The sequence below is a fragment of the Myotis lucifugus genome, unplaced genomic scaffold (genome assembly GCF_000147115.1).
Source record: "Myotis lucifugus unplaced genomic scaffold, Myoluc2.0 scaffold_70, whole genome shotgun sequence".
NCBI classification, from domain to species: domain Eukaryota; kingdom Metazoa; phylum Chordata; class Mammalia; order Chiroptera; family Vespertilionidae; genus Myotis; species Myotis lucifugus.
The window spans coordinates 1,145,099-1,217,187 of NW_005871118.1; the positions used below are offsets into that span (position 1 = coordinate 1,145,099).

The 72,089-nt window shown below is 39.3% G+C and overlaps 4 protein-coding genes and 1 pseudogene across 5 annotated transcripts in view; 2 read left to right on the forward strand and 3 right to left on the reverse strand.

Annotated features, from left to right (window-relative positions):
* Nucleotides 1-9,365, forward strand: part of RARRES1 (retinoic acid receptor responder 1) — a 33,483-nt gene extending 24,118 nt beyond the window's left edge. Inside the window, exons 5-7 of the mRNA XM_006090338.3 lie at nucleotides 1,511-1,647; nucleotides 8,510-8,572; nucleotides 8,654-9,365. Of these exons, the coding sequence (XP_006090400.2) occupies nucleotides 1,511-1,647; nucleotides 8,510-8,572; nucleotides 8,654-8,806 (353 nt within the window). The 3' untranslated portion in view covers nucleotides 8,807-9,365. The remainder of the gene's footprint in view (nucleotides 1-1,510; nucleotides 1,648-8,509; nucleotides 8,573-8,653) is intronic.
* A 2,957-nt stretch (nucleotides 9,366-12,322) lies between these two features.
* Nucleotides 12,323-54,594, reverse strand: GFM1 (G elongation factor mitochondrial 1). Its single transcript, XM_006090307.3, has 18 exons — nucleotides 54,399-54,594; nucleotides 52,568-52,720; nucleotides 51,573-51,705; nucleotides 50,927-51,131; nucleotides 48,963-49,079; nucleotides 45,407-45,557; nucleotides 44,671-44,828; nucleotides 44,121-44,205; nucleotides 39,400-39,537; nucleotides 37,554-37,655; nucleotides 35,323-35,379; nucleotides 32,016-32,153; nucleotides 31,067-31,149; nucleotides 19,488-19,650; nucleotides 17,861-18,005; nucleotides 14,755-14,915; nucleotides 13,700-13,753; nucleotides 12,323-13,552 (listed from the first exon to the last, which is right to left on the reverse strand). The coding sequence occupies exons 1-18, from the start codon at nucleotides 54,486-54,488 to the stop codon at nucleotides 13,421-13,423; spliced, it is 2,265 nt and encodes a 754-aa protein (XP_006090369.1). The 5' UTR covers nucleotides 54,489-54,594; the 3' UTR covers nucleotides 12,323-13,420.
* Nucleotides 24,018-31,040, forward strand: LXN (latexin). Its single transcript, XM_006090306.3, has 6 exons — nucleotides 24,018-24,423; nucleotides 25,695-25,757; nucleotides 27,097-27,274; nucleotides 27,571-27,707; nucleotides 30,370-30,432; nucleotides 30,698-31,040. The coding sequence occupies exons 1-6, from the start codon at nucleotides 24,295-24,297 to the stop codon at nucleotides 30,794-30,796; spliced, it is 669 nt and encodes a 222-aa protein (XP_006090368.1). The 5' UTR covers nucleotides 24,018-24,294; the 3' UTR covers nucleotides 30,797-31,040.
* An 8,381-nt stretch (nucleotides 54,595-62,975) lies between the features above and the next one.
* MLF1 (myeloid leukemia factor 1) overlaps nucleotides 62,976-72,089 on the reverse strand; it is a 24,413-nt gene continuing 15,299 nt past the window's right edge. For both annotated transcript variants that reach the window (XM_006090309.3, XM_006090310.3), the window contains 5 exons: nucleotides 71,742-71,825; nucleotides 70,504-70,632; nucleotides 66,537-66,696; nucleotides 64,265-64,403; nucleotides 62,976-63,277 (listed from right to left, as the gene is read on the reverse strand). In XM_006090309.3, the coding sequence (XP_006090371.1) occupies nucleotides 63,172-63,277; nucleotides 64,265-64,403; nucleotides 66,537-66,696; nucleotides 70,504-70,632; nucleotides 71,742-71,825 (618 nt within the window). In that variant the 3' untranslated portion in view covers nucleotides 62,976-63,171. The remainder of the gene's footprint in view (nucleotides 63,278-64,264; nucleotides 64,404-66,536; nucleotides 66,697-70,503; nucleotides 70,633-71,741; nucleotides 71,826-72,089) is intronic.
* On the reverse strand, nucleotides 68,572-70,020 carry LOC106697445 (annotated as a pseudogene).

The window sequence follows — 72,089 nt, forward strand, 5'->3', positions numbered from 1 at the left end:
GATGAAACCCTGTTCCAAATAATTGTGAGGAGCAACTCAAATCCCATGTTATAGAATTTGCTTATATTTAGCACTGCCTGAAATATATGGGCTAATGGCAAATACTTTATATAGTTATTTATTATTAGTTGGGGAAATAGGGTTTTATATATCCGCCTTAAAACACAAATTTTAGAAAATGTATAGGACCTCTTCTTTGAAGATTTGCCACAATATCACTAGATTTTGGACACTTGTTAGTGCAGGTTAATTGGTTCTTGTTCAGTTAATAAAGCCTGTATGCCCACAAGGGTCGTTCGATAACAAGCCAACTCAATGTGGCTACTATAAAGCATCAAAAAAATTTTTTTAACAGAATGTACCTTTTCATCCACAAAATTTACAAGTTCTCTTGTCACTTCCAATTCAGCAGAGACATTTAATGGTGCTGTTTATAGCCTGTCCATGTATATAAAATTATCTACTTAGAACGGAAAAAAAGAGTTTGGCTTTAGACGAAGTGAATAAAAACCATGGAGATATCCATGGAGTAGCCAGTTCCAATCTCAGCGGGTTCTCCTAAGCAGTTAATCCATCCACAGTTCTGGGCCATCATAGAGCAGTTTCTCTACCATTGATGTGAGACCATCAAATCCCCTTCAGGATATCCTTGTTCCACATTGTTTTCCCCCTGAAAGAGTTGTCTGGATTTTATTATGTGTAAAAATTTCACCTTTTCTAATGAATCCATAAGCTTCTATTAGAGGAGCCCAAGTATACTGCAGACGAAGGAAAGGACTGAGGTGAAGTCCTTCTTTGGGTTCTAGGGCAGGGCCACCAGCATTTATACTTTCAAATTTCCTTATTAGTCACTGTGTTCAGTGTAACTAATTTATCTTCTCTGCTAATGGGTTTTCATCTCACAAGTCCACGAACAGTTATCACACAAATTACTTGCTAAAATGTGAGTTCCTAAACGTCACAAGAGGTCCTTTATTAATCACTGTATCCCTCCCTCTAGCGGTGTCTGATATTAAGTAGAGTTTTTTGGCAAATGTTTGCTGAATTAAAAAGATTGCAGGTACAAAAACAATGCCACAGGAAAAACCCACCTGATTGATGTGTTAAAAAGTGATAGAAATGTTGCCAATGCGTTTATCAGAAATGGACAAAGACATCAGGCAGATCGGCAGAGAGCTTTCTATGACTATAATGACAGTAGACCCCAAACCAGGTTATGTGGCGAAGATCACTGAGAGATGTTTTGATCTCATTAGGAAAGGCTTCTCAACTAAAAGATGTTAGATTAACTGAGTATCATTATAGCTCTTCTTTTGCATTTATATAGTACAGCACATAGCCATGAAACTGTCTTATAGCAACTTGACTTGAAGCACGTAAAACAAATATTGCTCAAGGTCCTGCTGTGAGAGAGATGACTGATATGACTAAGCCCTTATTTAATTGCTGAAATTTCTGAAGTTTTGTTCCCAAAATGCTTAATATAATTTGTGTGTGTGTGTGTTCTCAGACAGTCATGGACATATTGATCCCTCGCTCAGACCCATCTGGGACTTAGCTTTTCTTGGCAGCTCTTACGTGATGTGGGAAAAGACAACGCAGTTCTTACACTACTACATGGCACAGCTCAGCAGTGTGAAGCAGTGGGTAAGAGAAATGGAAAATTAACTTGTGCCACGAGAGATAAAACCAAATGCAGTGTGCTTAGACTAAATTAATGTGAGTTTCCAATTTCACAGCAAGAGTTTTAATTGCATTTCACTCATTCAATAAATATGCGAATGCTTGCAATGGGCCAGGGGATGGATATAGCAGAGGACAGAAAACACAGTGCAGCTGCCCATAGGGAGATGAATTCTAGTGAGGGAAGACAGTGAACGGATGAACAAGCAAAGATGTATCAAATGGTGGTGAGTGCTGTGGAGAAAAATTAAGTATAGTCTAAAGGAGGGCCCTTCGGAGTTGAGCAGAAGTGACGCTGGAGCAGAGGCCCAGAGAAGTGAGAGAGGGCCCTGCTCCGACAGTGAAGAGGACTTCCTGGTGTGGCCGATGGGTTAGAGAGAGATCAGCGAAGCCAGTGTGGTGGGAACGGTGAGGGGGAGCGGGCCAGGAGGGGCCAGTTCATGTCCGGCCCGGAGGCTGTTAGAAGATCTCTCTCTCTCTCTCTCTCTCTCCCTCCCTCGCTCCCCCCCCCCTCATTATGCGACGTTAGCTGAGGAGTGACATGATCTGACTTACAATAGGATCATTCTGGCTGCTCTGTTGAGAACAGATTGTACAGACGCGAAGGTGGAAGCAGGACAGCCAGTAAAGCATTGCAATAATCCAGGCACGGCCTGGCGGGAGCCTGGGCCAGGGGGTGGCAGTGCATGTGGCGAGACACTTGGATTGAGGATATGTTCTGAAGACAGACTGATAGTATTTGCTGATGGGTTGGGTATGGACAGCAGAGGGTGAGAAAAGTTGAGGGTGATTTGTAGGATCTTGGCCTGAGTAACTGGAAAGAGAGATTTCATTAACTGATTGGAGAAGACTACAGGAAAAACAGAATTAGGGAGAAACTAGCTTGATTTGGGGCATACTAAATTCTATGTCCAAGTAGAGGATATGTAGTCATCTGTACATAAGAGTCACAGAACAGGAAAGGGTCGGGGCTGGACTTGTCACACGGTAGGTGTTTTTTTAGGCCATGAGACCGGCCATCACAGAGAATGAGTGTTACATAGAAAAGAAAAGAAGTTACGTAAGGATTGAGCCCTGGAACACTTATAACGTTAGAGGTTGGAGACAGAAAAAGTGTTTTAAGGATGAGAATCAACTGACTGTATCAAAAGCGGATGGAAAGTCGAGTGAGATGAGGACTGAGGATTAACCATTTGATTCGGGCGGTGGGAAGTCAATGGGAGCTTATCACACTGTCTCCCCTGCACAGCGTGGGCAAAGCCTGCCTGGAGTAGGCTCAGGAGAGAATGGGGGGAGAAGTGGACACTCCATCTCTTTTTAAAATTTGGCTATAGCCCTAGCTGGTTTGGCTCAGTGGATAGAGCGTAGGCCTGCGGACTGAAGGGTCCCGGGTTCGATTCCGGTCAAGGGCATGTACCTTGGTTGCGGGCACATCCCTGGTATGGGGTGTGCAGGAGGCAGCTGATCGATGTTTCTCTCTCATCGATGTTTCTAACTCTCTATCCCTCTCCCTTCCTCTCTGTAAAAAATCAATAAAATATAAAATAAAATAAAATAAAATTTGGCTATAAAGGAAGTAAAAGAAAGGGAGGGGCTGTAGCTGGAGGATGGGCAAGCAGAGAGTTGAAAGAATGTTTGTTTCAGTTGTATTTCTAGGTTTCAGTTGTATTCTAGGAGATTTAGCAGATTTATATGTTGATGAGAAAAATCCAGGAGAGGGGGCAAAGTGGACTTGTAGGAAGGAGATAGTTGGAGTTAATATCTCTGAGCAGGCAAGAGCAGGTAAGATCAATCCAGATGATCTGAGGCAGGACCGTGGAGAGTGCACCTGGGCAGGAGGCAGAGAAGAGTGGCCGAGATGCTGGGAGGAGGGTGGATGGCATGGTGGTAGGTGTGGAAGTTCTATTTCAAACGGCTTATGTCAGGGGTCCTCAAACTATGGCCCGCGGGCCACATGCCAATACAAATATTGTATTTGTTCCCGTTTTGTTTTTTTACTTCAAAATAAGATATGTGCAGTGTGTATAGGAATTTGTTCATAGTTTTTTTTTTAACTATAGTCCGGCCCTCCAACGGTCGGAGGGACAGTGAACTGGCCCCCTGTTTAAAAAGTTTGAGGACCCCTGGCTTATGTCTTCTAAGTGAAAAGTGAGGCAGCCACCAGCTGCGAGCAAGCATGAGACAGGTTTGGGAGTGCAAGGACTTCAGCATCACAGGGCACTGCAGGCCCCGGGGTCATCTGTGGTCGTGGAGTTAGAGGAGGACCAGTCCCTCTTGGCTGGGTGGTGAGGGCATGGAGTGAGCCAGGGTTGGAGTTCTTGTCAGGCAAGTGTGATGTAGAGAGAGAGGCATTTCCAGAGTAAACAAAATCAACTACTGTGAGAGGCAAGCTGAGCTGACCGCAAGTATAAATGTCTACAAATCACTTCCTTCATGCTGTGTGAAGCAGTGCATTCACCCATGGATGGATCCTTGCACTCTTGCATCACGTCAGCACTAGGAATGCCCCTAACACTCTGGTGGGCCTTGCAGAGGCCACTTGTAGATCAGACGACTACAAACACAGTTTTTCTCTAGATAGACGCTTCTTTCCTTTTAAATAGTGCTTTTTAATAGAAATTACCACTCAATTGGTTGTTGCTATATAACTAGATAAAACACTCTCCCTCTTTCTCGCTCTTCTCCCAAGACAATCATATCCTTAACAAGAGTCTTCCGCCCTGAGAAGTCAGGCGAAACTTTGTTTACGGTGTGGAAGGCGGTGCCAAGATAATGAACTCAAGGAAATAATGAGAGGAAAACTCAACAGGGGCCAATCAACACAGAGACAACAGAGAGGAAATTAGGATCTTTGAACATCAGTGTTTTCCTTTCTCTTACAGTTGTGCATGACACATTGCCAAAATAAGCACCAGGACATACCACAGTGCGGGAGCAGCCCATTTCTCTCCCGTTCTAGCCAGGCCGTTATCTGTCTATCCATGTCCCTCAACCACCCTGCACGTGGGAAAGTAGGAACAATGGAGTCGTGGAAAACAAAAATGCTGGTTCGTCAGAAACAGTGTCACAGATTAGGAGCTTGAGAGTTGTGGGGTTTGGGTTTTGGATGAATAAGTGAATATGTAACTGACTTGCTGGGTCACCCAAGACAAATTACTTCATCTCTTAGGGCCCATTAATGGAGGATTTACTGAAGTCCTTGAAGCTAACATAAATCTAAATCACTGAATTGGGAAATTTGGTTTCAAGGTTGATAACCCATTTCAGCTCAGAGTTCTCTTATTTTTAAATTCTGCCATTCGGTGGCCACTAAAGATTCCTGTGATCTTTCAGCCAAAGCAGCAACATAACAAAAAGCAGTGATTTTCACTGCATTTTAGAGGGGGAGGGGAAGAGAAAGAGAGAGAAAGAGAAACATTGAGCGGTAGCTTCCCACATGCTCCACAATCACAGGTCCTGACTGGACTGAACCCGCAACCTAGGCATTTGCCCAGGCTGGGAATCAAACCCGGAACCTTTCAGTGTATGGGATGACACTCCTACTGACTGACCCACACCAACCAGGGCCAACAATAATTTTTATTTTTATTTTATTTTGTTAATCCTCACCTAAGGATATTTTTCTATTGATTATTAGAGAGTAGAAGGGATCGGGAGAGACAGAAAGAGAAACATCATGCCAGAGAGACACATCGATTGGTTGCCTCCGGCACGAACCCTGACTGGGGGTCAGGGATAGAGCCTGCAACCAAGGTACATGCCCTTGACCGGAATCAAACCCGCAACCCTTCAGTCCACGGGCCAACACTATCCACTCAGCCAAATCAGGTAGGGCAAGCAACAATTTTTAAAAAGTCACTAAGATCAGAAAATCTAGGTACTGTCCCGAGAGACTAGAAGCAGGATGGCAGGGCTGATAAAGCCACGGCCGTCCAGCACAGAAACAGCAAGTGACTGGAGGTGCTCTGTGGCCCTTGGTAGCTCGGAAAGTATAGCGATTATTGTTTTTCCAAATGCTTTCTGGGTGGGAATTACCATCTTTACACTTAGGGTTAAACTCACATTTCAATGCAAGTGTGTCAGGAAGTGCAGGCTTATAAACCCACAGCTTCATATAAGCAAAGTTTGAGGGGCGTGCGGGCTATGAAAGAAAGGATTGAATACCAATGTAAGACCATCTTACTGGCACAATTATTGCGTTAGAACCGAACAACGGATGTCATTCCCAATACCATGAGGACTATGCCAAGGGCAGGGGAGATACTTGCTGGCTAGAGAAAAAGAAAAAGGACAAGGACTTTCCCTACACTCTTGCCTTTAATACGAATTGAGAATAGTAAATCTGAGCATTGTTCCAACTCTTATCAACACCAGACATTGTCAGCAACCCAGACTACCTAATCTGCAGCCCGTCACTATCAATCAATTCAAGTCCTGCTGTCGAAAGAGGCCCCGGGTGGCCAAGGCACATTACAGAAACCATCTTATCTACCTTATGTATTCAGCTAAGACATCTACTTTATATTAATAGCCTGAGCTTACTCACTTTCTACTAAAACCACACTGGTTCTTCTAAGGATCATTCTCTCTTTTTTGGGGGGATTGGGTAGGGGTGGAGGCAGAGGGGTGGTGCAAAAATAAAAGGGAACAAACAAAATACTTCCAGTCTGCCTCTAGGAAGATTAAAGTGCTGAGTTACCAGAAAATGTCACAGAAAATCACCGTCAATTTGGACTATAATGATGTGGCATTTTGTGACGATTTGAATAGACGCCAAGGAGATTATTTCTGAATAATATTAAAAATAATGACTTCTTGGCAGAGCTCCATTCGGCGAGGACAGTTTAACCCTGGAATACCTTGCCGGCTGGGGTGTACACTGTCCCCTCTGTAGTTCTGTAAAAAGCCCCGCTGTTTTGTTTGGTTTAAGGGTGTTTCCACCTGGAGGAGGAATAACCCATAAAACAGAAATGCAAGGGTCTGTTTCAGTGACCTCACTGAGGAGGGTCTTCACGAAGTGGTACCTGGTTTCCAAGCATTATAATAATCCAGTTTTTTTGTATGAAAAAATGGGTAACACTGTAGCAGAATAGTTTGTCAAATGGAGTTGGAATCCCAGTTTCCAGACTTGCCTGTTTTTTTTTTTTTGCCTCAAATCTGTAGACAGCCATGATTCAGAAATGCTGTTTGCAGAAACAGAATAAGAAAGCATTGACCTGAAAAACATGTTGTTTATAAGGAAAACCAATTTTTTTATGATAGAAGAATACATGGTTAATAGAGAGGCCTTGAGAAATAGTGCGGGCAGCACAAAAGCTTGAGACAAGTCATACAACGCAGTGGCCTGCTGGTATGGGCCATCTTGAGGCCACCATTTCCTTTTAAGGTCAAGATAGTTACCAGACGAAGGTCAAGCAAGGCTACCTACACCCTTAAACCCAACAATGCCAAACTGACCACTGGGGTCTCCAGAAACTGTTTTTTTATAAAAGCGACACTGGGTATCCTCTCATGAGTTCTGACTGTACAGCCTGTGCCTCAGATACTTGCTTTGACTATTCGCATGTTCACTGCCAGGCAGGAGGGAAGGAAATCTACCCATGATGCAGATACACAGAAAAAAGTCAATTTCTGATCAAACCAGGCCCTCTCATTTCCTCTCCCTCTAGCACCCTCCCCACCTGCTGGAAAGTTCATGGTTTGTAAAAATCTCCATCATTTTAAGCAAAATTTAATATCAAATCCTTTTGTTTGACTTTGCTTTTTTACATTAATAGTCTCAATAAAACCTAGTAGATTGAAATTATAAAATTAAAACTATGGCCCGGCCAGTGTGCCTCAGTGGTTGAGTGTGGACCTATGAACCAGGTCACGATTCCAGTCAGGGCACATGCCCGAGTTGCAAGATCAATCCTCAGTGGGGGACATGCAGGAGGCAGCCAATCAATGATTCTCTCTTATCATTGATGTCTCTATCTCTCTCCCTCTCCCTTCCTCTCTGAAATCAATAAAAATATATTTTAAAAAATTATAATCCAAGTTGAATTTATTTTATTTTCTTCCCTTCCATTTTTACAATAGATAAGGACCCTAGCTTCCACTCCCCCCGCCACCAAAAAAACCCACCAAAAAACCAGGAAGTGTCAAAAATAAAATAGGAAATTGGTTTAGTTACTAGTAAAACTTACAGAAATCAAGTGAATAAGAGGTGAGAAAGATTGCCTGCCACTTTACAAATAAGCAGTGCACTGGTTGAAGAGGCAGTGCGGACAGTGGAGTCAGTAGATCTGGGTTCGAATCCCCATTTGCCATTTACTAGCTGCAACCTCAAGCTATCTCCCTTGTAAAATGAGGCTCATAACACGAACTCTTGTAAGGCAGTCAGAATTACATGAAAACCTGACTCCAGCGCTTAGCACAGAACCTGGCCCATGTGGCAGCCTCAAAGGACTGGCTGCCCTACCCCTTGTCTTATTGCCTGGCACATCAGGGCTAACATATCAGCTTGAGGTGCATATACAGTACCTAATTCCTAAGGTTGCCAAAAGATTCTCCCTATCCCCACCGACCTTAGCCTCCATCAAAAACCATAAGTATTAGAAAAAAAGTGACAGTCAATAGATTGTCATAGAACTCAGTGACCAAACAATAAGAATCCATGACTTCCGTATCTTGATGCAGGATCCTACCCAAGGGAAACATGGCTAAAATCCAAGAGACAGAAGGAGAGTCCAGGCATCACCCGGTTTATAAGATAAGCCTTCCAAATTCTGAGCTGATCTACACCTACCAGTTTGTTACACTAACTCTTTTTTCCTTTCTCTAGAAAACAGATGAGGATGCCATTGATTTTGACTATACAGTCCTACTCCATGAATTCTCAACACAGGTAAAACACAACATTATACGTAGACTTGTTTTTACCAGAATTTTTTGCAGCTCTTAATGTTTTAAAACCCCTATTTTCTAGGAAATCATTTCCTGTCGTATTCACTTGGTCTGGCACCCGAACAAACCCCTTAAAGTGAAGTACCACTGTCAGGGGCCGCAGGCACCAGAGGAAGCCTCTGGAATTGAAGAAGGATCAGCTGCGGCACCGACGACGGGACTGATCAATTACTGAAAAGGAAAGAAGACGACCTGCTATCCCAAATCCTAAACACAGTGACTGTACAAAGTAGCCTGTCATTATTCTAGTAAAATAGCCAGTGTCTAAGGCATCCTAATAATTCGGAAAGCCTGCGATGCTCAACAATGAAAAGATACTGGGGTTTTTAAAAGATAATATATTTCAATGAAAGCCAATTGTAGGGAAAATATTATCTGTTTAAAAGGAATTATACTATTTTTATGATTTTAAGCAAGTATTCTTTTATAACTTGATAGCTACTTTTAAATAAATGTTTACATTTCTAAATCAACTGTGTTAAGTATGTTTGTAGAGATTTGTAGGCAAATTCTGTGCTAAGATGGATTTAAATGAACTCTTAATATTGTTTAATTCATATTTTACAAATAAAAATAGAGCGTCTCACAGATAAAGCCTAGTGTCTGCAAACATGTATTAAATGGGACAGTGATGTAACTGTAAGTATAGAAAGTATTTACAGTTTTCACTTTTAAGGACAACTTGGACCCAGTGTTGGCATAAGTAATTTACAACAACAGGGGGGAGAGATTAACCGGGGAACTTATATGCATATAAGTGCATAGCCCATGGAACCAGACAACAGGGTGGCGAAGGGTGGGTGTGGGGAGGAGGTAGTCAATGGGAAAAAAACAAACACAAAGGGGACATCTTTTACTTTTAACAATAAAAAAGGGAAAAATGTACAACAGACACAATATGTACGTAATCCGATTCTGTGGAGTACCTACTTCCCCAAAGGTAGGCAGAAGGTAGGCAGAATTGGTCTAGGAAATGTAGCCAACACTTGCCTCTCAAAATTAGTGTTATTTAATGGACTGCTTACATTTGTGTGTGAAAACCGGTAGCCAGATTCCTTGGCTAGTAAATTGGTTAGGAAGCATCAGCCTTAAAATATACCAAATCATTCATTTTAAGTCTTCACACAGAAGAGAAACAATTTAAAGTCATGGGTTCTTACAAAATGAAAGATGGATGATACTGTTACTTTTTAGTAGATCTAGTTTATATATATATATTTTTTAAAACCCCAACCCTCTACATTCATCTTCCCAACAACCACTCGACTTAAAGAGCAGTAAGTATTCTGAAGCACTGGGAGACAGTCATTTAAAGAAAACATCAGATTCCCCACCTGTGTCATAACGCAGAGAAAATATTTTTCTAAAATAGCAATCTATAATGATTAAGTCATGCCCAAACCAAAGGATAAACTCCTCTAACTGAAGTTCCCTACATAATATTAAAAAATGGTGCCAAGAGCATTGGAATGGCATATTCAATGCCCTGTGGTCTTTAGCTTAAGGGCTAGAAGGGTTTCAGCTTTCCAGAGTCTCACCTCACCCTCATAAAGGCATTTTTAATTAGTGAGATTACACTCAAGTATAACCATCATTCAAGCAGGTAAGAACTCTAAGGTAACCCTTTAACAGGTTTATTTCAGTGTAATTGATTATGAAGGGGAATTATACACACAGAGACAATGTACAAACACAATTACCTAATTTGTAAATTTACAAAACCCACAAAAGTTAAACCTACTAAAAGTTTCTCAGTATCACCTTAGAACATCTTTTCTAACAAAAACTCTAAAAATTGCTGATTTGATTTTAATAATACTGATTTTGCTAGCTTACTGCAGAGGAAAATTACTTCACTGACCTTGACATAACATGAAAAACTCTAAATTCCCCAAGCCCTCTTTCATTAAGTCCAAATTCTGAATCACTCTGAGCCAATGACAGTTACATAGAGCATCACATTCATTTTCTTAGCCTCTTTCAGAACTTTAAAACATACCCAATAGTACCAGGATTTTGTCTACATTCTATTTGATTCTACACAGTTTCATTTTTTCTTATCTGAATTATGAATTGTTAGAAGTTAAATAAGTTCTTTTGAGAGTCAGTTGGAAGTTTCTACAGTTGCCCTTGAATGATAGTCCTTCATGACATGAGTTTATTACATCAATTTTTTCTCAGCTTAGAACCTATTCTGTGACCTTCCCTGGCTTTCAGAGTGCTACAGTCACCTAACTTATTTGAATAATGTTCCCTGGCACTTACTTGAATAAATGTTCACAACAAATTGTCTTGAATACAATTAACTGTTTCAATGATGCATTCCAGTGTTATTTGTTTGAAAACACTTTAAGCGGCAATTAAAGCTCAAATTCAACAACTTATAGTGTTAGCAATACAAATAGCTGTCTTCTACAAAGAGATGTATTCCATCATGTCATAATTTACTACTACCTCGTGGCTGCCTAGTTTCACTGACATAAATTTTAAGACTCATCCATATTTCAAAAATATTAAAATAAAACTTCAGAATTAACAAAACTTCAGTGATTTCACAACTAAACAATCTGAGAGTGAGCAAGAAGGAAAGCAATAACAGAAAATTGCCTGTATTTCTTTTAAGATACAGTTATCAAACTAAGAACAACTAGCCCAAACTCTAACATCACACAAAAGAATTAGTTATAGGACACATCTGAATCAATCTTCCATTTCACATCTTGAAGGTGCAGGCAACACTGCAGTTGTCTTTAACCTTACCTGCTATTATAATCACTTGGGAAACTTTTGATCTTGATCCAGAGAATCAGACCACCTGGGGTTGGCCTGGGTGTTTCTTTCAAAGCTCCCCAGGTGACTTTCTAAGAGTGGTAGGGACAGGAATCAGGGCAATACTGATTGTGCTGCTACCATTCTTCAATACAAGCAATACCGTCTTTCTTTAAATTAACCAACAATTATCCTTCACAACTGTAGTAGTCCCCATTGATTTCTTTCTCACTACAGACCTTGGCTGATAAGTGGTCTTTAATCAACTATAACCTAATGAGTTAGCAAGAAGTGTGGGTTCTGGTCCTGGATTTGTTCCAATGAAATCCTATTCTACTTACTCCCACCAGCTGGACCTGTGTCGTTGCCTATGAAATGTTGGTGTTGGATTAGATAACTATGCTCTTTTCTGACACTATATCTTTATGACCAGAATGTTTAACAAGTTAAAAACATCAACATTTGCCCATCTTAGTTCTAATTTTTATGACTGCTGGCAATAGCCAGAGGAACTGTGCTAAATTCCATGAAAGTATTTCTTCCTCAGGAACAATATTCTATGTTATTTTGAATGGCATGAGATGCTGATGAAATGCCAATGCAACAACATTTTTCAGGCTTGATGGTATTGTAGCAACAGACATATTCATAGGGAAAATGTACTTGAGATGATGAATTTAAGTTATCAATTGAAAACTGACCGAGCTGCGTGGTCTTAGACAAGTGATTTACCTTCTCTGCACTTTTGCTTCCTCTATTACAAAATGGACCAATAGTACCTACTTTCACAGGGGAGTGAAAACTAAATTAGATAATGCATTTAAAGCACTTAGCAAATGCCTTGAAAACATGTGCTCAATACTTTTAAAAAATCTTTTTTTCTAGAAACCTTAAGTTATAAAACCAAATCAAGGAAAACAAAGGAATTTAAACGTTATTTTATTTCCATTATTCACTAAGGAAAATAATTTGGATAAGTCTGTTACATCACATGATTTCGGGATGAAGCGATTCTGAACAATATGGTAGAATTGCCAGGGAAGTCCAACTTATTTCAAAAACAAAAGCTTAACATTTGTTCTTTCATGATCTCAATGAGTATAATATGATAAATTCCAAATTCAACTAGCACTCAGTAGGTGAATGAACTGATTAGGCAGGAACTCTGAAACGTGTATTTCATTATTTAGAGCTGCAGAAACCTTCAGATGAACATAAGTGAGAATTGCATGTGCAAGGGCCTGTTTTTTACCTCATAGGTCCACAAGAAAGAAACATCAACACTCCTAAAAGAAGGCAGCTACACATTTGCAGATGAAAACAATCAGCTCTACATAAAACAGCTAGAAATTTAGAAGGCATTTTAATATACCAATGAAGAATCTGAAAAATGTACTCTATTAAGACCATATGGAACCTACTCTTAAATAAAAAAGCCTGCCTGTTAAAGATGACACTCCAAGAAGTGTCATGATATGTGCAATTCACTTTCAAGTGTTTAGCAAAAAAATAATTTTTTAAAAATTTAAAAATTAAAAATATAAAAGTATGAGACATATAGACAACAAACAGATAAAACAAATATTGCAAAACAAATAATCAGATTAACAAATTGTTAACAAAATTGCTCATTGTTGAAACTAGATGGACGGTATATGGTTGTTCTTTCAGTTTTTCTTTATTAAAAATTCTTATGATAAAAATTTGAAAAGGAAGGTTACACACATCCTAAGCCTAGACGTGTAACTGATATGTCTCTTCCCGCTTAAAATAAATATAAAATATATAACAGTAATAATCATATTTTATTTGAGTTTTTTTCAGTGAACTATAAAACCATTCAATAGAGTTGAGATATACCTGATACACAGAATTAACTTTGATATGATAGGAGCTCCTGAATATAATAGAAAGGGCTTCTAAAATTTCTTGTTTATGCCTGAATTCATTCCACTGCGAGCTATTAAAATATCCAAGCCCTGCAGATTCAGTTAAAGTTAGCCAATGTAAATGAGTAAAGTTAGTTCTTTGCTTTTCCTTTTTTTATAGGAAGTTGACCTGTAGCTTCCAAATACTTATTAATGAGGTCCTCTTGTGTGGCTGGTAAACATGGCTGGTATCTGCAGTACTCCATTGTGTACTCTCCCTTCCCCTGGGAGTTAAAAAAAAAAAAAGAGATTTAAAAAAACTTTTTATAACTATCAGGTAAAGTCGTGCAAAGACAAGATTTCACAAATTCCATCCTTTTGTAGAGTAGTCTCTTAAAGGGCACTAAAGTAAAACTTAAACACTTGCTTACCTCTGTACATGACCTAAGCTCAGTGGAATAACCAAACATATCATTTAGAGGGACCTAGAAACAAACACAGTAGATATTTTAGCACTGCTTTTTGAAAATATTTGAGATAAAAACAGAAAATAGCCATTTAATTCCTTTAGACCAGTGGTCGGCAAACATATTAGTCAACAGAGCCAAATATCAACAGTACAACGATTGAAATTTCTTTTGAGAGCCAAATTTTTTAAACTTAAACTATATAGGGAGGTACATTGTTATTAACTTAATTAGGGTACTCCTAAGCTGGCCTTTGCTAAAAACGTGGTATTTTGTGGAAGAGCCACACTCAAGGGGCCAAAGAGCCGCATGTGGCTCCCGAGCCGCGGTTTGCCGACCACTGCTTTAGACTTAGGTTTCTACTAACAACTCTTATTTTAAAAGAACTTTAGCCAAAGAGAAACTCATTTTTGTTTTACTGCAAGTAGAAATCCTATTTGAATATAATTTCATGACAGTCACAACTAGAGACCAAATGTTTCGGTTGCACACAGTGGCCATCACGGACAGCCTTCCCTCCATCCCCACTCCACTCTCTGGCCAGCTCAGCACTCAGAAGTGTTTCTCCTGTGAAACTGTTCAAACAACTTTCCTTGGGACACCTTGATGACATGCTGACCGCACTGTCTTCTAGGAAGCCTTCTGGAATGTGATAAAAGACTTTCTCCCGGGAGATTTAAGTCAAGAAAGGAAATTAAATATTAGCCCAACAAATTAGAACTTAAATAAAGCACCTTTGCAAATAAAGCTATAATGAGAAAGATAATTAAATATCTAAGAAAAGAACATATTCACAAAAGGCCTACATGAAATGAACTATATTTTCAGCTTTTGCACTTAAGAGTGGCTCTAACAGCAAATTATAGAAATTGCCATATATATATAAAAGCCACAAATTCAACACTCAAATAGCCAGGGAAATGTGTCAATTCGTTCTACAATTTCCCAAAACAAAAGCTAACTCTAATTTCCTGCTGTGGTTAATAAAAGCAAGACTGGCAGTGACCAACAGTACTTACATCTGCATACAGTGTAAAATAGTCCTCAACTCCATCTTGTCCGGTGATTACCCCATGGCGCCGGTTAATTCCTGCAATCACTGTTCCCTGAAATTCATTCGGGGCCACAACTTCCACAGACATAATGGGTTCAAGAATACATAATGTTGCATTTGCTAAGGCTAGATTTAAAAAAAAAATAGTTTATTAATATTTAAACAAACTGGAACACTTTCCTATCCAGATATACAAAAAGGGAGATAGAAGGTACTCTCCCAAAGGTACACACAAAAATGACAAGGTTAAAATATTTAATCTGGTCTCATTTTTCTGATATCAGTAACAGTCACTCTTCAAATGGAAATTTCAATAAGACAAAGCTAAGTTTTAGTATTTCATTACTGTATTTTTAACCTTAAAAATCATTAAGCTACAGAGGATAATATAAAAGGGGTCTTAAAACAATACTAAATACTAAAGTCCTTTACCATTTCAATCATGCAGTTGAGAGTTACTTATTCTCTCTGAAAATCTGCAGGAGTAAAGACACTAACTGTTAAGTCTTTGACCAAGGTAAGCCAATTCTTTCTTGTTGGTAAACAATAGATGATAATTGAACTGAGAAGTTTGGTTACCCAAAATGTTCACCCTAAAACTCTCAGATGGCATTCAATGGAGATATATGCTTAAAAGCTGATTTTCTTACTGAGCTTGGCAAAAACTTTATTTTACCCTTTATATTTCTGTCTTTCATGGAGAAATAAGAATTGGATGAAGAAATAGCAAAGTAATTAACTTTTCATGTTAACACCCTGCCTATTTGCACGTTTACCTGGCAAACAACAATAACGGCCTCCCTCCCAAAAACTTCTCAATTCAATTATCATCTAGTGCTTTTCCTTTGCATATCCATACTTAATCATATCTATACACTTAAATAATTAAAAATTAATAGTACATATTCAACTTTTAGTTAATATTCACAAATATACAGGCTTTTCTCATGGATGTATATGTGTATATTATAGGCATATACATCTATATCTATATTTCAAATAGGAACAATTAAAAAAGACGAGGCTTTGCTAATTGATAACCATACCAATTCTCTTGCTTTATGTAACCTCTAACCTCTATCTCCAGGAAAGCTACCAATTTCCAGTTGAGAACCAGCATAGAACTATTGGTGACTTCTAATTTGGTTTAACTGTACTTTTAAAAAGTATCACAAGGCATACATTTACCAAATCATCACGTTACACACTTTAAATATCTTACAATTTTGTCAATTATCTATACTAATAAAAGGGTAATATGCTAATTAGGGCAGATGTCTTCCGGACGTCCATCTGGACATCCATCAGACAAAGCCACAGGGGCTGCGAGGCCTGGGGCTCATGGCAGCCATGGGCTCAGGCAGCCGTGAGCCCCAGCAGCTTCGAGGTCTGGTGCTCAGGCCTCGGAGCCGCTGAGGCTGGCAGTGGCAGCATCAGCAGGGTGATGGGGGTGGTGCCTTCCCCTGATCAGCTCTGTCGCCTCCCGCAGAGGGAGACCAGACTGCGGCTTAGGCCCGCTCCTAAACTGTCAGTAGGACATCCCCTGAGGGCTCCTGGACTGTGAGAGGGGGCAAGCCACGCTAAGCCCCCCACCCAGTGCATGAATTTTCGTGCACCAGGCCTCTAGTACTCCAATAAAGCTGAAAAGAATATTACATTAATCCAACTAAGCTATCAGCTTAAGATTAAAGTGAAGAGGCAGGTGTTTTAATCTCAACCATGGCTAAAAAAGTCTTATTTTCTTTGTAACTTTATTTCCCTTTTCCTGTTCTATATAATAAAAGCTTAATATGCTAAGTGTCCAGTTGTCTGTTCAACCAATCAAAACGTAATAAGCTAATGATATGCTAAGGCCACTCAACCGCTCGCTATGATGTGCACTGAACACCAGGGGGCAGACAGTCGATCTGTCACTATGACATGCACTGACCACCAGGGGGCAGACGCTCCAACTGGTAGGTTAGCTTGCTGCTGGGGTCCAGCCGATTAGGACTGAGTGAGGCAGGCTGAACACGCCCTGGAGCCCTCCTGTGGTCCCTCCCCAGCTGGCAAACCTCCCGAGTCCCTCCCCGGCCCTGATCATGCACTGGTGGGGTCCCTCAGCCTGGCCTGCACCCTCTCGCAATCCAGGGCCCCTCGGAGGATGTCAGAGAGTCGGTTTCAGCCCGATCCCGCAGGCCAAGCCGAAGGACCCCACTGGTGCACACACCAGGCCTCTAGTTTAACATAATCTTTAGATTGACAGGATTTCTAGATCACAGATTTCAACTGCAATTTTAATAGACAGCTGGCATAAAGAAAATGGGAAGATTCTTTCTCTTTCACAACTGAGAAACAAAAACACAAATTACTAATATCTTCCATTAGTTTTAGTAAAATAAGAAATTAGCAACCTAGTCAAGATCTGAGCAACCTTTTCCAACCACTGCCCCCCACCTGATTTCAGGACACAACTTTGAAATTTCTTTGTTAAATAACCCTGAAGCCAAACTGCTGTGTTGTCATTTGCTTTTCTCTCTTAAAAACAATGAATCAGATATGTTTGCAATTGCTTAGGGCTGTTCAAATGCGTTTTAATATACATATTATTCTGTGTGAGAAAGGCTGGCAATTTTAGCAGTTTAGCAAGAAGTCTGCACTGTGAATAAGGTTTACTGAATTCTTTCAAAATACTGTGCCATCCTCAAAATGCCTAAAAGCCTTCAATGTCCTATAAGAAAAAATTATTTATAAATTTATGGAGTTCCTGATATCTGACTAAATCACAAAGAAATATTATGACTGTAGTTAATGTGTCTTTAAAATATTTCTTGGAATTCTGAATATTTCTATCTTTTTATGAAAAACAACATATAGATTGTGATTTTAAACATATAAAAATTAACAGGTAATTTAGGAGAACAAAGTAGGCTTTTAATTTTATATAGTACTCTATCCTCACTTTTGTTCTATGAATATTTGCTCAGGACTAGCCAGGTTCTCTGGTGTGCCACCCAGTGCTCTGGGGAGGGAAGACCAAACCAGCAGGCAAAAACAGTGAGTGATGCGGCGTGTGCTGGGACACAGCTTACCTTGTTTAAGCGCCCCTTCTCCTGCGCGGATGAAAGAGATTTCATTGGAATCAACCATGTGATGCGCTCCATCTTGCAGGACAAACCGGAGCCCAGAGAGTTTGTGACCAGACAGAGGGCCCTTCTCGCAGGCATCCAAAAACCCCTGTTAATGAATGAACACCACTTCTGGAGTGAGTGGATTTCCCTTGCAGATGCATTACCAAGAGCCCCCAAACATTTTAGTATTCAGAAGCTTAACATTTTTATATATGCTATATTTCATGCCTCATTAAAAAGTTTTAAAAAGTTGAACAGCCTACTTAATTATTTTGGCATCTAGATGAATAATCTCTTGGAAAAGGGTATTAGTTAAAGGTGTTAGTTGGTTTGAAAGTGATGCTGAGGGTGGTAACAATCACTTTTTCAAAACCTCATTTTCGGGAATTATATAACTCTCATAACCCACGATAGAGACAGCATGATCTTAATTTTACATGGAGGAAACAGATGAAAGGCAAATCAAAGGAACTCCCCAAAAGAAACCCCCCTCCAAAAGTGGCATTTATTCAACAGCTGCAATTCTTCTTTTTTAAAAAAATAGCTTCATTGAGTTATAAATGACATACAATAAATTATACATATTTAAAGAGTACAATTGGTATGTTCAGTTCTTTTTCATCCAACCACTTAAAATACATATGTAGAGCTCCTACAATTCAAGTTAGTTTTTCTTGGCAAAACAATGACTGCACATACACTACAATATATTTCTCTGATATTTAAAAACTGTAAACTCTGTATGTTAAAAAACAATCTGGCTCTCATTCATCTACATTAATCTTGATGAATAGAAGATAATTCAAAAAGTGTGTGAATGACAAAATATTGTCTTGAAATAAAGAATAATGAATAAAATATGCTAATCACAAAAAATGCTATCACCACTGATACCAAAATTATAATGTTAATAAAGATATAAGTTACAAGGTTAAAAAAACAACGAAAAACCTCAATCTATAAGAACAGATAGTTGTTAAAAGTTTACAGCTGTCTTAAAGCCAGTGACCTAGAAAGCAAACAAAACACAAACCACTTACATGTGCAGAGCACTTCACAACTGGCAAAGAAATGTCAGTCTTATCTGATCCTCAGTTTTGTGAGGGGTTCAAGTTTAAGTATTTCACTCTCACTTGACAGATAAAGAAACTGTCTCTGAACACTGTGATTTACCAAAGAACTAGAGCAGATTTAACAGCAGCACAAGGGTGTTGGCAATCTTAAAGCTCATTCTACAAAGTTGCCTAAAATCTTCATAAATCCCTAATGACTACTGCAAATTTCAATCACTGATTACAATCAATGGAGTAGTTTCAATTTATCAAGAGAAATATATAACTTTATCAACTTAATAAGAGAAAATAATGATGATTAAGAAACAAAATGATTTCCCTTCATTGTTATACATACATTTATAGCTCTTGAACTTAATGAATTGAAGATTCTAAATTGGATAGAAAGCTTAGCAATTAGATAAAGAAGCAGTACTTTAAAATGAACGAGGGAAGACAATGTGAGAGAAATGTGAGTTGATACCTAATAAACTCATGCTTTTTATTTTTATGTGTGTTTTTTGTTTTGTTTTCACCTTTTCTACAGCAGGCACAAATTGTTTGGGAATATTTGACCCAAATGTTTCATCTGAAAACTCCAACTTAGTGTAGTTCTCTGGCTCCAGAGGCTCCAGGACACCTATCACTTTTCCAAACTGGCCTGCACCACCCGATTGCTTTTTATGTGTAAACTCAAACCTAAAAGAGATTTAGGAGAGAAAAAAAAAATCAACATTTGATTTACCATATGTACTTACCACATTAAATCACTCCTACCGATTTAAATGAAAAACCACATTTCATTATTTTTACTTTTTTCTTTGAATATGATGGCCTTGCTATAAAATTTTATTGTAGAATTTATTTGAAAAAGGATCCTTTCCTTTTTGTTTTTACTTAAGAAGTGAGGATAGGATATACCACCAAAATAACCCATGGCCTAAATTCCACCAATTCTGAATTTATTCCCCAAGTAGAAAAATAAAAGTCAAGTAATTAAAATAATAAGTCAGGCTCTGGCTGGTTGTTCTCAGTGGTTAGAGCTCTGGTTGGCCTGCAGACCAAAGAGTTTGATTCCCATCCCCAGCCCTGGTTGGGGCACATGTGGGAGGCCACCAATCGATGTGTCTCTCTCACATCAATATTTCTCTCCCCACCCCCTTTACTCTCTTTAAAAAATTCAACGGGAAAAATATCCTCCAGTGAGGATTAAAAAAAGAAAATAATAAGTCAGTCAGTCTAAGGTTCTTGTTCCAGTAACCGACATTCCGAAGAGCTTACCCATTTCTTTGGAATGCCTCCCTTTCCTGGGATAGTATTCTCTCCTTAAACCTCTACAACCAAGGACAGTTATTTGAAAATGGAAGCTCAGCAGTTAATTTATTCAGATAGTTCCTATCTGGTTTTATTACTTGGACATTATGGACTGATGCAATACAAGAGAAGGGAGTTTTAGGTGAAATAACACCCCAAAAAGATTAATACCAAAAAGATAATAACTAAACATAAGTCATTCAAAGAGACACATATATAAAGCCAGGTTGGTGTCCACTTTAAACCACTAAGAGCAATATAAATAGAACAAAGTAAGCAGTTTACATACATACTAAGCATATGCACTGAGCCAAACCGGCTAGGGCCATACTAAGCATATTTACATAGGCTACTATTTCATTTAAAAAACATTTCATGAGTATCTACTGTTTACAAGGCATTTCTTCCTTTAAAATAAAACCTTCCTCAAGACATCAGGTAGAAGAGATCAGCTCCTTTCAAAACTGTCTTAAGATAACTGTAGAGTGGTGGACATTAATGAGTGCATGTTCCTGCATACATATCTTTGAGTGGTTTGGAAAATGTAAATATCAATTTTGGTAGGAGATGCTAGCTTAGAATAAGCAGATTTCATAAAGAGGCCCCAACAGTGTCTGATAAAATGCCTTTAAATAATCTTCCAGTGGTCAAGAGCTTCAGGATGGCCTGGGATAAACAAAAAGCTAAAAGGTTAATTCCTGGGAGGGATGTAAACAGCCATCAGAATGAAGAGAAGGAAAGCAGAAGAGAAACAACTGCCAAGTCACCACAGGTTTACTGAAGGTTCCAAAACTGTGGTCCACTGACATATTCTCGGGTATGCCTGAGTTTTTGAGACATTTTACATTTTGTTTTCAATTTGATAATAATATAACATCTACACAATATAATCTAGATCTGTGCTATCTATATGGTAACCCATAACCACCGATATTTATATTTAAACTAGAGGTCCGGTGCACGAATTCGTTCACGGGTGAGGTCTGGCCAGCTGGTCCCGCCCCCCATCAGTGTTGGGGGCGCTGATCGAGGCTCCAGTTGGGCCAGTTGGCTGCCACAGTGCGCGTCATAGCGACGGGTCTTTCTGGTCGTTCCAGTCGCTTGGCTTTTATATATATATAAATTGAAATTAAATAAAATGTAAAATTCAGTTCCTCAGATACAGCAGTCACATTTCAAGTGGGCAACAGCCACATGTGGAGAATGTCTACTGTACAGGACAGCAAGACAACATTTTCATCACTGCTCAAAGCTCTATGGCAGAACTGCTGTGGAAGACCCACTCACAAACAAGTCACCCATGCAGCTTCGGGGATGATGTGTGAATTTAAAATCAAGTGGATGCCAAATAACAAAACACCTGTGTGCCAGGTTTGTACCAAGCACTTACTTGTTCTATACCACCAATTGATGTACTGTTTTTATCATTTTACAGATGAGAAACCTAAGGATCACAGAAGGTACGTAACTTGCCAAACATGATATAGCTATATCATGTGCAAAATCCAATGCTCTTAATCAAACATTTTTCTAGAAGGCTAATAAAAAAAGAATATAAAGTGATTTAATCTGCAAATGATGCATTCACTTCAAGAGCCGTTAGAGGGTGCTGCACAAATAGACTGTACACTAGTTCAAATAGAGAACAGGTGGGAGACTATAGGCATGCTGAGAGTTAAAGAACCCAGGCGCCTGTGGTCAGCTCACTGACATGCTGCAAAAGGCAATTTCGTTTTGGCAAAACATCACGTCTCACATTAAAATTAATGTTAGTTAAAATTGTGCTGGTTTTGTTGTTTATTTCTACTTTATAGATTCATTTGGACTTTATAGTCGGACCAAAGTTGTAAACCATAGGTGTTTTTACTTAGTTTTATGTTTATACAGTTATATAAAATCATAGTTTAATTTATCTGATCCCAGAGACCAATAATAATTTTGTTCTTTTTAAGATAACCCATACATTATTTGAGGATAGTGATCTCTTGATAACCATTCATGAAGCTTTAGTAAGATTTCAAGGACTCAAATATAGAAATTATATAAGGAGATTTTCTTAATGTAGTTTATTTAACATTTAAATAGGCAGTTAATTTTTTAATTCAATTATATTTTTAAAAAACTTAAATTGAGATGTGTGCTTTTAATAAATGCTGGTTACATCACAACCTTTACTATTAACCTTGATCTACAGAGATGGCAACTGTATTCATAAAGCTTCCAAATGGTGACCTTATCTAACACAGATGTTAACTAGCTATTTGAGAAACTTTAAAGTTCATTTTCAGGAAAAAGCTCTTTCTGCATCATCAAAAGGTGATAGTCACTCTTTTCTGGACACTATCAAAGGAGCACACAATTCAAACAATTCACACACACACACACACACACACACACACACTCACCCTAAGAGGTTGGCTGATAGATGAATGACTCATACCCTTTCCCTCAAAAGAAAAACAACCTTCAATTTTTTTAGAAAAAGTCTTGAGGAGAAGCTAACCTCTTTGTCCTCTAGTTACTTGACAGTTGTTGGCTAATATTACTAAAAAAGATGGAAATGCCTTACTGCTTCCTTTTTTTAAAAAAATCCATTTATTCCAAAGAAAGACTATAAGTAAACTGAAAAGGGTATTTGAGGAAGACAACACATTACAAATACATTTTTCACTTTTTTAAAGTACCACCAAAACATATGCCTAGCAAAACACAAAAACAAAAATATACCCCTTCAAAAACACATTTTTGAGAAAAAGAGCAAAAGAATCTTTATTTCTAAGCCAACAAGCTAAAGGGCAGGTTTGACCATACATCTGATGAAAAGAAACCTTAGCTTTCTGATCTAAAGAAAATCCAAACAGTCTAAATTATAGCCTCTTTAAAGGTGACCCAAGAAGGTAATTAAAAAATCTAGAGTGAAAATGCACTGCCTACTAAAAGTTTGGGGTTGCTTAAACAAAGGAGCTTTAGAAACCCCTGCTTTTGTTAGAAGCTTCTTCAACGTCCTGGCTCTGTATAAGTTCAGTCTTTAAGGGTGCTTTAATCCTTAAAGTTAAATTTTCAGTGACTAGAGGAAGTTGGAAGCAGTGTTATATCAAAATCTTATCTAAGTCAGTGGTTCTCAACCTTCCTAATGCCGCGGTCCTTTAATACAGTTCCTCATCTTGTGGTGACCCCCAACCATAAAATTATTTTCGTTGCTACTTCATAACTGCAATTTTGCTACTGTAAACAATATGTAATTAAATGTGTGTTTTCCGATGGTCTTAGGGGACCCCTGTGAAAGGGTCGTTCGACCCCCAGGTTGAGAATCTAAGTGAAGGGAGACAGGGGTGCCAGTGCATTTTTTAAACTTCTCCTGATCCAAATTACATAATCCTCCAAATTAATGCTATAGTGTGCAGTCTCTCATACCCTGATTTGGGCAGAACTGGCCCAACCCCACAAAAGCTGGGTAAGAGCAGGCTTGTTCCTGGACTCACAATGGGAGGGGTTAAGAAGGAATAGGCATCTGTTCACTGCAGGGAGCTCCTTTGCACTTTGTCCTGTGTGTGACACTGTGGGTGGTGCATAAGGAAGTTGTGCTCCAGCCTGCAAGTGAAGCAACCGAACTGTCTTTCCACGGAGAGGAATTTAGAGGCTCCATGAAGGTTAAGGCCAAAAAGCCCCTCCCGCACTTCTGCGAAGGGTGACGTCCGGCCGACCAGTCCCCCAGCCCCTCCCCACTCTGGGCCCTCCCCGCCAGATGCAGGGGCTCTCCAGGCGGCGGAAACCCAGAGTAAAAGCACGCAGAGCAGGGCGGGGCACAGGAGCTGCCAGTCCCGCAGCCGGCGCCCTGGCGCAGCTTCCTGAACCGGAAGGAGGGAAGGAAGGAAGGAGGGAAGAAGCAGGCGAGCCCGCCCACGCCCAGCCCAGCGGGGCCAGCCGACTCCTCTGCCTCCTCGGCAACCGGCTGCAGGCTGGGAGGCGAAGGCGGCGCACTCGTACGAACAGACCCGTGCTCTCCCAGCTGCCGCTCGCTCGGCAAGAATGGAAATCCCCCCGACCCACTACCCAGCCTCGAGGGCGGCCTCGGTGGTGGAGAACTGCATCAACTACCAGCAAGGGACCCCCAACAAGGTGTTCCTGGTGCAGACAGTCAAACAGGCCAGCATGGAGGTGAGTCTAGCGGCGCCCACACCGGCTCTCAATACTCCCAAGGGTCCCCTCCCTCCCTCTTCCTTCTGGGATTGGCTGCTGGCTTCAGGTCTACAGGGGTTAACATTTCTGGGGAACAGTCGACTCTCCAGTCTCTGGGGATAGCCTGGGGCCTGTTTGTTTTCAAGGGAAGGCAGAGACACGATATTTTTATGGGCACTGTTACAAGGATCTGGGGAAAATGTTCCCAATGAGAGGCAGCATTTTCCTTCCGACGAGTGAAACCTGTAGGAACCATTCAAAAGAATCTGAAAACTGCCATGACATTGCTCACCTACTACACAATCTGGATCAACAGACGCCCCTATCTTGCAAACGATTCTTCATTTTACGACCAATCCTTATTAGGCCCCTTGACTAAAATGATGGGGGAAACAGAGCAAGAGAAACTGACAACCAGTATCAGTGTGGTGAGAAGCTTCGCTCTAACCACCCAAAGCACTAGTACAACCAACCATAAGTGATGTGCTTGCTCTCTCTGGCTAAAGGGTTAAATTAAATGATAAGACCTCAGCAATCACTAGTCTTGTTTCCATTTTACTAAAATCTCATGGGTTTGAGATTTTTCATTATTTATCTGACATTAGTTTAACAGCCTTTAAGAGCTGACAGGGAGTAGATGTTAACTGCACTAGATAACATAATTAGGTATAAGTGCCCGATTGTATCTTGATTCAAAAGTGAAATACCTAAACATTTGTCTTACTGTTATACAATTTATTAAAGTATCATTTTTCAGGCCCAATAATATACAGGTAAAATCAGAACTTAACAAGTCTAATCACTTTGCAGTAATCTGCCTCAAAATGGAATTCACCGTCACTGAACACGGTTTGGACATAAAGTACCCATAGGACTCTGTGAAAAATCTTTTCAATGATGTATCCTGTTTGCCATCTTTAGACTTAAAAGCTGTTTCAAAATTTCTTCTATAGAGATTTAGGATCACCTATTCAGAGGTTGAAGTCCTCTGACTGAAAGTGAATTGGAACCCATTTTATTTATATATGCTTTCATCCCACCCTTTTTTCGCATCCAAAATAAACTTGATAGGGGTCCTGCTAAATTAGATGTTATATACATAGCAATATGCTTTTATGGTCCAAGGCTTTAATTATTTACCCCCACCAGTCAGGCACCCCCCCCCCCAAATCAAGTAAGAATGGATTCTTCTAACAATGCAGAGAATTGAGTTATTGTTATAATAACTCACTACATTTTCTTAATTTTAGGATATTCCAGGAAGAGGACATAAGTATTGCCTTAAGTTTTCTGTGGAAGAAATTATCCAAAAAGTAAGTGAAATGTCCTTTATTATTAAATAAAATTTAATTCTAAATAATCCAGATCACCTTGGCTGATCAAATCATAGGATTAATTTGTATTTTGTAAGTTGTTAAATTTGTAAGTTGTGAAATCCTGCCTTGAAAAAAAAAATGGCATACAAGGGTCAGTTTTTACTTTTTTTGTGTATTCTGAGATACATGAAGTATTTCTATTGAGCTTTTTAAAAAGTAGACTCTATATACTTCAGTTCAAATAAATTCCCTTTAAAATGTTACGTACTCATAGGGCAATCTGAACTCATGCCAAATATTAACAAGTGAAAAAAATTACTCTCCAATCATCACCTCTTTGCCTTTTTCTCATTCTGCTTTTAATTTCTTGTAATTAAAGAAAGCAAGTGTTTTTAGATATTTATGAGCAATATAATGGCCAACTGATATCGTCATGTTCACATGAGAATCTTTCAGTAATGGGGAGGGAAATTTTTATATACTTCTCAAATTATTAATGAGACAAATTTAAAAGGAAGGACTTGCAATTTGTACCGTAACCATCTTGAAATTTAAAAAAGCTTGCCCTTTTGTTGAGCATATTCAGAAGAGAAGAGATACAGGTTAACATAAGGAGATTCATTAAAAGGCATCTGAGCTGCTAGACAACCATCTTTACAAAGCAGAACCAATGTTACAATCTTCTCATTTTACCTCTAGATGCAGGTTGCTGTATCTGAGTTTGAGAAAATTACTGTTATTACAAGAGCAGAGAGTAAGAGTAATGGAAAGAATTAAAAAGTAACCAGAGCCCTAGCTGGTTTGACTCAGTGGATAGAGCATCAGCCTGAAGGATCCTGGGTTCTATTCCGGACAAGGGCACAGACCTGAGCTGCAAGCTTGATCCCTGGCGCTAGTTGGGCCACATGTGGGAGGCAACCAATCAATGTGTTTCTCTCACATCGATGTTTCTCTCTCTCCATCTCTACCCTTCCACTCTCTAAAAATCAATGGAAAAATATGCCCTGGTAAGAATTAACAACAAAAAGTAACCAGAGTTTGGAGATGGGATATAGTCAGACTAAAATCTAGCATTGAAAATGGACATCTCATTAATACTGAAATATATTCCAAGTTTTAAGACAAATTTAAAAGATAATGAGACCACATGTAGATGTATTTTAGACACATCTAAGAAAATTACTAGGCCAGCCCTAATTAGATTACCTCTGGAGTAGGCATTCTGAAGTCAAGACTGAAACAACACTGTTAGGGGCCAATGATTTAAATATTATATCTCAGAGAACAATAGTAATGGATTTACATGTAAAGATCTTTTGCAAAATGTCTCAAACAGCAAGTGATAGTGAACTGCACAGCTGAAGTTCTTTACCCTCCAATGGGACAAGATACTGCACCAGAAGTCAACTTCACATTTGAAGGAGAAATTGGAAAGAACCCTGATGAAGAAGATAATACATTTTATCAAAAACTCAAGTCCATGAAGGAACCACTAGAAGCAGAAAATATTCCAGGTATATAAATATGGCACGGAGAAATATTTTTTGAACTTTAAGATCAATATCAATGATCTGTGCTCAAAATTATTACATGTTAATATTATGTTGGAAACATATTGACTTTTGCAAAAATATCCATTACCAATCTAATTCAACAACAGAATCTCTTGAAACATTATAGACCATGGCCTAATTAAATTATTTTCTAAACACATTTGAAGGAAACAAAGAGATGATTTAGAATTTAGATTTTGTAAATGGTTAATACTGTAAGTACAAAGTAATTCCATTTATCATGCTTCCCTCTCCAGACAGTTTTGGAAATATATCTCCAGCAATGAAGCCAATCCGACATTTAGCCTGGGTTGCCTGTGGTTATATAATATGGCAGAATTCTACTGAAAACACATGGTATAAAATGGTAAAAATTCAAACTGTCAAGCAAGTGGTAAGTAATGTCTATAAAATTCACTTGTAATAGGGTTAATGTTTACTGAAAGTGCTCTGATTCATTATTAGATCATTAGTGCCCCATTAGTAATTTTGCATTTAAAATAGTGTACCAAGTAATTTGAAGGAGAGGTCAGTTACAGTCAAGGCCAGAGAAAGTGAAGCTGCAGTATCAAGAGAGTGAAGTGTTGTTATAAATAATTTGGCATCAGTTTCTGTGCTCAGCTTAATACAGATTATTTCGTTTGGCAACCTGAGTTTTGTATACAAATTACTAGCCATGCAATATTGAAACTATCTCTGCTGTTTTCTTCTACTGAAATGGTAGTGCCAGAGCTATTAGAAACATGGCTGCCGTTTTCTCTGGGGATCAGCCAGACCAAAAATATTAGCATCTTAGGGTTGTGGAGCTTGCTGTATGTAATTTTCTTTTATAACCCAATGAGTCATAGTTTACAACCTCTTATCTTACTTGTTGCTAGCCTTGTGTTTTCTTAAGTCTGACTATTCTGAACTGCCTCTTTCTAGACCTTAAAGAGATAAAAATAAATTCTTTGATTTTAGCTTTATTAAGGGGTTAAAAAGAGAAAAAAAAGTCTACTTGTGGTATCTAATGGAAAGAAGGGAGACAGTGTACAAAGAAAGCACCACAACAGTTTCAGTCGGCTCCAGAAAAGACAGACTTTCCAGCTTGTTGATACTGCAGCAGCGCTTGGAGCACCTTTACTCCAAAGGCTTCTGCAACCAGTTACTAGATACCTATAGGCACTGGAGGACAGGATACCCTATTACAGTACTCAGAGTGTGGTGTCAGATACCTAACATAAATATTAGAACAACATTTTAAGAAACTGCCCTTTTCTAGTGCATTTTTGTAGACCTCAGTCCTGATTACAACACTCCTATAGGGGTACTGTGGCCTCAAATAACTGTAACTGGTCCAGGTTAAAGAGGCTACATAATTATAATTTTTCAAGCCATGTCTTAATAGCAAAATATGCACAAAGACAGGGCTAGTAGTTTTTATGAAAGAAAACTCCTATGACCCTTCACCAAATGTAGTTTTAAGGCATTAATGAAAATCTCAACAGAAGAGTTTAACCCCTGCTTCAGGCTATATATATATTACTAGAGGCCCAGTGCATGACATTGGTGCTGGGGGGGGGGGGGGGGGGGGGAAAGGGGGTTCCTCAGTCCGGCCTGTGCCTGCTCCCCATGGATCTAAGCGCTGCCAGCTGCCATGGAGGTGGGCCAGTGGGCTCACCAGCAGTCCGCCTGGCATGTGGCTGAGCTGTGCTCCCCCTGTGGGAGAGCACTGACCACCAGGGGGGCAGCTCCAGTATTGAGCGTCTGCCCCCTGGTGATCAGTGTGTGTCATAGTGACTGGTCATTCCGCCATTCAGTTGATTTGCATATTACCCTTTTATATAGGATATCTTACCTAGTAAGACCCAACATGTAAGAAACCTTAATACTGATTTTTACCGTATCTTTTAAAGGACATTCTTTGCTGATATACTCAAAGAAAGAATTACTTCAGGATACCATAAGGAGAGAATTGTATGCTTTTATTTGACCCTGGGGCCACATTTATAATCACTGTTCACCAAAGGGTGTACTACAGGAGCTTGTGCTGCTTGGAGTCCAGGGCTTATTTCAGTATATCGATTATGTAAGCCAGGGGTCCTCAAACTACGGCCCGCGGGCCGCATGCAAATACAAATATTGTATTTGTTCCCGTTTTGTTTTTTTACTTCAAAATATGTGCAGTGTGCATAGGAATTTGTTCATAGTTTTTTTTTTAAACTATAGTCCAGCCCTCCAACAGTCTGAGGGACAGTGAACTGGCCCCCTGTTTAAAAAGTTTGAGGACCCCTGATGTAAGCCCTAAAGAGTCCTGCCTCTGGTCATTGTGGTTTTAACTATGTAGATGCAATATTTGTGTTGCTGATAGTATAAATACTTTATATGCACAAAGCAGTAAGCACAGATTAAAGCTTTAATTACAAACTCAGATAACTACACTCACTACATTTTACTATTTTCAGGCTTTTTTTGTGTATTTTTTTTTTATCCTTACCTGAGGATATGTTTTTCTTGATTTTAGAGAGAAAAGAAGGGAAAGAGAGAGAAACACTGATGTGAGAGGGGAAACATCAATTAGTTGCCTCCCACGTGAGCCCTGACCAGGATCAAACCTGCAACCTTTTGGTGTACAGGACAACACTCCAACTAACTGAACCACCCAGCCAGGGTTATTTTCAGTTTTTTAAAAATAATTTCTATAATAAAATTGGTTTCCTTTCATGTAAACACTTATTTCAGTAGTTTATCCCTTCAATTGTGCTTTTCTGAACAATGTAAACATTAAGGCATTTTAAATGACCAACTATAGACTGTAATACTCTTAAGTAGTTACCACAACTAGGACACTATAAACAGAAAGTAGAGTAACAAATGAAAAGTCATAATTTTAAATTGTAGTTTGAAAAAAACATTTGTAAGAGAAAGTTTTTCTGACAGGCTAAATTATGACATTCAATTTTTATTTTTACTTAAGTGGGAGTATTATAAGCATCTAATAAAACATGATTTTTGAAATTAAAATATCGTTTTGCCAATGATATTATTTTATACACCAGGTTTTTAATTTATTATAGCAAAGAAATGATGACTTCATTGAGTTAGACTACACCATTCTACTTCATGACATTGCATCTCAGGTAAAGTACCATTTATTTACTTTTATTTGATGCCACTTTGAAAATTGAGACCTGTTTTATAACCACAGTATGCTGTATTAATTTTGACTCTAAATCACAATTCATGTAAATTCAATAGGCACCAAGTTGAAGTATTCTTGCAATTTAACTTGTTTTGTGCTCTTCTTTATGAGGACTATTTTGTTTCTAACAAGACATAAACCCAACTCTGTTTTCTTAAGGGTTTTCTGAATTTTATTCTAGCATTAGTTTCCTTTATTTGCAGGAGATTATTCCTTGGCAAATGCAAGTTCTCTGGCATCCACAATATGGCACTAAAGTAAAACATAATAGCCGTCTGCCAAAGGAAGCACAACTGGAATGAAAGAAGACCCCCAACATTGGATGAAGTGTCAGTATGCTTACTAATGATGTGTATGTCAACCTTCACTGATATCGAGCTGAAGGGGCCAAACAAATCCCTAATGTCACTCTGTATAAATGTCTTAGCTACAGCACAGAACTGTATAGCTTCCATAATAAAGAGTGTCATGATGTAAAAGTGTCTTAATAACAGTAATAGTACTATGTATATCCCACAATAAAAAGCTTCAATTCCAGCCTCATAATAGGTTTGACTGTGTTGCATACTTACGGGACAGGGGCAGTAATGGTCTCTCTGAAAGCAACTTTTGGCTTTCCTGTGATACAAGGGCAGCCATATTCTCTTTCCATCCTCTAAAAATAGCAGGAGAAATAATTTCTTTGGTATATTTAAATTTAAAAAATAAACAGAAGAAAAATCCTAAGAATCTTAATTATTAGAAGCATTCATTTAAATACAATAGGTAAGCAAATGATCAATCTTAAATCATTTAAGTATCTTATAAGGATTAGATACATGATATTAAAAAATACAAACTGCTATATAAGTGAATTCTAACTTAGACTGATTAATTTACACATACTTCCTTAATATATCCACTAAAACTTCATTTTTGTTTCATCTTATTACATATTAACTGGAATAGTATATGAATCTGTTGTCAGAATTTTGTACTCTCTCAACTTCAAAGGTATGATCATAACCAGAATTTTTAATCTTAAATCATATATCTTGTTTTCATTCAGATATACAGATCTTTCCTAGGAAAGTACGTGTCCCATCTATCCATTCTTTTATCTACATTATGATCTCCAAGTACTGACTTAGAGAATAAAACAAACAAGAAATGTCCTAAGAGTGGGAATTGGTGGGCCAACGTTCTCGGCAAGTTTCTTCCTATAGGTTGTCTTCCTAAGGCTGGGACCAGGATATATTTAACAGAACTAACCATTTCCTAGGGATGGATGGATGGTGTAATTGCAAGTCCCCTGCCCCTTGATTCTGGAAGTCTGCCATGTTTTGCAAATAAAAAGATTTAGAGATCACAAATAATTATTTTGTAATACTCGGTAGAGGAAGCAGTATACCACATCTGGATACAAATAAGAGTGAGCTTGAACAACCGCTATTAGTTATGGACATTAGAATTATTGACTTTTGTTCTTAAAAAAGCACAGACATAAAGTGAACTTAATTTAACTTCCATGCTATTCATTACCTGAGCATAGATTTCCAGGTGTAATTCTCCCATTCCAGATACAATTGTCTCTTTGCTCTCGGTGTCAAAGTGGACTTTAAATGTGGGATCTTCTCTTGTAAACCTGCCAATACCTTTTGAAAATTTCTCCAGATCATTCTTAAAAAAAAGAAAGTCATTACATATTTTACTAATTGTGATATGCAATGACACTGTTGAAAGAACTTTACTGAATGAAATTAAATACATATGTAGTGAAGAAGTAAAGATACTCTACCATCTAGTTCCTAGGCCATACCCTCTGAATGTGTGAGCTCGGACACCACACAGCGAACAGGGAGGATATTGCTAGCTGATAGAATTTTCTTTCCATACAAGATACAAGAATCCAAGACTTAACTCTGTGTCCTTTCCTATTATATTGACAAAAACTGTCCCTTTGTGGAAAATTGCCCGTAGAGCAGAAAGTAGAATATGTGTTACTGTTACATAATCAAAGGAATCAGCATGTTTACCAAGATTCTATTGTAGACTCAAGAGGACAGTTAAGACCAACAGTAAGGCAAATGCTGCATTGAGACTTTCAAAACAATCTGCTTGGATGTGGTTTCATGCATCTTTATTCTCCTTAGATGTAATCTCCTCATGTGGTAAGCAGAATAATGGCCCTCTAAGGATATGCCCTAACCCCTCCCAAACCTGTGAATGCTACTTTACATGGTAAAGGGGACTTTGCAGATGTGATTGAGGTCACAGATATGAATAATTTGGGTGGGCCCAATGTAATCACATCGGCTTTTAAAAAAATGGAAGAGGAATGCAGAAGGGTAGGTGAAAGAGATGTGAAGAGGGAAAACGGCAGGAAATATCTGAAGCACAAGAGGGACTCATTTCACTGTTGCTGGCACTGAAGATAGGAGAAGGGGGCCAGTCTCTAGGAGCTAGGAACAGCCCTCAGGTGACAGCAAGGAATGGGAACCCCAGCCCTGCAACCACAAGGAGCTGAATTCTTCCCACAATCGGAGTAAACAGGAAATAAATTGTCCCCTAGAGCCTGCAGAAAGGAACCCTGCCAATCAATATCTTGATGTTAGCCCATTAAGAACCGTATCAGATTTCTCACCTACACAACTATAAAATAATACATTTGTGATGTTTTAAGCCACTAAGTTTGTGGTAATTTTTTACAGCAGCAACAGAAAACTAACACACCCTTGAATCACCAGCATCAATAGCTATTACATGTGCCTGGAGCTGTGTGTCATGTATTTTGTATGTGTTACCTCAAATTCTAACCACAAACCTGCAAGACAGAATTATCCACATTTTACAGGTGAGGAAACTAGGTACAGATAACTCAACTGACTTGCTCAAGGCTAAACAGACAGTGCATGGCAAAGCTGAGAATGAATCCTGGGTTGGTCTATCTCCAAAGTCCTTTTCCCTTTCCCCTGCACTCGCCTGCAGGCACTCTCAGCTTACTAGATCATCCCTGCCTCCACTACTGAGGTTCACAGCTTTGTGCAGTGATTTCTTCATTTAACTTAATTTACTCCAGCAAGCAGATAATCCTGAGACACCAAAAAAGCCAACCAAACAAACCAAAACAACCTTTTGGATATTGATACATTTGATTTCCCTCCATTATTATAACTATCAAGACAAAAGTCTTACATAAACTCTGAATTCAGGAATGAAGAGCATTACATCTTTACCTTCTAGCCCTGTATATTCTGAAGGGAAAAGCAAACAATTTAGCAAAGCACTCAGAACAAACTGTGGCATTAGGTATAAGACTTGCCTTTCCTCAGATTTCTAAGATGGAGTAATTTAATGTTTCTTGACACCTCAACATTCTCCTTTCTACAATGAAAAGGGTCTGTAAAATCTCAAGTTCCTCAAAATAAAATAAGTAGAAGCTGTTAATGCATCCATAAGACAAACCAGAGTATGTTCTGTAAATGACATTTCCCAGATGACAAGAGGTCATAAATGTTCACTCAATGCATGAATGAGTTCATTTCAATACACCATATTAACATGATTGCTATGAATGTCAAAACTAAGACATATCAAAATCATTCATTAAGAACTAAATGATTACAGTTCAAGATCAGAACTAATTCTAAGGGCAAGGTAATGGGAATACAGAACTTATTCAAGTAATCTTGGCTTTGTAAAAAGCTAAATGACATAAAATCCAATCATAAACTTGTTATGAAAGTGAGAAAAAACAGTCTTATTTGCAGGCTCTCCATGTTATAATCACGCACTTATTTTATAACTACCACAAATTTAGAGATGTATTCTAATCCATGAGGCAGTTAATCTATGCAGTATTCTAAAGTACTTTAAAGTGCGGTTTTTCTACAATTTAGGACAAATGCCCATTTCCCCTCTTCCATCCTTTATAAATCTAGGAAGTTAACTTACCATTCTGGAGCAAATATTATACCTTTACTTAGTAAAGTGTTATTAAGCACAGTCTGATGAACACTTTAGTACCATTAATTTCTTCAAAATACTGAGGAGTAATTACTAGTGACTGACTGGTAAATTTTATATAAAAGGTGATCTCAATACCAAAATGCCGGGGCTGACCAGCAGACCCTGAGCGACGGATGAATAGATTACTCTGACACTCATTTCTGTAAAAGAGAAGGCTAAGGGGCTTGTTTGACTTTAGGAACCAAAACAGCCCGATTGCCTGCCTCCTTAGGCTTTTTTTGTAACAACAGCTTGAACTAAAATTAACCTCTAGATACAATCAGCAGGGTAAGTATCCTTGAGAAAGCACATGCTTCTACAATAGTGGTTCTCAACCTTCTGGTCCTTTAAATACAGTCCCTCATGTTGTGACCCCCAACCATAAAATTATTTTCGTTGCTGCTTCATAACTGTAATTGTGCTACTGTTATGAATCGTAATGTAAATATCTGATATGCAGGATGGTCTTAGGCAACCCCTGTGAAAGGGTCGTTCAACCCCCAAAGGGGTCGCGACCCACAGGTTGAGAACCGCTGTTCTACAAGGTCGAGTCTTAAAGACTAAACATAGAGATTCTAGCAAAACACCCGGGGGCTCGGACTTGTTTGGAAAAGTCAAGGGAGGGGCTGCCACCTTCAGCAAGGTCCCCCCAGAGGCCCTTGGTCTTTCAGAGAATCCTCCTTACAGCCTTTCTAACCAAGTCCCATGCTTCCCCACACCAAACGAGAAATAGAGACCATAAGATTGCTGGTTACCACAAGGTACCATGTGCATTGTGGAGACAGATGAAAAAGAGCTCAAGTTTTATTGTGATATACTGAGTGTTAAATCAAAGTCCTACCTTGTTAGAAGGCTTCATTGCTATTGAAATGACAGGATCAGGAACATGAATTGACTCCTAAAATATTATTTAAAAAAAAGAGAAGAATTCAAATATAGCACTGTATGGGTCAGGGTCAGGGATGGATTAACTTTAACACGTTAAGTGCTAAGCCTGTTTTGTCTTCCTTTCCGTTTAGCCCGTAATATCCGAGTTCACCAGTGAGTGATGAGGTTTGGACGGAAAATATAGTGTCAGTCACCGGTGACTGACATGGTGCTTAACATGTTAATGTTCTACTTATAAAGAACAAAAGCACTCAATATCTTTAGGCTAGACAATATATATATCTTGGTCTGTCTGCATTAAATAAATGAATATATTAATACAATATTTTAATAAAGGTGTCCACTTATATGATCTCCTCCCTCCCAAAACAATAAAGTATTTATTTATTTACTTAACTGTTTAAGACCCTTAAGTTTATTGACACTTTCAGTTTAACATAATCATTTAATAAATCCAAATGCTGAGATGTGGAATTCTTATCAGCTGGCAGCTACATTTATTGTTGGTATCTTCTGGTAAGTTATTTAATCAAATTTATTATGATCACTGATAAGAGAAACAGAGAAAGGGCACTAGACTCTTTATACGTGATACCTCATTTAATCAACCACAACTCTGAAAGGCAGATATTATCTCCACCATACAAATAAAATCTTAAAGGCATGGAAAGAATATAAAGTAATGTGACTAAAGGCTAGTGGGTAATATAGTGCAGAGGTGAGTCTCTAACCAGGGTCTACTTGCTTCAAAGCCTCAGTATTTTCCACAGCCTCCAGTCCCTTCATATTGCTCATGACAAGCCTGGAGAGAAAGCCTTATAATCATACTCATAAAGCATTCCTCTTATGTACAACCCCGAAAAGCCTGTACATATTTATGACTTTTGTAGTGTCTTAAATCAACATTAAACCAGACATTAGAGAATATTTTATGCAGAAACACTAGTTATAAAATTATGGATCTGTTATATGATCTAGGAAACATTATAGTGTGTGCCTGTTCTTACATAAATGGACCAGTTCTTACATAAATGACTCATTGTGAATTTGTTCACTGCAAGTTACCTACCCCTAAGTACTCATACTCTTTCTTTACTGAATTCAGTAGAGGGTCTTACTGTAGCACAGCCTGCTTTCCTAAAGGGGCACAAATGGAAAATGAGGGAATTCAAAGGCAAGAACTGCCTAAGCATGTGTGGAGGAGAGACTATTCCATGATGTGACCTCTGTCTGGACCACGAGCTGAACTGGGCCAGAACGGAGATTGCTTGACCGCAAACCCCCCTTAGAGACTATCTGATGGTAATTAATGTTCACTCTGACATAAATAAGCAATGAGCTGGTTCCCGGAACAGGTTGTTGTCCTGACCTGGTCATGCATGTTAAGTAATTTCCACACCAGGTAACATTCATGTACTAGTAACTGTGACTATTCCCCCGTTTTTACCCCATATGATAATTTTCTGGCTCCTGTCAGGAGGGTGGAGACTGTCCACTTCATCTTGCAGCTGCCCAGAAAGTGCCTCCTATGTAATTTTCCCTTAAGGAACTCTGTTAGTTGCCAGAATGGAGTGGCCTGCCTCTTTCTTCAGTTTTTCCCTGCTCTCCATTTACAGAGGTAGATTTTCAGGGTCAGGGCTTTTCTAGGGTCTATGTGTATTAAGAGCATGTTCTTCCCTTCAGGGCCCTCAGTGATGAAAAGGGACCTATGAGTTCCACAGAGCAGGCTGTCACCAGTAAGTCAGACAGTCTAGTTGCATTTGGTGCCCTTCTTTTATGTGATCCCCAAGCCTGCCTAAATGTTAGTCTGGTCTTACAATTCTTGAGGGAAGGGTCTACTCTGGCTGCTGAGTTAGTAAGGAAGGAACATCCCATGGGGACCAGCCTGATGATGGTGATAGCAATTAGAGAGGTACCCACAATGGCAAAAAATCTCAGGGTAGAGTCAGAGCTAGTCAGGTGCATCTAAATGTTGAAGAATCATGGAATGACTTTACTAAAAAACACCCACACAGAACACCTGTCCACCTGACATTTAAAGAGCCACAACCAAGCTATACTTGATGCCTGCAGCACTACTCAGTGAAAACTTGTGGTTGTTTTTCTGAAATGTTAAATGTATCACATAAAAACACAGACTTTTGAGACACAAGTGAAACACAGATTTGAAATTAAATGACTTACCATAGAAAGTCCACTATTATCTTTGTTTGTGAATGTGTCTCCACTAGCACAGTCAATGCCAAATAATGCACAGATGTCTCCAGCAAATACTTCCTCAACATCCTAAATAAATAACACAAAAATGACACAAGTAATACCAATCAGAACAGGGTGACTAAAGAGTACTTGCACAATAAGCACATTGCACATAAATAAATATGGCAGAATCTTATCATGGATTTTATAAAGAATTAGCTAAACCAATGCAACATCAACAATCAACCACAGCAAGCCAGACCTTAAACTGGGCCCTTATTTAAGCCACCTCTCAATAGACAAGATTTTACTTTAAACGGAAACTCAGAGTTATGGCATCATTTTGGAGTATCTGCAGTATGGATAAAACAGAGTCTCATAGTTCTAAAGTTATTTCTATGGAATTAAAAAGCATGTACTATAGCCCAACTAGTGTGGCTCAGTGGTGGAGCATTGACCTATGAACCAGATGATGATGGTTTGATTCCTGGTCAGGGCACATGCCCAGGTTGCAGGCTCAATCCTCAGTTGGGGGCATGCAGGAGACAGCCGATAAATGACTCTCTCTCATCATTGATGTTTCTCTCTCCCTCTCCCTTCCTCTCTGAAATAATAAAAAATATGTATTTTTTTAAAAGCATGTACTATATGGTGCCACAGTCCAATAATCAGATGTGTATGACAAAGGTGTACAAGAAAAACCTACAAAGGAAGTTTTGAAAACAAAGGCAGGAGAATGGAGCCCACTTTACTTAAAACAATCTTAATTTCTCACAGATTCAAGCAGTTAAAAAAACAGGAAATCGAAGAACAAAGCATTGTGCCTCTAAACTTCCTTGTTTTTGTCCTTTTATATGGACAGTTCATTCATAACAGCTGTGGCTGTGAATGAGCAAGTATGTGTGTGTCATACTTCAATAGTTATACAGCTGTACAATTCTCCTAGCTTCTGGTCCATGTAACAGCTGTGACAATCTCTAATCCCTCTGGCTGCCCCCTGCTGCCTATCTCTTAAAACAGTAATTCTGTCCAATTTTTAAAGACTGCCTATTCATCTTCTAGGAGATACAAAGGTTATGGACACCAAAAATTACTGAACATACGAAGATTCTGCTCAGATTAATAAATTTCCCCAGGAATACAGAGCTGAATTGGGAAAGGGTGAGAGTAGGAGACAACCTCGCACACTCAGTATTCCTACCAAGGCCTAATCACCCTATGGACCACAGAAAGCTAGGGCAGATTCAGAGCCAATTCAAGAATTCAAGAGAAATTTATCTCCCAGACCACACTTTGAGAGGTTTTAAATCTTCAGATAGAGTCTAACACCATTATGGCCCTTCTTGGGGTTGGTTCTACAAATATAAAGCTTTAGTGTTAAACAGAACTTTCAGACCTGCCATATTTTAGAAAGTAAATTCACTGAACAATGTGTGCAATTATATATGAGTTTACTACTCTCACTTACCTTTGAGAAGCACAGTTCCATTGTCCAGAAACTATTATCCTCTTTGTAATGATGGCTCTTGAGGAAAATGTTGAATTTATGGTTCTGAGTCATAGGGAACTAATTGCCCCTTCTCCTTAACCTTGGCCATTGAGGAAATACAGCTAACTCACAAATAGTGGTATAAACTGTGTTCTTAACATCTTCTAATTTAGCCTATACTAAAATGCTACATCAAAACTGCAGCACACCTAACTAAAAAGGAAGAAGCTAGGAAAACATTCAACTGGAAGTGATTTTCTTGTGGGGCTCAGAATACCAAGAAGACAGATCTATTTCACCTGCACTAGAGAATTTCTGACCTCTCAGTGACCAGGCACTTGCCTCCATCATGTCAGCATGCATGCGAACCAGCCGTTGCACCCGCACTTTCTTTCCTGTTCTCGTGTTGTAGATGGTGTCCCCCTTCTTCAACTCTCCTTGATAATTGCGAATATAAGTTAGTTGTCCAAATCGACCTGCCTAGAAGTCAAGATTGGGTAAGGGCAGAAAGAATAAAAAAGAAACATAAGAATCAAAATCAGGAGGAAAACTTCACAACTATCTCCAAACATTCCTTTATCAATTTTAGTAGTTTTCAACACAGGTAAATTAAACGATTGTGTTATTCTTTTTGGCATCACAATCCGAGATACTACTTGTGCTTCCTCTGAAATAAAAGTTATTAGAAAAAATTTTAAAATTACTTATGTAAGGAATTATCCTTTTGTCTTATAATATTATTTTGTAAGTTCAGTTTAACATAGATATAAAAATAAGGTATAATGATTGTAAAGACAACAAAAACATCATTAGAAATAGCAAGACATTTAAAATACTTTGATAGTCACCTGGAAAGTTATACAATAAGAGTTTTGTAAAGTGACTGAATATAAAATGAATGATTAAGGATCAATTTCTCCTGAATAACAACTAGGTATGTATTTAAAGGTTGCCAATGCTTCCCATATTAATTTAACACAACAGCAATCAAAATCCCAAGATAAAATTTTAAACATTTAATTAGTGATTTTAAAAGTCACTTAGAAGAATGGATAAAAATAAAAAGTTTTGAAAAACTATGGTAATGAGAAGAAACTAAGACTAATATAAAAACATATTAAATATTCCAAAATTTAAAAAGTATAGAACTAGCACAAATTAGACTGAACAACCCACAAATATATAGTAAAAATGTCTAAAATGTTTAATTCATTTATCAATAATGATAAAGAAAGCATGACAGTCAATGGAAAAGTACAACATTGTTCAAAACTGGTAACTGGACAACTGTTCTTGAATTGGAGAAACATTTGGATCCTGCTTCATAGCACACAGCAAATCAAATTCCAATTAGATTAACAATAAAAAAAATCCCACCATAAAAAAGTAGAAAAATAAATATTTATTAAATATATTCAAAGAATATTTATTTATAAATATTTATTAAATATTTATTAAATATTTAATAAACATTTATTAAACATATTCAAAGAAGAGGGTTTCTAAGGTTAAGAATGACTAAGGACAAAGACTGATAGATTTGACTATATAAATTTTAAAGTACTAATTGTTTTTAACAAATCATCTTTATTAGAGAAAGTTCGTACAAATAAGTAAGATACTTTGATCCTCATTTTAGAAAAAGAAATAAAGACAATTACAAAAGAGAAAATACAACTGCATAATAAAAACAGTATATGAAAAAAATATTCTCTATCATTAGGAATTAAGATGAAATATTAAAATATTTTCATTTATGAATTCAGTAATAATTTTTAATAAATAATATTCATTGCTAATACAGATTCACTGAAATAATCCAAAACATTAATTCTGAGTGTATGAAAACAATTTGGCAATACAAACCATCAGATGTTAATATATTCCATACCTTTAATTCTATAATTGCTATTCTAGGGATCCTAAGAATATATTCCTAAACACATTTTTAAAAGCTTTATGCAAAAAATTGGCACTGCAATGTTACTTCTACTTTTTAATTTGAAATTACTTTTTCCTCATTTTAGAGGTAATAAGAAGTATATTGTAAAGTTTTAAAAATAAAAATCTAGGGAAAAGCCCCCAAAATATAATTCCATCTATACCACTGTTAATACTTCCAACTATCTACCTTTCTTCTCACATTAAAATATTATGAACAGAAGCAACAATACCCCAAAAAAAAGCACACCCAGTGATCAAATCTTGGTTTATAAAACCATTCTCTCTTAAAAGAAACCAGGACCCCTAAAGAAGTGGCTGATTCTAAGGCTGGGGCAGGGAATATATCAGATAAGCCTGGAGCATCCTGTAGTGCCAGCAAGTGAGAAAGTAGTCATAAAGCAAACACTGGAGAATCAGAGACTCAGGAGCCAACTGCAAGAGCTACAATGGCCAAATCAGTCAATCTAGGCACCAAAATAAGTAACATACTACTCAACTGTAACTCAAAGTACAAAATAAATACCCGTAAGTTCATACTGATATAAATAAATAAAATGGGGGTGAAAAGACAACTCTCCCATACAGAAGAATCCTATCTAATAATAGACAAACATGGTAATTAACCGTAACTTCGCTACCCTTCCCATTGGCTAGTCAGGGCGATATGCAAATTAACTGCCAACAAAGATGGCGGTTAACCGCCAACAAAGATGGCGGCTAATTTGCATACGTAGGCTCAATGAGGAACAATGATTGGAAACCCAGGCGGCAGGCAAGAGCCAGGTGGCAGGGTAAAGGCACTTTGCCCTGTCCCCTGCCCTGGATCCAAGAACCTGGGCAAAGGCCCATCCCCCAGCTGGTGATAAGAGAAGCCGGGCGGGGCAGAGAAGAGGCCGCCAGTGTCTGCCTCTTCCCTGCCCCCCACCCTGGTGATCGGTGACCCCTCGAGGCAGGGAGGGACCCAGAACACGCGGAAGTCGTCCTGCCTGGCTGTGGGGGACCCGATCGCATCCCCAGAAGCGAGGCAGGGAGGGATCCAGAACATGCGGAAGCCAGGTCTTTTTTTTTTTTTTTTTAGATTGTGTAATTATTTATTACAAATAAATGGTGGTTTCACATCTGTCAAAAATGGGTCCTCTTTTTATATGTGTGTGCAGGTTCTGATGTACAAGAAAGGGTCATGTGCTTAGTTCATCCATGCAAAGCTCACAGGTACATCACTAAATACTTTAAAATAGAATGATCTCTTTTTGAACCAATTTGTTTAGATTCAGGATTAGTAAAACAGTATGGAACTAATGAAATACAGTGATAGGAATTAGGAAGTGTGACACTGATGGTTCTGGGCATGTGAAGGGTGAGGGACAGAAGGGTATACATGGCCTTCCCTTCAGTTCTGCTGGAGAGATGAGCTCCGAGGGCCCAAGCTGCACCATGCCCAGAGGAGGTGGGTGTGGTCAGTGGCTCTGTTTCAGAACTTCTTGCAAAGCAGAGAGCTTACCCGACCCACAGGAACCTTTTTACTCCAGAAAACAGAAACAGCCAGTTCCCAATGGGCATGGGAAAACCAGTGTCCCCTCCTGTGCACGGTGTCCTGATGGGGTGACGGGGGAGGTGGGCAAGGGGAGCAGTGCAGAGTTGTTAGGCAGCTGGAGTGGGAGTGGAAAGGCCATGAAATGTCCACAGTCCTGGCTGTGCCCACGGCCTGGGCTGCTCCTCCAGGCCCTGGCTGAGGGATTAGGGCTGATTCTCTCGGGAAGGGAATATTCCATGGGTGGAAGATTTACAGGCTCAGGGTGGGCCGTTAGTTTGGGGCAAATCCCTCAACATTCCTGTTGCCAAGCCCTCAAAGGAATGAGGCAGAGGTACCCCTCACCCCCAAGACCCCTTCGTGGACATTTTAGCATCTACATGATTTTTAATCCCTTCAGGGAGAGTTTCTATCCTGCAGTCCCATCCCACCCCATTGTTGCTGTTTGTCTGCCAGCTGGGTCGAGCATCAAGGGGAAGGGGGGGTTTATACTTACTGAAAGACTACTGATCCTACCAGGAAACCAACCTGTTTACTGTACTGTTTTAAATATCATACCCTTTATATCCTGTATATTGGCTTCTTTTAAATAAAGTTAAATGTCTTAGAAAAAAAAAAAAAAAGCAAGGCAGGGCGGGACCCAGAAGACCCATATGGGGAGTGCCACTCAGCCAGAAGCTGGCTCATGGCTGGCCAGCGCAGTGGTGGTGGCAGGAACCTCTCCCACCTCTGTGGCAGCACTAAGAATGTCCAACTAATGGTTTAGACCTGATCCGTTGGGGGCCTAAGTCTTTAGTTGGACATCCCCCGAGGGCTCCCTGGCTGCCAGAAGGATATCTGACTGCAAGGTTAGGCCTGATCCCCCGGGGAGTGGGCCTAAGTCAACAGGTGGACATCCCCCAAGGGGTCCCGGTGCAAATTTTTGTGCACCGGGCCTCTAGTCCTATATAATAAAAGCCTAATATGCTAAGTGTCTGGTTGTCCATTCAACCAATCAAAGCATAATATGCTAATGATATGCTAAGGCCACTCAACCACTCACTATGATGTGCACTGACCACCAGGGGGCAGACGCTCCGACTGGTAGGTTAGCTTGCTGCTGGGGTCCGGCCAATCAGGACTGAGCAAGATGGGCCAGACATGCCCTGGAGCCCCCACTTGGGCCTTCCCCGGCTGGCCCACCTCCCGCATCCCTCCCCGGCCCTGATTGTGCACCGGTGGGGTCCCTCAGCGTGGCCTGCGCCCTCTCACAATCCAGGACCCCTTGGGGGGTGTTGGAGAGTCAGTTTCAGCCCAATCCCGCAGGCCAGGCCGAAGGTCCCCACTGGTGCACGAATTAGTGCACTGGGTCTCTAGTATCAAATAAGGAGATACTGCTCCCTCAAGGAGGTAGAGCATAATTCCCCACTCAAGTATGAGATGTGCATAGTAACTTCCTTCTAAAAAGTCAGTATAGAAAGGGGAAAAAAAGAGTAATAGTGGAGAAACTTATAGCCAAATCTGTCAGAAGGGTCACTTAGCAATAGGAATAAAAGCCTAAAAGAAGATTTCTATATATAGCAGTTAAGTACATTAGCAAGCAACTTACCTCCAGTTTAAAAGCCAGGCCTACAAATGAGTGGGAATTGTCTCTGTTGGAGTTCATTAAGATTTTGGTTTTTTCTTTTGAGTCACTTAAAATAAAAGAAATATAACTGTGAGATGCAACAACTAATATTTCTTTTATATCAATTTGTTTCATCAGAGTATTATCTGAGAAAAAGCACATCAGTTACTACATTGTGATAAGGTCAGAGGAAATGGGGAGAAAACCACACAGAAATGGTCTTGTAGAGAATTTTCTAAAGATTTAAATCTTGAGGGATAATATATCACACTTCTAACTCACAAATAAAATATAATATGGGAAATGGGATAATAAATATTTTTTGTATATGACCAAATTGTTACCCAAATAGAAATGGTGATTGTTTTTGTAAAGTATGAAAAATAACACAAATACAACATAACTAGAAAAATCATTCTTACATTCTTTCATAGTGCACAAATGTTAAAAGTCAGTATAGAAAGGGGGAAAAAAAGAGTAATAGTGGAGAAACTATTTCTGCATAAACTAAGAATCAATTTCCAAGACTTACTCCTCCTGGTTGAGCATAGCATAATTCTGGACTTCAGATGGATTTGGGAGGTAGTCTAAAACAGCATCTAAAAGAGGCTGAACTCCTTTGTTCCTCAAGGCACTTCCCAAAAAGACAGGAGTAAATGACCTACTTAAAGTAGCTCTGCGGATTGCAAGCTACAAAAGGAAAAAAAAAAAAGTAATGATTAGTCAATCTTAAAAATTACATCTGTGTTTCAGATCAATTACAAACCAACAAATAAATGAATTAATACTCTTTGGAGTATTGGCTCTAGTGGAGACTAGGATCATGTAGGCCTTCTATAACTTAAGGTCAAAATTCAAAACAAAGGAGAAAAAAAAAACAGTTCCTTTTTCAGGCCTAGGAAGCTGCTTTAACACTCTTGAAATGTCACTCATTTTTAATTTGGTAAAAAAATATATATACAACGCTGGCTGGTGTGGCTTGGGGCTGAGCATCAACCCATGCACTGAAAGGTCACTAGGTTGGAATTCCGGTTAGGGCACATATTCCGGTTGCGGGTTTGATCTCTAGTTGGGGTGCATGCGGTCAAGGGCATGTACCTCGGTTGCAGGCTCAATTCCTGGCCCTGGTAAGGGCACCTGCAGGAGGCACAAATCGATGTGTCTCCCGCACATCCGATGTTTCTTTCTCTGTCTCTCCCCATCCCTTCCACTCTCTCTAAAAATCAATGGAAAAATATTGAGTGAGGACTTATTTTGAAAGTACTTGCCTTTAAATCAGAAATTGAGGGGATCTTTTCTTCCAGGAACATCTCACCAAGCTGCTCGTCTGAATTAGCAACACTTTCAATCAGCTCCTGGCGGTGGTCAGCTGCCGCAGCCCTGAATTCCGCTGGAATTTCCCCATAGCGAACAATCTGACTAAGAAATGTTTATATTGGTACTTTAAGGATGTACAATCAAATATATAAAGCACCAATGAAAATGTTAAACTAATAGCTAAAATATCTTTTTAGATGAGAAAGAGCTCTGATATATTTGTATTAATATGGCAAATAATACTAATGCATATCTTTAAAATTCAGACAGATAATGGGCAAAACAGGCAAAGCAAATTGCTCCAGATTGAACTATTAGTAAATGGAAGAGCCAAGATGCAAAGCCAACCTGGCTCCATGTGAGCACCTGAAAATTCTATTAACCAAATTATTCCAAACATCACAGTCTCTTACAGGCAGGATTAGAGACCCAATTATTCCTTCCCAAAGTAACAAACCCAATCACACAATTTTAACACAGAATACTCCATTTTGTAGTAAAAAAAGTTTACTAATATTTGACAAAGCAGGCAACAACATACAATGGAGTCAAGACAGTCTCTTCAATAAATGGTGTTGGGAAAATTGGACAGATACATGCAAAAACATGAAACTAGACCACCAACTTACACCATACACAAAAATAAACTCAAAATGGATAAAGGACTTAAACATAAGACGGGAAACCATAAAAATATTAGAGGAACCCACAGGCAGCAAAATCTCAGACATATGCTGAAGCAGTATCTTCACCAATACAGCTCCTAGGGCATTGGAAACTAAAGAGAAAATAAACAAATGGGACTATATAAAAATAAATAAAATAAAAAGCTTCTGCACAACAAAAGAAACTATCAACAAAACAACAAGAAAGCCCACTGCATGGGAGAACATATTTGCCAATGTTATCACCGATAAGGGTTTAATTGCCAACATTTACAGGCAACTCATACAACTTAACAAAAGGAAGATAAACAATCCAATCAAAAAAATGGGCAAAGGACCTAAATAGACACTTTTCGAAAGAGGACATTCAGAAAGCCAAGAGACATATGAAAACATGCTCAAAGTCACTAATCATCCGAGAGATGCAAATCAAAACAACAATGTGGTACCATCTCACACCTGTCAGACTGGCTATCATCAACAAATCAACAAATGACAAGTCCTGGAGAGGATGCGGAGAAAAGGGAACACTCATGCATTGCTGGTGGGAATGCAGACTGGTGCAGCCACTGTGGAGAACAGTATGGAATTTCCTCATAAAACTAAAGATGGAACTCCCATTTGATCCAGTGATCCCACTTCTAGGAATACATCCCAAGAAACTAGAAACACCAATCAGAAAGAATATACGCACCCCTATGTTCATAGCAGCACAATTTACCATAGCTAAGATTTGGAAACAGCCTAAGTGCCCATCAGCAGATGAGTGGATTAAAAAACAGTGGTACATCTACACAATGGAATACTATGCTGTGGTAAAAAAGGAATTCTTACCATTTGCTACAGCATGGATTGAACTGGAGAGCATTATGCTAAGCGAAATAAGCCAGCCAGAGAAAGATAAATATTACATGATCTCACTCATTTGTGGAATATAATGAACAACATACTGATGAACAAAAACAGATCCAGAGACAGAGAAACATCAATCAGACTGTCAAACCTCAGAGGGAAGGTAGAGGAAGGCGGGTGTAAGGGGGAGAGCAGGGGTAAGGGGGAGAGATCAACCAAAGGACTTGTATGCATGCATATAAGCCTAACCAATGGATACAGACACCAGGGAGGTGAGGGCATGAGTGGGGGGGGGGGGGGGCAATGGGGTTATAAGGACACATATGTAATACCTTAATCAATAAAGGAAAAAAATACGGAAAAAAAAGGTTTACTAAAAACGACAGACTCTTCAACCTTAGCCCATTCTCCATTCCTTAGTAGAGGCCAAATAGGTAAGAGACACAGATAAAATATATACAACCAAGAAGTGAATATACTTGATATTTAGAAATATTAGTACGAAAGTTTTCAAAGTATCTTTAAAATGGAAACTAATGTCAAAAAAAATAATAATCTTTTCAGAAAACATGTACCTAAATAAAAAAGCAAAAGCCAATTGCAAATACTTCTAAAGAATGTTCTTCATAGTCTTTAGAACTTAATTTCTTCCTTTCTGTTAAGCTCTTTAGTGCTTAGACTTTTATGTCAGAATCAAAATATACAAATCCAGTGGTCCAGGCTGGGAAAGGGGGCAGGTATATTAAGAAGTGCCATCTCTGGTTCTGATGTGCAACAAGTTTAAAAGCCTCTAATTTAGAAGACAGAAACTTGTGCCCTGGTAATTCTAGGGAAGTGGATTTATTTGTTTATTTACAAACATTTTTTGAGTCCCTATTATGTACCAGACACCTCTAGGGCTGGGGAAAATAGCAATGAATAAAGTTGATAAAAAATCCCTGTCCTCTTGGGCCTTACATTGTAAGGAATAATAAACAAACTTGTTGTCATTACTCAGTTGTAACACAAGAGGTGTGAGAAACACTTCATCTGCTGGACAGCTCCCATCTTTTTCCTGCCCACAAGGTGGCTGATCAAGATAAATTCTGTTTAACTGATCACGACACCCTTTACCTACCTGCCAGACCAGCAATCCTAGTTCCAAAGCAAAGGAAGGAAACCCCTCAAGAAGTACCTTTGGAAAAACTGCCAGGCTGCTGAGGCCACTACTCAGAACAAAGGGTCATTTATGACTCCCCCACATTGTCTAGATTAGTGGCACTCAAAGTGTGGTCTGTAGACCTGCAACATCAGCGTCTTTGAGAGCTTTCCAGAATGCACATTCCAGGCCCCACCCTAAGAGCTACTGAATCAGAATCTCTGGAGGTGGTCACAGGAATATGTGTTTGTTAAAGCTCTCCAGGTGATTTTCCTGAATGCCATGGTTTGATAATCAGTGAGAAACCATAGTGATTTACATGCAAAAGTCACTCAAAAGTTGACTGATGAACCAAATACCATGTCATTTACCAATTTGCTTCTTGTATTGCCTAAACCACATCTGTACAATCTTTAATTGCTTTTTACATAGTAGTCTTTTTATCTTTGCAATACCATGAAGTAGGTAGAGGGAATATTTATGATGCGTATTTTCTTTCCAGTTTTTATCACAATATCCAGGATGTAGCTGCCCCCCCTAAAAGTTCGCAGACTGAATGAATGAATGCAACATTACATTACTAGCTCAGGCTGAAGGCCTCCTTCCACCATACCATGCAGGTCATAATACAATTCAAATATATTACCCAACAAATAACGTACTCTCCCTTGGAATGAATACTAGGCAAAATGGGAAGCAACTAGGATTAAAGGCAGTAAAACAAAATCATCATAGAGGATATTCTTCCAGCCATATTTCAAAAGTTGTTTGTTTAAATAACTCATCCTTTTCCTTCTCTTCAATATCTTTTAAAATGTAAGAGTTATTTAACAGTATATTTTTAATACTTACCCAAAGTCTCCATCAAAATAGATGGCTCGTTCCTCAATAAGATCTATAATACCTTTAAAGTCACCCTCCAAACCAATGGGTATCTGCACAAATGCTGCATTATGATTTAGTTTAGACCTGAAAAATAAAAACACACATTCTTACCTCCTTTTTTCTCCCCAAATCCCTTTGAAATTAAAAAAAAAAATGTAATGGTAGATGCTGTTTACTTTGGGAGGGGGTGTCATCAGCAGTCAGAACAGAAGATATAAAGCAGTTGAGAACAGACTGACAGCCAAACTCATCATGCTCACGAAGCTACAACCCTATTTAGGCAATAAAAAGAACTCTAGAAGGATAGTAGGATAACTATGTCCACATCTCATTCTTGAACAGCTGACTCTAGCAAAACAGAATACAGCTATGTGAAGGGAAGTTCTTGGGGGAAAACTCTCAGAGCAGGTGTTAAAGTCAGACCCTTATTATCAGCCTATAACTCCATCAGGCACATCTACTGAATAAAACCTACACTCACAGACAGGGATTCTCACTTAAGGAGAAATATGTTCTAGCTACCTAGATTCTAGGTGCCCATCTATGATTACGGCTAGATAACTAGGAATCAACAAATAATTGAAGGAAATCAATAGCTTGAAAGAGAGGTCTGAGCTCAAGAAATAGTACTAACCTCCAAGGAGAGAGATACTAGAAGAAAATAAAATGTAAAGGTCTGAGAAGTAATTATCTCTATTAATAAAAATATTGCAATAAAAGAGAAAGTGTATGAAAATTAACTATATATAATTGCTGAAATTAAAAAGAACAAACAGGCTAAATAACTGAAGGGATGCGGATGAATAGCAGATTAGTGAACTAGAAGACTGACCTCAAGAATTAGTCATTGCCCAGTCCAAAACAGAGACAGAAAGTATGGCACAGAGACCAGATGCAGAAATTAAAACACAGAGACCAAATGAAGTTTCAAAATATGTTTAAAGGGAGTTACAAAATGAGAAAACAGGTAAAAAGGGAGTGGAGTAAACCAAATTAGTCAAATAGATGCAAAAAGAGAATACTCCTAAAATTCAGAAAAAGACTTAGTAGAAAGAGTCCCTATATTGCCAACCACAATTAAAATATAGTCATAAAGATGAAAAGTAAAAATGTTTCATTTTCCCAAGAAAATTTTACAAGTATCCAATAAAGGACAAATTTTACTCTCATATTCTCAAATATATCACTTTTATCAAAGTGCATACAGCAATACAGTCACTTAAAGTTCCTCAACACCAGATCTTTTGTCATCAGACACATCACTCTCAGTCTTTCCACTATCATGAACTTTGCTGCCTATGTCTTTCTTGTGTCTATCAGCTCTCTTGTGAAATGAGCTCCACTTACACATCTACAAGAGGTGAAAAGTGAGACTGACTCTTTTCAAAGGCTATCTGAAAATATATAGAATTGTGCAATGCAACACGCTATAAATACCACTGGGTTATCCCTGGCACAGAGCGGAAGTGTTCCTGTTGTCTTAGCAGGTATTTGACCATGAGAGCAAGGAAATACAGCATACTACTTCAGGGCATTAATTAAATTCTTCAAGTAAAGGTTAAACTAAAGGGGATCCTCTAGATTTGTCTAAATAAACACAAAGTACTTTTAGAATCTACTTTAGATTATAACTTCTCTAATTATAGCAAAAGAGCATAAATTGCCAGATTACTTTCTGACTTCACCTTCAGCATCCCTACAATTCAAGTAGTATTTCCCCCATCTTACAGAGAAGGCAGTTGATGAGGTCACACCATAAACCAAAACCAAACTACTGACATCAATGCACCATTTACTAAATCACTCAATAAATTTAAAAAGGGGGGGGGGGGGGAATGTAAGGATAAAGCTTAATGACACTGAATTAATTGTTCTGGATATAAAGTTTATCATGCAGATCATCACACCCCTGTTCTTCTAAGGATCAGTACCTCATTTGCTGCAGCGCCCTGGCGGGGTTGGAGCCCATTCGGTCCAGTTTGTTAATGAAAGTGAGAAACGGAACATTGTAGCGCTTCATCTGCCGATTCACAGTCATGGTCTGGCACTGCACCCCTCCGACTGCACAGACAACAAGGATTGCGCCATCCAGCACTCTCAGGGCCCTTTCAACTTCTATTGTGAAGTCCACATGCCCTAAATGAGACAAGTGTGTGAGGGTTTTAGAGAGCAGCCTGAAGTTTTATAACATGCACAATTAAAAGTTTCTGTATCTCTGCTCATCACATAAGGCTTCTAATTAGAATGTAAATTTTAAAAATCACCAATCCCATTCACTCACCATAAGGTCCAGGGGCCCAACAAGATCACTTCGAAAAGATACATGGGCATGGGGACCTCTGGAATCAGCTGCAACAGGCAAAAGGCACGAACCCTCCTACTCACAAGTGATTAGCACTATTTTCCAGGGAAACCACAAAAGGATGAGGCGCTCTAGGTCCCACGTCACACTTCTCTGACAGAGACTCAGTCACGCTTTTGAGTATTATTTGATACACACATATAAGCTGTGGCACAGCAGAGGAAGGAGCTCACTGTGTGCTGCCCAAACAAGCTGCAACAAAGCAGAAACCTCACCAGGAGTATCTATGATGTTGATGTTGACATCTTTCCACATGGTATAGGTGGCCGCTGACTGAATAGTGATTCCTCTTTGTCTCTCTAGTTCCATGGAGTCCATGACAGCACCAACTCCATCTTTACCTTTCACCTAAACACAAGTACAGCAATTCAGAGTTCTCTGTCCCTGCATTCTAAGAAGCAAAGACATTTTTACAGAGATGGAACCAGAGCGCAGGTAGTTAAATGATGCAATTAGCAGGGAAGTCTCATTTGTCAAACCGTATCATCTCATGACATAGAAAGCTGATTACAGATTCTGCCCTCCATTACCTGCCTAACCCTTTTTCAATCCGTTCTCAGCAACTACTGCCATGGAGCAGTCACCCAGTCTTAGAGCCATCCTTGCCCCTTCGGCACTGCTCCTGCCCGCCAGCCCTCTGCTGGTCTGTGAGGAGCTGTTCAGAGAACAGCTTCTGCCTGCTCAGCTATATGTGGATTTCGAGGCCCGGGAGGGGAGGATTCAGCTTTTAAAGTATGCGATTTAAAACGATGATCTTCATCTGAAGGAATATTTTTAAATGGAGAGTTAAGTTACTCATTGATATATAATTTCTTCAGGAGAGTTTCTTAAAAGTTTTTAACTATTAAGCTCATACTATGCATCATTTTTAATCTTTTTTTCCACTTAACATTATAAACATCTCTCCATAACATTAAAAAAATTATGTAAATACCTATTTTAATGGCTGCTTAAGGACACATCACATTACGGAATTTAACATACTCAAAAGACCACCTACTCAGTATACCTACAATGATGATCACTAGATCGATTCCTCAGAGCAATATTTCAAGCCTACTTGAGCTATCCACTGTGTAATATGATTTTGATTAAAGATCCACTGCTACCATTCTTTAAACCTTTCAGGTTTTGTAAAGTTTATTAAATCATAGCCACAAAACAATTAAAACCAAGCTCTAACTAATCGGGATCAACACGAACCATCTACCTCGTGCATCTTTGCAATTCTGCCAGTGTAGTAAAGCACTCGTTCTGTTAATGTCGTTTTCCCAGAATCAATGTGAGCTGAGATTCCAATATTTCTTATCCTCTCATTAGGAATCTTCCCTGATGAACACCATCTGCAGACCTTCCAATTAACCTGGAGGGGAAAAAAAAGCTCAACTTATTGAACATTTTACAAGGTAACAACAGGCAACTAAAATGGGTTGGTGGACATCTTTCCTCCAAAGAATCTCAACGGACACAAAATGTCATCTGAGATCATCTGGAAAGGAAGAATAAATGTCTCAACCTGCAACTCTTGTAATCAAAGGAGAGACTGCAAGAGAGGACAGTAAATATATATTCTTAAAAAGGATTAAATAAAAAAAGCTATCTATACTAATAAAAGCGTAATATGCTAATTAGACTGGACGTCCTTCCGGACTTCCTTCTGATGAAGCTGGGGCTGTGAGGGAAGCCAGTGCCAGCAGCCAGGGGAAGGAAGGCCTACTCTTGCACAAATTTCGTGCATCGGGCCTCTAGTATTAAAATAAATTGATTAAACAAAAGGAGCAGACACTTTTGGGGAATGTTACAGGTTTATGAAAATATACACTGGGGCTGATAAAATCAGAAAGACAGCTCCCAACAGCTACTTGACTGGGAAATAGCTTTTAGTTTAAATTTTACTTGGACTGCCCCCTCCCCGGCCCCCACCTTTATTGTGGTTCACAGCGAGCAAGAATGTCTGAGGCCTCATGTGCTCTATGCACTGGTGCCAAGAGCTCCAAGGCAGCCAACAAAAGTTTCCAGTTCCTTCTGCCCCAAAACAAGGACATTAAAAAAAAAACATACTTTCTATTAATCGGGGGAGGGGGCCAAATCTTGCATGTGTGGAATCAAGACACAATATACACCTCTTCCTATAGGACTGTACATCCAGAATGCACTGCGGCCACCTTTGGGGAAAGGAAGGCCGAGGCCTTGGAAAAGGTGGGTAAAGTATTCAATGGAATCCGGGCGTCAGGCTCGAAGTTGAGCCAACCCCTGAGACACCAGCGAGCAAGGCGGCTGAGGTCTGCCTGACAGGACGGGCTCCACTCCCACTGAACCCTGCTTCTCTGCGCCCCCGGCAGAAGGCAGAAGCCAGACCACAGGAAAGCACCCGGGGTTAGCGCCTCATCAAACCGCCCAGTGCAGGCTGAGGGGGGGCAGTCGGACCAGCCACACTGTAGAGCAGCGGTTCTCAACCTGTGCGTCGCGACCCCTTTGGGGGTCGCACGACCCTTTCACAGGGGTCGCCTAAGACCATCGGAAAACACATATATAATTACGTATTGTTTTTGTGATTAATCACTATGCTTTAATTATGTTCACTTCGTAACAATGAAATAGTACATCCTGCATATCAGATATTCACATGACGATTCACAACAGTAGCAAAATTACAGTTATGAAGGAGCAACGAAAATAATTTTATGGGTGGGGGTCACCACAACATGAGGAACTGTATTAAAGGGTCGCGGCATCAGGAAGGTTGAGAACCACTGGTCTAGAGGGAAAAGAGCACTTGATGAAGAGTCGGAGGCCGCGGGTCCGAGCCCCGGGCACACTCCGTGCTCAGCTGTCTTCATCTTCCCTCCAGTCACTCCACCTTCAGGTGCAGCCAGAGGAACAGGCTCCATCACACACCGAGGGCACGTCCGGCCTCCCCGGGCACCAGCAGCGGCGAGGGCACGAGGCGCCAGGGAGGGGAGGGGTGCAGACCAACCCGGCCCCCGAGGGCCGCCAGGGCCCAGGGCCGCCCCCTGGTTTACCTCGCCGGGCACGGATACCTGCTTCCCCCGCCAGCCCAGGGCGGCCGGGACCCGCGGGAGCGGCCCGCGGCCCACCGCCGAGGCGAAGGCTGCTCCCAGCAGCCTCATGGCAAACACGGAGCAAGTACGAAGGTCCCGCGGCTCCGGCTCCGCTCCGCAACCCGCACCGCAGCCCGAGCGTTCAAAGTCACGCCGGCGACCAGGGCCCGGGGAGCACTTCCGGGGCGAAGGACGCGAGGGGGCACCGAAGGGAAAGAGGGAGGAGCTTCCGGTCGTCAGAGCAGAGCAGCGCCCTCCGCTGTCCGGGCGTCCTCTGCCGGCTCGGAAGAGAAAGTGCAACCGCTTTGCGGCTCTAATCAAGCTTTTGCATATTCCCAGAAAGATGCAAGCCTTTATTTATTTTTTTTAAATATATTTTATTGATTTTTTTACAGAGAGGAAGGGAGAGGGATAGAGAGTTAGAAACATCGATGAGAGAGAAACATCGATCAGCTGCCTCCTGCACACCCCCTACTGGGGATGTGCCCACAACCAAGGTACATGCCATTGACCAGAATCGAACCTGGGACCCTTCAGTCCGCAGGCCGACGCTCTATCCACTGAGCCAAACCGGTCAGGGCAAGATGCAAGCCTTTAAACGTGAAAATTTTCCCCACATAGCAATGTGGAGAAATGTTTATTACAGAATTTAAGTGAAAAAGGTGCAAACTTTTTATCTATGCTATAACAAATATAAAAAATAATTATCTGAAGAACATGACCTGAAGAGAACAAGGAAAGATAAGAACTATCCATTATTTGTGCGTTTTCTCATTTGGAGATGTTCCGTCATTGTTTGTTGTTAATTAGACGTTATATGTCCAATCCAAGGAACACAGTATCCTAGATGATTCCGCTTGAATCTCTTAGCGGCATCTCAAACTTAGCGTCCAAAACGGAGCTCCTGGTCTTCCTCCCAAGCCCTCCGCAGTCTTCATTGTATAAATAGAAACTCCGTTGTTGCCCATATCACAAACGTTCGTCACTTTGACACCCCTCTTTGACACCCTAATCTGTCAACATATGCTATAGGCACTGCCTTCAAAAATAGATCCGAAGCTGCCCCTTCTCCCCAGCTCTCCAGCACTGCCACATCGACAGGAAAACTGCAGCAGATAGCTGCGTATTCTCAACACGGTGACCACGCCAGGTCCTGTCGTTTCCTGCTGCAGACCCTCCATCCAGGAATTCATCGTGGCTGTTATCTGTACTTTTGTGTAGATTTGAAATTTTTCATAAAGTGAAATGGATATGTCACAGGAAGCACCTACGGCCCTGCTTGAGCAGCTAAGCCAATGCAGCTCTACTCCCCTTGCCGGGTTGCTCCGGCCACATGGCCTCTTCGCTCACCCTCACGGGACCAGAGTCCTCGGTCCTCCCAGGCAGCAGCGTGCCTCTTCCCCTTACTTTCTTCTATCAGTTCAAAGAGCCTCTAGCAGTGAGCTGCTCCCTAACCAACTCTTCTAAACAAGTTCCTCCCTTTCCATTTCTCAGGCTGCTTCATTTGCCTGCAGAGCACTTCTTAGATATATCCAGGTATTATACATACTTGTTCATTGTCTGACTGCCGATGGGAATATCAGTTCCATAAGGACAGTGATTGGGTTTTGTTAATTGCTGTAACCCTGTATGTACTAGATGTTCAATAAGTATTTGTTAAAATGAATGAATGAATAAGATCAAGTAAATAGAAATAAATTACAAAGACAAAAAAAATCAGACTCACTGATGAATTTTGAATCTTTTTGCATATCATCTATGTATTAATTTACATTAAAGGATTTGTAAGCTGCTTTGATAAATTTATTAAAATTGAATATATCTTTAAATAAACTTTTTCATTTATAGTCTTTAAAAAATGTAGTCTTTATAAGCTTTTCTATGTATTTGGCTAAAATATATGTTAAATATATGTAATTATGTAAATGGTAATAAAATTAAGGTTTTTACTTTAATTTTAAGATAATTATCTATGTATATAAAAGGATAATATGCTAAGTGCCCGACCATCCAACTGGTTGCTATGACTCTCACTAACCACCAGGGGGCAGATGCTCAACGCAGGAGCTGCCATGATGTGCACTGGCCATTTACAAAGAAACGGCACCACGGACCTGGCTCCCACAAAGCAACACTTGGCTTCCCCCAAGTGTGACACAGGCCCTGCCACCACCCCAGAGCGACAGCCTAACAAGTCACAGTGGTGCAAAATGCAGCCCACAGCCCAGCCCAGCCCAGAAACGGTAACTGTGAGCATTGGGTAATGATGGCACGTAGCAACACCCAGCTTCCTCTCCCTAGCGACTAGCCTCCTTGGAGTTTCTTCAGCCCAGGAACACAACTTGCCTAATAGTCAGGTGCAAACATTTTACACTTTAACCAAATATCTGTGAAGCGTTTTCCCATGCCTCATCTCATTTGATGTGCACATAAGTCCTGGAGTAGGTAGATAGGAGACTCGGTGAAATCCTATTTTCTTTTCATTAGCTGGAAAACAGAGATTTAGAAAGTTTAGAAACTTGACCCAACTGAAAAGAAGAAATGGTGGACCTTGAAAATGACTTCAGGTTTTCTCACTGCACAGAATATAGTCAAATATTTTACCCTTTGTTCTCCCTGCGTGATCTACAATAATAATCTGCTTTTGAGTTGATAGTTATTGCTGTGTTGCTGACAATTACCTGAAAGAGAAGTTGGGGTGCTTCACTGGGCTGGAAAAAGTTTAGCTACATCAGGAAGCAGGTCTAATTAAGTAAGTTTATTCTATATCTATAAAAGGCTAAGATGACTCGCACATGCGCGATACATATAAAGCTCCCGCTGGCGCCAATCGCACGTGTGTGTTTTGATCTGTTATTGTCAATTATGAATTTGGTTGATACTTGTGTTATAAAGGGTGAATAGCGATATTAAAATAGATCTTCTAATTAATTTCCTTTCAATGTGCACGAATTTGTGTACTGGGCCACTAGTGTCAAATAAAAGTGTATCTATAACCACTTTAACAAAATTTCCTTCAGTAAAAATGCATACTCATTATCTTGTGTGTATATATATTATTTTTCTGTAATTAAACCAAGTATACTCTTTTTTTAAAAATATATATTTTATTGATTTTTTACAGAGAGGAAGGGAGAGAGATAGTTAGAAACATCGATGAGAGAGAAACATTGATCAGCTGCCTCCTGCACACCTCCTACTGGAGATGTGCCCACAACCAAGGTACATGCCCTTGACCGGAATCGAACCTGGGACCTTTCAGTCCACAGGCTGACTCTCTATCCACTGAGCCAAACCAGTTAGGGCAAACCAAGTATATTCTTAATTATTTTATTAATACCACTTGTAGCCAAAGTAATCAACTTTGTTTTGTTTACATAGAAAACTGCAAGATAGAAAACCAAGCACTATTTAGCTCAATTTTTATGAGTGCACATAATTGCCTCTGTTAAGTTTTAAAATGGTATGTATGTGTATATATATGTATGTATCCTATCTAATAATAGACAAACATGGTAATTAATCGTACCTCTAACACGCTTCCCATGGGCTAATCAGGGCGATATGCAAATTAACTGCCAACCAAGATGGCGGCCGGCAGCCAGGCAGCTGAAGCAAACAGGAGGCTTGCTTGCTCCAGTGATGGAGGAAGCCAAGATTCCCCGCCTGCCGCTGCCGGCCTCTGAGGTGCAGTATAAGAAACAATGTTGCAATTATAGAAGCTAAACAAACCCAGAAACCTGCTTTCAGCCAGCCGGGCCTCAGAGCTGGAGCTGCAACAGTGTTTCAATTATAGAAGCCAAACAAACCCAGATACCTGCTTTCAGCAGCCAAGGTCTCAGAGCTGGAGCCGAGCCTCAGAGCTAAAGCCAGCTCTTAGCTCCAGTGACAGCCATAGAAAGTAAATAAATCCCAGAATAAAAAAAAAAGAAAAAAGAAAAGAAAAGAAGAAGAGGTTGGGAGCTTCAGTCACCCGCCAGCCTGAAAACGGCCCTCAGCCCCTCACCCAGACTGGCCAGGCACTCCAGTGGGGACCCCCACCCTGAAGGGGGTGTGACCAGCTGCAAACAGCCATCATCCCCTCATCCAGGCTGGCCAGGCACCCAAGCGGGACCCCCACCCTGATCCAGGACACCCTTCAGAGCAAACCAGCCGGCCCCCACCCATGCACCAGGCCTCTATCCTATATAGTAAAAGGGTAATATGCAAACTGACCCTAACAGCAGAAGGACTGGGAATGACTGGTCACTATGACACACACTGACCACCAGGGGGCAGACGCTCAATGCAGGAGCTGCCCTCTGGTGGTCAGGGTGCTCTCACATGGGAGGAGCTCTGCTCAGTCACAAGCCAGGCTGATGGCTGCCAGTACAGCGGTGGTGGTTGGAGCCTCTCCTGCCTCCTCAGCAGCGCTAAGGATGTCCGACTGCAGCTTAGGCTTGCTCCCCGCTGGCAAGTGGACATCCCCCGAGGGCTCCCGGGCTGCCAGAGGGATGTCTGATTGCCATCTTAGGCCCAATCTCCCGGGGAGCAGGCCTAAGCCAGCAAGTGGTCATCTCCTGAGGGGTCCCAGACTGCGAGAGGGCACAGGCCGGGCTGAGGGACCCGCCTGCCCCCCGAGTGCACAAATTTTTGTGCACCAGGCCTCTAGTATATATATACATATATACACATATATACATACATATATATATACACATATATATATACACACACATATATATACATATATATACACATATATATACACATATATAATCCAAACTATTTGAACATTGTGTTAATTCAGTCATTTTATAATGTATAAAAATAAAGATAAATTGAAACTATCTTTAGTAACCAAAACTTTGTATAACTTTTACTTAAATAGAAATTGTCCAAATATCTAAAGATCAATTTAACATTTCTAAAGTTTTGAGAAGTTAAATGAGGATTTGAAAAACTAAAGTTCTAGCTAACATTTAGCTAGAGCCATCTGTATACTGTTAGAAGATAAACTGAGGCATAGCAAGAAGTTTGAGCAAAATCAGTTCCAAAAGGGCAGCGTCACTCTGGAAGTGTTTCGGAGCACTCCATCAGCTAGGGCAGTGGTCAGCAAACTGCGGCTTACGAGCCACATGCGGCTCTTTGGCCCCTTGAGTGTGGCTCTTCCACAAAATACCACCTGCGGGTGCACATATACAGTGCAATTGAAACTTCGTGGCCCATGTGCAGAAGTCGGTTTTCAGCCTGGGTGAGTCTATTTTGAAGAAGTGGCATTAGAAGAAGTGGGGGTACATTCGCTGAGGTCGACCCCTCAGATTGAGGACGTTTTTAGCAAAGGCCCGCTTAAGAGTACCCTAATTAAGTTAATAACAATGTACCTACCTATATAGTTTAAGTTTAAAAAATTTGGCTCTCAAAAGAAATTTCAATCGTTGTACTGTTGATATTTGGCTCTGTTGACTAATGAGTTTGCCGACCACTGAGCTAGGGGAAAGACTTAAAAGAGGAGGCTGAAGCAGAGCGAGGAGGTTCGGTGATTGGCTATAGCTTAGGCAGTTGTCTGATTGGGGAAAGCCTAACTGTGTTTAGGTTTCAATTTCTTAACCTTGAGGGCATTGCAGGCTCAGGTTTTGCTTTGCTCTCAGGGGCTACTAAGGCATTAAAACCGCCTCAAACTAATGGACTCCTTGTTTAATTAATTTAATAATAAAAACAGGAAAGTATCCCTGTAAAAGGCGCATTGCCTTCCCTATTCAAGAAGAGAGGAGTTTAAATATAAGCCCTATCATTAAAAAGCCCGGAAAATAAAAATGGGTGGCCTTCTATATAAATAACATGGTTTCTTTAGACAAATAACACCAAGGCTCTCCTCTTTGGGGTCTTGTCTTCTCAGGTGCCTCTCAAGTGAAAGTCTTCATCATGTCACAGTTCCCCAAAGTGGTTACTGCAGCTCCTTGCTAAACGTATGCCAGAGGCAGTGCAAGTCTGTTAGCTGACAAGCCATGAAAAACGGCCTGATGTGCTCTCAAATGTAAAGTATTCCGACGTCTGTCTCAGGCTGGTCACTGACCTGAGCATCATGTGGTTAGATGGCAACAGGGGTGGATAGAAGGATTCTCCCAAAGCAAACTTCTCATACAAAGGCAAGACTCAGATAAGTTTTCATGGACAAATAATATAAAATGGTGGGGAAACAGAGGATAAATGTGTTTATAGCCAAATTCACCAGAGGACACCAACGTCTACTCAGAACCTCCAAACCCCAGCATGACATTAGGGCCAAAGAGATCATCAGAAGGCAGTTTACTGCAAAACCTATGTAATCAGGGACAGAGGGGCCTTAAAAGGTCTTAGATATGTACGTAGTTACCAAACTGAAGGTCCTATTCATTGCAGGAAGGGTCTACGTTGAGCCTTAGTAGAATCTCCACAAATGGTCCCAGCCTCATCAGCCTAAGACCACTATTTTAGTTCATCCAGCTGCTGAAACAACAAGACCATAGACTGGTTGGCTTATAAACAATAGAAATTTCATGTAGGTTTGGAGGCTGGGAAGCCCAAGAGCAAGGACAGAAGATTCAGTGTCTGGTGAGAAATACTCCCTCATTCAAAGGCAGTCAACATCACTCTGTGTTCACATGGAAGTAAGGGCAAGGAAGCTCTCTGGGTCTCCTATAAAGTCACTCATTCTATTCATGAGGGCCCCATCCCCATGACCTAATCACACCCAACAGCCCCATCTCCAATGACCATCACACTGCCCCTTGCAGGCACCATCTGACTCCAATGTGCTCCGGCACTGCCCCGTGACAGTAACGGACAATGGAGTCATGAAGGTAAGGAAAGCTTATCCCTGAGACTGCCAGCACCAGGAAGACCTCCAAAGTGGCAAGGAGCCTAACTATGCAACTTGGCCTTATTACCAAGGCCACACTCACGGATTGTTCATATTCTTACAATCCCTTAAGACCCAGAGTTCCAGAAAGATCAATGTTGTCCGTTAAGAAAAAATCCTATGTGAGCTACAGGCTACAGAGAGCCTTCTTTTTTTATACTGGTTGACGTCAGCATTATGGTAAAAATAAATTCTGAAAAACCTCATTTTCAGCATCATGTGAACATAAAGATTTGTCTAGTGGCCCCTTAGGAAGTACTCTGGGATAAGAAATAGGTATATTTAATTTTGTTTTTTTCTTAATTTCCATGATAAATTAGGAGGAAAAAAGTATCCATGAATTATCTAATGGCTATATGATGCACAGAAGTTATACTGTTTTAAGAACAATTATTTATAAAGTGTTTTCATATTTGAATATAGTGATTCCAGTTATCAGTATAATGATTTAGGCAAAAGGAGAATAATGACAGTACCTACTCTTGAGATTTTGCTCTAACAAGTGAATTTATGCAAAAGTGTTCTTTAAAATTTATGCCTTTTGATAACTACTAAATATGTTATACCATGTTATTAGTACACTAAAGTATGTGGAAAAGAAAAATTTTACCATCTTTAACTAATACATGCTAAATCACTTTCCATTATAAAAATTGATACATATGCATCTTAGTGACTCATTAAAGGCATGAAACAACAACTAGTAAAATTAACAGGATATGATATAGAAAACTACAAGAGTATAAGCACAATCATGTAATTCTACTTCCCAAGTTAAAAAAGGAAGACAGTGGCTTTTTTTGTCCTATTTTTCCCCTTGAAACAACAAAGACTTAAGAGATAAGATTTTATATTCTAATAGAGTTCAAACCTAACTTTTATAAAAATGAATTAATGCTTTAATTCTAGAATAAAAATGCTAGAGATGATTTTTTAAATGGTATAATTAAAAAGGGACCAATTGACTTAGTAAGTCAAACACACACATCACCTGTCTAAGAAATTTTGAGACAATCAATCACTCAGGTTTGCAGAATACCAAATGCATTTTTCTAAATGTCACAGAAAGGCTGAGCAGAGTTTCTCCAAGGACACTCCAACTTCAGAATGTTAACCGTGGAGACAGATTAAGTGTTTGTAGGAAAGGAGAGTAGAAATACGCTATCTTAAGACAATACACAGAAAGGTCAGTGTAAAGTCTGATAAATGTTAAGAATGCAATATAGAACGAAAAATATACTGTATAAAGACACTACAAGAAGAAAACTCATGTATATTAGCAGTTTAAAATACTTTGAAAATGAACTATTTGATTGCTCTTTATTTTATCAAAATGATAACAAATTTATCACAAGCCAGTACTAATATAGTTCTGCTTTATTTTTAAAAAATCTTTAAGCTAGCTGGCTACATAACACATTGTAAAATTTGAAGTAAATGACTTTAACCTCATTAACATGACCCTCGAGTGGTGTTAAATGTAAATTGAGACAATTTTTTAAACATTTAACTTTCTTAAAACTAATTATATAGAACTAGCGCCACATTCAATCTTGTATAAAAGAATACACAGCCAACAGGAAAATAACCGGGAAAGCAAAATCAGCACGTGAGCTTTGAAAATTAGTATGTTTTAAAGTGAAGAGTTTGATTAAATATTTAACAACTTTGCCACATTGCTGAAAATCAAAGTTTTATTTCTAAAGTAGGGACAACACAATGCTTGGCCTTCCACGAACATTGAGATATCAGAAGAAAGTTGCTAAGTACAGTACTGATTTAACAACAGGAGATTGGTCTTATGTGTATTACCCAGCACCATTACTTGCTCTGTAAAACAACCTAAACTGAACACATCAAATGCAAGACTGTTTATTTTTTGTTGATTTTCACAGGTGATCCTTTGATGTTGAGTTTGTCCACGAAAACATTTGATCTTCTTCCACTTTCAATGCCTGGACGTTGATGAGATTTCTCCCTGAGAAATATACATATAAAAATTAATACTATTTTTTTAAATAGTCAACGGTTTACAAATCAATACAAACATGTTAAAAAAATCACTGTGATTTAAGCAAGGTTTTATCTTAACAATTTCTCAATAGCTTTGAAAAACATATGTCATTTCCCTTGACATTTAAGAAAGCCGCCGCTGCTTTCCCGAGATAGATCTAACTATGCCTGGTTTAACCATGCTGCCCAACATGGCAGCCACTAGAAATGTCATTTATATTTTAATAAAATTCAGTTCCTCAGTTGCACCAGCCACTGAGGATGTGTGATTCCATCCATAGCTACATGTGACTAGTGGCTACATTTTTGGACAGTACAGACATAGAACATTTTCATCACTGCGGAAAATCACTTCAGAAGGTCCTATCACATGGTTCTAGTTTACAGAAAATGCCCGATAGGACCATAAATTATAGGTCATTTATAAAGAACATGCTTTCTTTCACTGGGACCTGGATTTCATAGTCACTCTTACCACTGTTAGGCTTTTATCAATAAACTTTTCAAAGTGAGACAAATACTACCTAAAATTAATATGGGAGATTTCCTACAGAAAATATTAGTGCTCTAAACTTTAAACAGGTATTTTAAAAATAAAAGATGCTGGCACGTGAAATTCTGCACAAAGCTTCTGACATACATTAAAATCTGTTTCACATGAATAATTATGTTATAGCACGTTCCTTATAGGAGGATATAGCCCTTATCTTCTGAAGCATAATTTGCTAGTGAGTTACTAATCATGTAATCCTGAAATATTATTATTTTTTAGGTATAAAATTAAACTGGTGTGGAATACTCAGATATAATGTAAATGACATCTTTCACAAAAATTGTTGATGAAAACAACTTGGATGTTAATGAGAACTTCTTGATAACAGAGATAAAATTAGGTAACTTTTTTCCTAACTATTCTTTGAACACCACAATTTATTTTAGAAATAACTCTTACCTTCTTTTAAGTTCTCGGGCTCCTGAATTCTCATGCCCAACACTTCGCATCCTGGTGTTTTCCAGATTGCACCACTGTCTCCCTTGTTTGTACTTTAAAATCTCATTTTGCCACTCATCATCAAAAGCATGAGCATCACCTACATTAAATATCGAAACAAAGGAGTAAGATTAAGGTATCAGTCGGTCAGTAAATGTCTTGCTCCTTACAAACTTCATTCTAGCCCAATGTTTCCATCAATCTAACCTCAAGATAGAGACAGGAAACTGCTTCAAATACAAAGGTCTTTGGCTCAGGGTGATATTTCCTTTTCTGTTTGTTCCTCTCCTATTCCTATTGATAATTTTGTCATTGATGATCTGCTTTTTCACAGACCTGCCTGGATATCACATCATTCTACCCAATGGACCCCTTGACCCTATTATACCGACTTTCAGTCTTTCTTCCTGGGTCTTCCTATAATGATCATCCTTTTTCTCTGTATTTGGGCACTCCTCTTGTGGCTAGCACTCCTATTACCCTCACCATCTTCCTATGTAATTTGGCCTCACAAGTGTCTGTTGTCAATTTCCTAAGACAGGTTACTCATTTTGACTGTCAACTTATGTTGTTATGAAGTAGGTAACCTCACTTCCATAATAACAACAGATAAATGGCAATACTGGTTCTTTCAGACTGCCTTTATAATAATGTATTCCTTCACTAAATCTTTCTTTAGTATGTTAATTATATTTCAACTAGAGGCCCGGTGCATGAAAATTCATACACTGGAGGGGAGGGTCCCTCAGCCTGTCCTGCTCCCTCTCACAGTCGGGAGCCCTCAGGGGCAGGAGGCAACCCAGTTATCAGGGGAAGGTGACGCCCCCATCACACCTCTGCTGCCGCCACTGTCGGCAGCGCAAGCCTCAGCCAGCCCTGGTTACCTGAGTCTTGGGCAGCCCTGGGCGGCTGGGGGGTTGAGGGGACTGGGAGACTCTGGAGGCAGGTGTGCGGCAAGGCCGGATGCCTGCTGCCCCGGGGGGGCTGAGGGGACTGGGCGCTACCATCTTGTGGCTGTGGGCACCGCCATATTTGAGGGTGTGGCAGTCAATTAGCATATTCCCTCCCTATTGGCTATGGGCAACACCATCTTTGAGGGCATGGCAGTCAATTAGTATATTCCCTCCTTATTGGCTGTGGGCGCCGCCATATCTGAGGGTGGGGCAGTCAATTAGCATATTCCCTCCTTATTAGCCGTGGATGCCACCATCTTTGCAATGGTGTGAGGGTCAATTAGTATAGTCCCTCTTTATTAGATAGGATATGACAAAATTATAAAAGTTAAAAGTAAAGAAAGGTTAAGATGTTGTGGCTTCCATTTCATTGCATAAGAATAAGTTTATCAAACTCCAACCTTAAGAGAAATTCTCTTTCTAAAATTATATAATAATTCAAACCCTTTATGGTATTAAAATATTTTTGTTCAGGATACTTTCTGAAAATAGGAGATGAATATAACTTTAAAACTACAACCAGAAGAATTAGGATATGGGAAAGACAAATTCACTTAAAAATGAATGTAAAATCTAGAAAGTGAAAAAAATTTACTTGATATGTTATATATTACATTATATCTATTTCTAACAATACCAAAAATTAAAAATTAAAATCTTATTGATATAAAAGCCTAAATATCCAAAAATACCAAATCATTCAAATAAATTATGGCCTATTCATGAAGGTAACCATTTAAAATGTTTTTGAAAATATCATAGGTGACTGTTCACAATTATAATGGAGAATTAAAATAAGCACTATATAAATTATATAAACACTAAAATATTAACTTTGAAAAAAGTATATATGTTGATATATACATAACATTATTAGGAATAAATACACTAAAACATTAATAGTAGTTATTTTGGGTTGAAATTATGGATAATTTTCTTCTTTATACTTTTTTACATTTTTCAAATGTACTTCTTTGAAAATCAGAACTCATTTCGCCTACTGAATCTACTAAATAACAATTAAAAATATTCCATTTCCCAAATAGAACATAGTAGCACATAAAATGGTACTCAGCATTACCAAAATTACTATAAAAACAGATCTACTATGAAATTATGAAAACACAATGTATTACTTTGATAAGGTATTTCCTACACACTCATAAACTACCTCAAAACGACTTCTTATGAAATATTTCTACAAAAAATATTCAAGTTCCACCAGTGCAGGTGCTATTTTAACTTTACTAGGAAGAATGCTATTTTCTGCAAACACTTACTTTCATTCATATTGATGAACTCCTGGTTGACCTCTTCATCTCCAGTCTTGTTGTTCTTTGATTTTTTGATAACATGAGCTCGGTCATGGAGATGATGACCAACAGCCATTTTTTCTAGTCCACTGTCAGAATCTCTCAATGCTTTCCTAGTTTCCTTTATCTGTAAAAGTAAAGGAAATAAAAATGAGCTATTATTTAAATACTAGAGACCTGGTGCACAAAATTCATGCATGGGTAGGGTCCCTAGGCCTGGCTGGAAATCAAGGCTGATCAGGTTCCCCACCTCCCTGGCTTCTCCTTCCCTCGCTGCCTGCACGCCGCCATGGCATGGTTCCCCCCGCCTCCACGCCTCCTCCTTCCCTTGCCACCCACGTGCTGCCACCACACGGTTTCCCCTGCCTCCCCGCCTCCTCCTTCTCTCACTCCCTCAGCGCCCTGCCGCCACCACTGGTCCCCTGCCATGTTCTGTGCCGACCCCTGGTGGAAAGTGCACGTCACAGCGAGCAATCAAACTACCGTTCTCCTAGTCAAACTTCCGAGGGGACACTTTGCATATTAGCCTTTTATATATATAGATACATAGAATGGTTCTAATTCTAAACTCCTCAGGGCCTGTTTACTACAGAGATTAGACCATCAATCTACTGTTCTAAAAACAATGGGCACTCAGTTCCACTACCAACTTGCAGTAAAATTATGGTAATAATTCTCTGATATTTCCTGAACTGTGTGAAATTAAAATGTCTAGGACAAATAGGACCAATACAAATTTTTTCAAAATTGTAATCAAATGTTAAAACAAAGAATAACTTAATTTTGGAAAACTTAGTGCCTTTGACACTGCCCTTGACAATGTAATAGTAATACATGCTAGCATTCCTATAAATAAGGGCAGCTAATTATTCAGCAGTCATGTTGATGAGACTGAATCTCATGACTCCTACCTATGAATTCTATGGGTTATTAGACTATCTATGATAGCCAAAGCTATTAATATGGTTCTCTAGGGGACATCTACATTTATATTCTGTTTATGTTTATGATGCATGTAATTTACAGCAAGTTAAAATTAAAATGTCAGAGGTGAATTAGCTGCACTATTGCAAAAGCATCATTAAAAGATATAACTAATATGTAAGAACTAAAGAAATTAACCACTCACACCCATTAGATAGGCAAACCTAACTCTTTTACTATAATTACTAACAAAGAAATGGAGAAATGTGAACTCTTATACCAGAGTTTGTGGAAGCTGACTGTTTCAATCACTGTGTGATAGTGTAATTTCTAATGCAAAGTGATACATACCTCCTACACCCAGCCAATGCCATTCCTAGATCTTTTGCACAAGGAGACTTTTGTAAATATGAATAAATGAAAAATTAGAAATACTCAAAATGTTTATCAGTAGAAAAATAGATTTAAAAACTGCTATTTAATCATATTTGGGATACTATTAGGAAGATAAAGAAACCAGAGCTAAATACATATCAACTTGAATAAATCTGAGGCATATTATTGAGCAAAGTCAAGTTGCAGAGGACACATGCAAAATGACACCATTTACATAAAGTTTAGAAACTTGAAAATAATTCATTATATTATTTATGAAGCATATATAAGTAACAAAATTATAAAGACCTGCATGAGCATGATAAATTCCAGATATAGGAAAATGGTGCTCTTTGGGGGAGGGAGAAAAGGAAAAGGGACCAAGTAGGGAGGAAGGCATTGGAAGCTTTAACTGCATCTGCAAAGTTTCTTGCTTAAAAACAAAACAAAACAAGAGACAACTTAAACAGAGAAAAATGTTGTGATTTAAGACATATAAATATTAATAATATTCTTTTTTTACATATTCAGCATTTTTATTTAAATTTTTAACAATTTACATATCTCTCCACCCTTTCTTTTAAGTTAGTGTGACAATTTCCATAATAAACTACTAAAAGAGAAGCTTTGGTCAAAAATGGAATGAAATAGCAAAAACCAAAACCAAAAAAAACCCCCAAAAAAACCAAAATACAAACAAAACTCAATCACTGCTGCTTTTAAAAATCCAACACTTTCACCAATGATATTCAAACAAAACCACACAAACAACATTTGCGCGATATGTGTCTTCAGAGTTTCCTTGCGGCTGGCTCTCCTCACCATCATGCACACGGTGGAGCTGCCGTGGGGCAGTCTGTCAGTCTGTCAGTCTGTCATGCTGGATCTGGGAGGCTCACTCAGCTTCACATTATCCAGAGGCCCTGGATGGAAAACTCTAAGGTCTTGAAATCCCAAATTGTCATGGCTCCATCGATGCCAGTAGTGCAAAATTTGCGACAGTCTTGCTTGTCCACCTCATAAATACTAGATACTTGAGTGATGCTATTCTGGTGCAGAGTCTCCGAGGCTGTATTGCGGTCCTAGGTTGTGGCCCTCTTGCTCATGTTGCAGAAGCGTTCCATGGCAGACATGTTGCGCTGGATGCTCTGTTTTGGAATGTCTAGCTGGGAGACGAAAGTCAAGCAGCTGCGGTCATCATAGCTAAAGAGCATTGGGCAGCAGTCATGGCGGGCGGCTCCAACGCTATTCTCCGAGGCAAATGACACACTCAGGAGGGCCAGGAACTCTGTTTTCAGACTTGAGACCTGCACTCTTTTTGAGACATCGGCAACAGACACGGTGCTGTCGTGGCTGACCCAGGCCAGCTGACTCCCACTGGCTGAGAAGCTGACACCATGCACCCAGCCACCAGTACCACAGCCACCAGTACCACTGCCACCAGTACCACTGCCACCAAACTCTGACATCAGCTGACCAAAAGGCATCTTGCTGCCCCAGGGTGTACTGGCTGGCTTTCCATCCACTTCTTTAATGTACGCAGAAAACACCCTGCATTTGAAATCACATGATCCTGAAGCCAGCAAAACATTGTTGGGATGTCAGTCCAAGCTGAGGACCGTGGAGCGAATTGGCTTTTTATAATGTTCTTGCTTACCCACTGGTCATTTTCAGACTCAAAGTAACAACAGAAATGAGTCTTGCTCCACTTCCCACAGCAAATTTGTTCTCTAGTGGGGACCACTTGACAAAAGTGGCTGCACGGTTAATTCTCAGGATCACCAGGGTTGGCTTCCAGACACCATCTTTCTGACTCCAGACACAGGCATTGCGGTCTGCCCCGCAAGTGATGACGCGGTCGCTCTTGGGAGCCCAGTCGATACCTGTGATGTGTCCGTTGTGCTTGAGTTCCTGAGCTTTCACCCACTGGCTCCCGTTCTTTTTATAGATGTGAGCTTCATGATTATTGGGGCTAAGGCAATCTGGGTACGATCCCTGTTCCAGGCATGACAGGTGATTGGCTCTAGTAAAAATTGATGCAGGGACATTATTCTCAGTGGTTTCAAAGGATAGAAAGCTGGGGTCGGGGCAGTCCGGACCGGCTTGGAGCGGAGAATTCGCGGACTCTGGTCAGTCGACGCGAACAGGCCCCGGCGGGCGCTGGCAGAGGACCCTATATTATTCTTTATATCCTTTCTGTATACTTGAAATATCCCATGAGTTAAAAAATTCATTTACTTCAAATATAAGTTAAAAGTAGACATTTGTTTCATGAGACAAAGATTTCTTTTTTTTATTTCTTTATTGGTTAAGGTGTTATAAATGTGTCCTCATCCCCCCATTAACCCCCTACTCCCCCCCCCCCCCTCATGCTCTCATCCCCCTGTTGACAAAGATTTCTTTTAGTGTCTATGTATCTGTCAACATGTAAAGTTGATAAACATCAACAGATATTCACATAAATAAAGGTTGGGTGGGGAGACAAAAAATGCTTTATTGTTTTTCATAGTGGCGGGGTCTTCTCTCCTCCACATCCCCCCCCACAGAACCAGGTCAAGTTTGAATAATTAACCTTTGATAGAGCCAATCATTCCACAACTCTATAAAGCTCTAACACTGCTTAGAAAATACTTACTCCGCCTGGAGCCCGACGGGTTTGAGTTGAGGCCTGGAAAATCCTTGGCGGTTCATCTCCTACTTTGGAATAAGTCATAACTGAGGAAGAGGTAAACGAATGTCCATTTGGATCCATTGAAAGGTTACCCTACAAATATAAATTGTGAATTCAGAAAGTTTAGTCAAATATGCAGAACTAATGTCAGAGAACTCAAATAAGTAATAACACAACCAGAAGTTCTACTAAGGATACTATGCTATCGGTATGGTATATACAAATGGCACTACCAGGAAGGTCCTAACTTCCTTCCTTTTTAGCCACCAATTCCCACCTCCTAGTGAGAAATACAAGCGCGTCACTCAAAGATCCTTAAGTCTTTGGGATCAAAGACCTATGGCTTAGACTTAAATATAGATGCTGTGATACTTTTAGTCAGTGGTTGATGCTTATGTGCTAGTTTGCCAAGGTTGAGCCAATTAACCATACACCAAGAGTTTTATACCTCCTGTGGGTACCAGATTGCTAATTACTAAAATCATTCTGAAATGATCCTTAGATTTCAAATTAGAAGATTAAAATAACATGGGCCTTCTTCAGATTGAATCAAGTTATTGTTTTGATGTGAATATTGAGTAGAAAAGTAAGAATGGTAGGACTAGTATTTGGATGACATGGATCTAATTCAGTGTCTAAACATCATTCCAAAATTTTCAGAATTTTTTAAACACTAAAACTTAATTACTTAGATGATACAATTGCTTTTAAGTAGACAAAGTTATAAAATAATTTAAAAATCTAAATTCTTTTAAAATGTTCATTTACAATAGTGACCTTCAGCAGAACAAATGCTTTTGAGGTTGAATTTTTTTAATTTTGAAAGTTAATTCATGCTATTTTTCTCAAACTTGTTGGTTGTGGAATCAATTTTGTGGGTTGTGACCAGGATTTTTTAAAATCTGAAATAAAATAGAATATATCAGCACATATTGTAAATAATATGATCATTTTCTTAAACTTTTTCCAGGTATATTTTTTTTAGCACGCAAGTATTGTGTACTGTATCATGACATAGGACATAAATATATATATATTTTTGGTGAAAGTGTCATTTTATCACATCACTATCAAAGACAGATGCTATGAATAAGATATATTTTTAACTACTGTGTATCATGGTTTAAAAGATTTTGAAAGCCACTATAATATCGGGTACCAGTAACTGAAAATAATGTTCTCATCAATGTTTTAGTACTTACAAAGTTTCTTTGTAATTCCTGCATACTGTTTCGCATATTTAACATCATTCGGTCCACTGCCTGAAAAGGGCTGACATCTGTATGCTACAGGATATTAGGAAGTATGTTATTAACTATAAGTATAACAGGATGGAAACAAATCACCCATTCCAAAACAGCTGAAACTTTTTTTCTCAATTTATGCAGTGGGATCTCATGCAGTAATTGACCAAGCAAAGATAATTTAAAGACTATACAATGAAAATGATTTGTCAAAGAATATAATTAAAGCATACACAGAAATCCCAAATAGCCAACATATAAATGATTAGGGAGCCATAACACTATAAATACATGCATACATACATG

What these genes read in the sequence shown, in the direction of transcription:
- LXN (XM_006090306.3), top strand. Translation starts at nt 24,295, where the DNA reads ATGGAAATCCCCCCGACCCACTACCCAGCCTCGAGGGCGGCCTCGGTG. An exon ending in TGGAAGAAATTATCCAAAAA is followed by an intron (nt 25,758 to 27,096) that starts GTAAGTGAAATG and finishes TGTCTCAAACAG; the next exon opens with CAAGTGATAGTGAACTGCAC. An exon ending in TTCAAACTGTCAAGCAAGTG is followed by an intron (nt 27,708 to 30,369) that starts GTAAGTAATGTC and finishes AATTTATTATAG; the next exon opens with CAAAGAAATGATGACTTCAT.
- GFM1 (XM_006090307.3), bottom strand. Translation starts at nt 54,488, where the DNA reads ATGAGGCTGCTGGGAGCAGCCTTCGCCTCGGCGGTGGGCCGCGGGCCG. An exon ending in GCTATGCTCAACCAGGAGGA is followed by an intron (nt 44,206 to 44,670) that starts GTAAGTCTTGGA and finishes TTTTATTTTAAG; the next exon opens with TGACTCAAAAGAAAAAACCA. An exon ending in CAATGAAGCCTTCTAACAAG is followed by an intron (nt 32,154 to 35,322) that starts GTAGGACTTTGA and finishes CTTTTTTTTAAG; the next exon opens with AATGATCTGGAGAAATTTTC.